The sequence below is a fragment of the Sceloporus occidentalis genome, unplaced genomic scaffold (genome assembly GCF_023333645.1).
Source record: "Sceloporus occidentalis isolate IW3139 unplaced genomic scaffold, rSceOcc1.0.p SCAF_4, whole genome shotgun sequence".
In the NCBI taxonomy this organism is placed as follows: Eukaryota; Metazoa; Chordata; class Lepidosauria; order Squamata; family Phrynosomatidae; genus Sceloporus; species Sceloporus occidentalis.
This window is the reverse complement of record NW_028316984.1, coordinates 178,287,887-178,359,975: the sequence shown is the minus strand read 5'-3', so window position 1 is coordinate 178,359,975 and position 72,089 is coordinate 178,287,887. Positions and strand designations below refer to the sequence as shown.

General features: G+C 42.0%; 1 protein-coding gene across 3 annotated transcripts; it reads left to right on the top strand.

The window, feature by feature from the left end:
* Positions 1 to 32,507: 32,507 nt before the first annotated feature.
* On the top strand, positions 32,508 to 41,909 carry LOC149315087 (homeobox protein goosecoid-like). Of its 3 annotated transcripts, none has more exons than XM_089523600.1 (4): positions 32,508 to 32,569; positions 32,639 to 32,961; positions 40,198 to 40,457; positions 41,754 to 41,909. In XM_089523600.1, the coding sequence occupies exons 1-4, from the start codon at positions 32,508 to 32,510 to the stop codon at positions 41,907 to 41,909; spliced, it is 801 nt and encodes a 266-aa protein (XP_089379726.1). The 3 variants fall into 3 exon arrangements, with proteins under 3 accessions (XP_089379726.1, XP_089379725.1, XP_089379723.1); XM_089523599.1 differs by having other exon boundaries at positions 32,508 to 32,570; positions 32,628 to 32,961; XM_089523597.1 differs by having other exon boundaries at positions 32,508 to 32,961.
* Positions 41,910 to 72,089: the final 30,180 nt, after the last annotated feature.

Sequence of the window (72,089 nt, the reverse complement as noted above, 5' to 3'; positions counted from 1 at the left end):
AATCACATGCTCTCAGCTTCAGAAGAAGACAATGGCAAACCTTCTCTTAACAAATTTTGCCAAGAAAAGCCCATGGGTTGCCATAAGTTGGAAACAACATGAAGACACACAGCAAGAACACATTGCTATAGACTGTATCACAATAGTACCATTACAAATAATGACCTCAATGGGAACATGCCATATTGTGTGTCCATAACTCACTTATTCCTGCCTTCATGGCTAGACTCCAAATTACTGATGGTCTATAACTCCAGTCAGTAACATCTGATGGACTGTGAAACAAAGGAGATCTGTGGATGTATCCATCCATCTTAGCTATATAACATCGTATATGCTCATACATATAACTGTTTCTCTTCTCACAACATTGTTGAACAGCATAAATGGTGGATAGGATTTGGACTAGAAAAATGGTGTCTGAGAGTTGAAAGAATAGCTACCTTTTCCCCCTGATAGGTAACTCCACTTTGACTCCTACATGGCAATAGCTATGTATAATGGAGAAATCTGTACTTATTAAATTTGACCAGTTTAGGTATATGAGAATTTTGTTCATTTCCTTTTTTGATATGAACATATAGAAAAGGGTGCACTTCCTCATAAATATGGCAGAAATAATTTACATTTTAAAAAATAACGTGAGGAAAAAGTGAAACTGACAAATCCACACCTGAAACTTTGCCATGTGTCTGCAGTAGTAAGTCCTTTAAGCAGGGAATATTAAGGATTTAAAGGGGCTTATTCGTAGAGAAATGCAATCCTGTAATCAGTTATGTGGGATACATGTGTGCATGTGCCTTCAAATTGCCTGCTGACATATGGTGACCCCATGAATTTCACTGGGTTTTATTAGGCAAGGAATACTCTGAATTGGTTCTGCCAATTCCTTCCTTTGAAATATAGCCTACAATATCTGGTATTCATTAGTGGTCACCCATACAAGTACTAATCAGGGATGTCCCTGCTTAGCTTCCAAGATCAGACAGGATCTGGTGGATTTAGGGTATATAGGCCCCTGTGTGGGCATAAACCACACTGAAATAAATGGAGCAGACATGTACTGGATTGTGTTGTTAACTGATCTGATTGATTCACCAGGTAAATGCTGTGTCCCTAAATGATCCTTGTCATGATGTACTTTTGTATTATTGCCATTAATACCTCTTTTTTCCATTCATGCCATTGTCATTATTGCTGTTAATACCATATTGTATTTATTTATATGAAATACCATATTTTATTTATAATGCCATAATTTCTTTCTTTCTTTCTAGCTCATTTGTGCCTGGACCATTTGTGTTATCTCAGTACATTAACACACTTGACATGCAGTCTATGAAGGTATGTGCTACCCAACAAAATTTCCAAGCAGTTAATTCCATTACATTTTCCTTTTTATTGGATTAGAAATAGATTTTCAAGGAAATGCGCTTTTGCCATTTATGGACGCACAACAGGCACTTTAGGAGACAACTGTCTCTTTTGCCTCTGCAACAGGAAACTATTAAATGTGAATTGAGAGAGAATTTATGAGTCTTATTTTCCCGCCTTTGGGAACCCTTCAAGAACCCGATCTGAAAAATAGATTATAGATATTTCTCCTGGAATTTAGGACACAGTACAGTAATTGCTTCTTTTTTTAATGCAAGAGTATGCAGCCTACAGTACATTGGCTATTAAAACACACACACACACACACACACACACACACACACACACACACACACACACAAAGGTATTATAGCCAAAAAAACGAAAAATGATTTCTTATTACTTGTTCTGCAAATGTGGAAATTTATTTTAGATTTTGACCAACTGTGAGATCAATTAAACATATAGACTGGCATGCTATTGGTTAATCTCAATAAGACTAGACCTATTCAATCAACTCAACATATAGGTAAATCTCATTTATTCATTGGGTCTATTCTGGCCAGGACTAACAACAGGATTTGGGCTGTTATTTATAAACCTGTTTACTTTTAAAATAACCATAATTGTACACGGGAGACAGATGAAGATGTGGAGGGAAAGTTTTCATTCTTTCCAAGGTCCCAACTAGAACTCAACCCACTCCATACCACTACTACTTGAACCAGCTCTGATTGGTACCACTTTCTCCCCTTAGATTTCCAGTTAAAAGGAACACAGAGTGGCCAAGTCCCTTCAACCTGAAACAGTTTATGAATTTACTAGCTGAGGTTTATCCAGCACTGCCCATGTTCATACCTATTACCCCCAAGGATACCCATCGACTCTGGCACAGACAGCTTCAGTCTAGCTTCAATTTGTCTGCCAACTACATATTTTTCTGGAGAGAGACAAGCTAACTGCAGCCATTCATGCACTGGTAACCTTCCAGTTAGACTACTGCATGCACTCTATGTGGAGCTGCATCTCTGAAGAGGACTTGGGAAATTGCTAACATAGAAAAATGTGGAAAATTGCTCACACAGAAAAATGCCCATGTGGAAAATTGCTCACACCTAAAATTGCCCACAAGGAAAAATGCCCACACAGGAAAAGACGCACAGGGGGCAGTTGTAGAAGATGCAGAGTTGTAGAAGGAGCTGTTGTAGGAGCAGTGTATTCAGAGAATAAAAGTGAATAGTTTTTGATCAACAGTTTTAGCAATTTTCCATGTGGGAAATATTCTTGTGTTCATTTATGACAGTGGTTTTTTTCCCCTTTGAGCAATTTTCTTGTGGGCTTTTTTCATATCTGTTTTTCTTTTCCCCATATAACTTTTTGGAAGTGGTATCTAAGTTGCAGAATGTCCTCCCCTTGGACTCCCAATTGGCACCATCTGGCAGCAAGACAAGACCTGGCTTTTCACAAAATCCTGTGAGGCCTAATGATTTCAGACTACTGTATACAGGTGTTTTTTTGAAATGTTTTAAAAACATTCAGATTAGAATCATAGAATCGTAGAGTTGGAAGAGACCACAAAGGCCATCCAGTCCAATCCCCTGCCATGCAGGAACTCTCAATCAAAGCATCCCTGACAGATGGCCATCCAGCCTCTGTTTAAAGACCTCTAAGGAAGGAGACTCCACTACACTCCGAGGAAGTGTGTTCCACTGTTGAACAGCCCTTACTGTCAGGAAGTTCCTCCTAATGTTGAGGTGGAATCTCTTTTGCTGTAGCTTGCATCCATTGTTCCGGGTTCTGTTCTCTGGAGCAGGAGAAAAGAAGCTTGCTCCCTCCTCAATGTGACACCCCTTCAAATATTTAAACAGGGCTATCATATCACCTCTTAACCTTCTCTTCTCCAGGCTAAACATCCCCAGCTCCCTAAGTCGTTCCTCATAGGACATGGTTTCCAGACCCTTCACCATTTTAGTCACCCTCTTTTGGATACGCTCCAATTTCTCAACATCCTTTTTGAATTGTGATGCCCAGAACTGGACACAATATTCTGACCAAAGCAGAATAGAGTAGCACTATTACTTCCCTTGATCTAGACACTATACTTCTATTGATGCAACCTAAAATTGCATTTCAATGTCTTCATCTCTTTTAAAGTAACATAAACCATCTGTGGTCATTATTTTTGTTTTCTTAATATTCAACCGTAAACCTGCCTTTGCATTTTCTTCCTTCACTTTTTTCAGTAATCATTCTCTGCTAATACAGGTCAAGTCTCCTTCATCTGGAATTTGAAAATATTCCAAATTCCAGAATTGTCATGAGTGACTGAGACAGTGACACCTTTGCTTCCTGATGGTTCAATGTACACAATCTTTGTATCATGCACAAATTATTTAAAATGTTGTGTATAAAATTATCTTCATGCTATGTGTATAAGGTGCATATGAAACAATTGAATTTCATGCTTGGGTCCCATCTCCAAGATATCTCATTATGATTATTTTTATTGTAATTATTGTCTTATATTTTAAATAGTTATTTTATTGAAAGACATCCAAAAATCATACAATATGGGGAAGCATAGAAATATTTGCTGAGATACACACAATACCTCCTTGTACAGCTTCTGCACCCTTCCAGAAGGGATTTATTACAGTTGAAGCTGTTTGGAAATCAATGGGGGAAATCCTGTTGTTGATGCAGGCTTACATAACCTTGGGTTTGTATGTCTTTTTTTCAGACTAGGTGGAAGGAGGCATTGTTAAGCTTTATCTTAAAGGCTAAAACTGTTGATCTAGCACTTCCATTTTAAATTTGAAAGAGAGCCATAATACTTCCTTACACAGCTTCCAGAAAATAGTTGTCAAGCACCAACATGTCATGCCATGGCCACGTACTAGCCAGAAGAAGGTAGTAGCACCCAGATGCTGCTTGGGTACTTCCCACCTTCTCATGGCCAGCATATAGCCATGGCACCACACATTCTGCAGCCAGGAGACAAGAGCTGGTGTTGCTGTTCCAGCTCTTCAGTTACATGCTAAAGATCTAGGAGGGCAATGTCTGCAATCTTCTCTTGGCTGCCCAGCTGTAGCTGGAAGCTGCCCATATACCTCCTGTCCTCCCTTTGCCAATGAATGGCCATGCCAGCACACTTAGAATCATAGAATCATAAAGTTCGAAGAGACCGCAAGGGCCATCCAGTCCAATCCCCTGCCATGCAGGAAATCTAAATCAAAGCATCCCTGACAGATGGCCACCCAGCCTCTGTTTAAAGGCCTCCCAGGAAGGAGACTCCACTACACTCTGAGGAAGAGTGTTCCACTGTCGAACAGCCCTTACTGTCAGGAAGTTCCTCCTAATGTTGAGATGGAATCTCTTTTCCTGCAGTTTGCATCCATTCAGCAGTTTAAAGTGACCTCCTGGGCATGAGAGGAGAGATGGAAAATTGTGAGAATGGAGTGTTACACTCTACATGTAGGACTGTGTGCCTAGTAAGTTGCAAGGGACACGATCAGCTGAAATCAAGGGAAGAGCTGCAAACCGACAGAATTCATAACTCCTTTTCCCTTACAAAAGGGAGATACTGCTGCTCTTCCTGCCATTTATAATCTGCTCAGTTTCATCCTACATTACACTGTAAGCTATTTGGAATGAAGGGCATTGAGTGTTTTTAAACAGAAAACGTAAGCAAAATTAAGTTTTGGGGATGGTAGAAACCCAGTTCTGCAACTGCATACTATAGAAACTGTTGTTTTTAATCTTACTCCATTGTGTCAAAAAAAGGGATTGTTTCTTAAAGATCCCTTGGAGTAATAAAACAAGCAGGGTGTGTGTGTGTGTTCATGCACTGAGACATACAATGTTCCAGATCCCTTGTATATGGAACACCAAGTAGCCTGGAATGACCAGTTGCTTGGCTGAGATCCAGGCCTCTTATTATATAACATGGGAGCCAGATCCTTGAGCACCAGGTGCACATAAATAAAATGTTTCTCCCCTGCGTCCATCCATTAAAAAAATACAAAACCATATCACTAGCCAGCAAAGCAAATTATTTGCTTGTTTTGTATCTACAGATATAGTCTGGACAGGTTTGAAGTCATTTTTTAAAAAATTTAACAACTACCCTTTTAAAAGGATGCTAAGCACTGCCTACCAATAGGTTTCTGATCTGAATTCAAGATGCTGGCAATGCCATTTCAAGCCTTAAATATTTGGGGACCTCAGTATTTGAAGAAGCACCTCTTCCGTGCCTGAGGATTGAGATCTGCTGGAGGACCCCTCCTTTGTGGTCCACCAGAGGGAGGAATGCACTGTCTGAAGATATGAGAGGGGCTTTCTAAGTGGTGGTACTTGGTTTGTGGAATGCCCTCCCCTTGGGCGCCCAGTTGGCAAGCTACATAGTCACATGGACCTTTCCCTCAACACAGCTTCCCGTTGCTTCCAGTGTTGAATTCAAGCCCTATAAGTCACTTTGGCAGCCATTTTTTTCCAAATCGAAAGCTTCCGAGTGCTTTAGTTGTGTATTCTCGCATGGTACCAGGTTGGACTAGCTGGCCATTCTAGTCCCTTCCACCTCTATAATTCTGAAATTCTGTTTTTCTGTTGTTGATAAGTGGATGTTCGATTTTGAGCCAGGGGCTCAGAGCCAACTCAGCCTAGCATCCTTCCTAGGTGGCTAAAATGAGTACCCAGCTTGTTGGGGACAATTAGCTTACACTTTGTAAACTGCTTAGGGAATGCTTAAGTGCACTGATAAGCAGTAGAGAAATGTACTTGCTATTGCCATTGCTATTTTGATATAGTAAGCAAAGTGCTGCCACTCTAATGAGGTTTCTCATTAGCTGACCAAGGCAGCCACTTCATTCTGCCTCATCATGGGGCTGGCACTGTTTTGATTCAAAGGACTTTTAATTCTGTTAAATTCTTTCTATAGAAAGGATCGTATTCATAGCAGTATTCCTAACATGATTCACAGGAGGTAACCTCTGAAGAAGCATTGCCCTAAAATACATCAACATGAATCCCTGAAATATTTAATATGAGGTGTGCATGTTTACAGAAACCAGATATCCAAAATAAATGTTAGCAAGGCCCCACCAGCAGCAAGAGAGAGTGAAGAAACTATAGTATGCTTTAACATGGATTAAGGCTATCCAGTATTTGCAGGAAGTAAAAACCTACATCTACCATGCTAATCTCTGCATCATACTGGCCTTCAGTACCTTACGTTGTGATTCAGTATCAGTGTTGTTTTAAAACACAGCCTGGCTAAACTATACTTGGCCATAATGTCCCATGTAATCACCATTTCTTGGGCGGGGGGGGGGGGGCGCTCAGAATTGCCTAACAGCTAGAAAGCCTACAAGCATCACAAATGGAAAAAATAGGACCCACTGGGAGTAGTTAATTCTGAGGTATCATGTAGACACAGGATTTTAGTTTAGCCCCTTAGCATTTGGAAATTGCATTGAATTCCCCAAACTATCATTACAAAGAACAGACTATTCTTCCCCTCCTGAATACATAAATTAGAACTAAAACAGGGATAAAGGCGATTCAGTGCTGTGATTTAAATGAGACCTGGTATAAGGACGAGAGATTTCCTGGTTACATGAAACACAGTTATGTTTTCCTGGATTTTTCTGGTTCTTTATTTTATTACACAGCCAGTAAAGCCATTGGTTACTGAAAGTAGCTAGTCATGTTATTCAACCAAATAATTATTTTATTTTATTGTAATGGTTCACATTTTCTAAATTCTTACTTCTCTCTCATCCCCAGCTCGGAGGCACAGCACCAATAAAAATAATGACTTGATTCCAATTGATACTCCCAATTAGAACAGACTCGCTGAGTCAATGGAAATTACATTACTATTTACTCATCATTTAACAATTGCTCCCATAAGTCTACTCTAGTTGAGACTAATTAACAGGATTCAGACCAATATTTATATGACCATATCCAGACCCCTTCCATAATGGAATGGTCCCTTCCATTTATGGGAAGAACATACCAGTGAAGGCTTCCCTCTTACCGATTTCTTACTGATCCCCCTTCTCTCCAGCAGCATCTTCTTCCCCCTACACAAGCAACCTCTTAAGCATTTTCATAAGGTCCCTGTTTGGGATGATAGGGATAGAGAGGCTGCAGGAGGAAGGAAGAACTGGTAATCATAGATTCACAGAGTAGGAAGAGACCGTGCAGTCCAACCTCTTGCCAGGCAGGAACACACAATCAAAGCACCCCTGAAAGATGGCTATCCAGCCTCTTTTTAAATAAACCTCTAAAAAAGGAAACTGTTCCTCCTAATGTTTAGGTGGAATCACTTTCCCTGTACTTTGAATCCACTGCTCCAAGTCTTATTCTCTGGAGCAGCAGAAAACAAGTTCACTCCATCTTCAAAATGGCAAATATTTAAACATGGCTATCATATCACCCCTCAACCGTCTCTTCTCCAGGCTAAACATACCCATTTCCCTAAGCTGCTACTCATAAGGCATAGGATTGTTCATGCCATTGTATTTCCAGTTTCTATGCATGGCTGGGAAAGATGGACAGTGAAGAAAGCTGATAGGAAGAAAATCAACTGGGACTAGAAAAGAGTTCTCTGAATACCATGGATTGCTAAAAAGACAAATAAATCTTTCATAGAGCAAATCAAACCTGAACTCTCCCTAGAGGGGTGGGTTATTGGGATACGGGATTGTGTATTTTAGCATGTAAGCCACCCCAGTAGTGTTGCACAGAGAGGCAGGATGTCAATAAAATTATTTCTTAGAAACCAAGATGACTAAACTGAGACTGTCATACTTTAGCCATATCATGAGAAGATGTCTCACTAGAAAAGACAACAAGGCTTGGTAAGGTAGAAGGCAGTAGCAAAAGAGGAGGACTGCTTTAGAGATGGATGGAGTCAAAGCCATGGCCCTGAGTTTGCAAGACCGAACAGTTTTGTTGATGATAGGCTGACTTGGTCTCTCATGCATGGGGCTGCCATAAGCTGAAGTTGACTTGATGGCAGTTAACTACAACAAGGTAATAATGTGTAAACAATTTTCAGTGAGTCATGTTGTGTAAATAGAAATTTGGGGACTGATGAAAAATTTCACTGGGAGCAGAATGTTTATTGAAGGAAGGTGATGTGCTCAATTTACCCCCCTCTAGCTAAACCACTGCCTCCACACCTGTCCATTTTAATGCTTCTGGGGATGCACCTTTTGGGATCCCCATGTAGACTTTTTCAAAAGGTGAGTAGGAGCAAATGCAGCCCCAATAGAAAGAAAATGGGGTGAGTGTAGTCCTGAGATGCGCCATGGTTGCCTAGTCCTATATTTGCATTTGCACTCCCACCAGATCTTCATCCAGCTGAAGACAAATCAGTAAAATCTAAAATTATCACAACAGGCTTGATCTGAAGAAGTAATTCTAGGCTATGTCCTTATTGGTCAGTTCATGCACACCAGTGAATGTGGCAGCAGCAAGATGGACGGCACTGCAGTATCAATAACTGTTGGTGGCACCTAGGGTTTCCAGGTCAGGACTATCCCAAGGCCTGAGATAAGCACCAAATTCTGTGACCCTAGGACATCCTTCTTGTGATGCCTCTAAGCATGATATTAGACATCAACCATAGTTGCACAGAGTATGTCATTCAAATATTTAAAAATCAACCCTGACAATGAGGAAAGATATATACATACAACGTTCAAGGCAGTGCTCTAACCCTAAGATTTCTTCCTCTCTCCCTGAGAACTGGAGAAAAGGATCCAGGCCTGGGGATCTGGCAAACCTAGCTGATGTTGTTGTGATGGGGACAGGAGATGGTGGCACAAGAAGTTGTCTTTGTCAAGAAACAGAGCCTTGCTTCTGGCTCCCAAACTGCTCAGGAGCTAGCAGACAGCTTTCATTAACTACAGAGAAAGTTTTCTCTTTTTGTCCCTACTAGGTAAAAAGAACTGGTAAAAAGGAGTGGTCTCCTGTACCTTTAATGGATGTGTGAAAGAGTGTGGCAAATAATATCTGTGAAATTCCCCCTTCTACACAACTATTAAAAAGACTGGAGCCCTATCCTGTTTTCCATCTGTAAACCACAGTCCCAGCACTGCCACTGCACATCACTCCCAAAAATTTTACACCAGAGTAAGTCTATACTCTATACAAGACTCCTAGAGAAGAAAGTTCCACAGATTTCAACAACTCCTAACTCTTCACTCAGTTTTTCTGCCAAAAATTGCCACAGAGATGGAACAGTTAACAGGTATTCGCTGCCCTTTGATTCACAGTTGGTGGTAGAAGCAGAGGGTATTTGTTTGGTTCACTTGGGCTTGCTTTGGCAAGCCTTAAAAGATCATTTATATATGGATACTTCCAAAATTCTCTTCATCAGAATTTCTCCCTAGATGGATTTCCAAACTATCTAATCTCACTCATTTCTGTAGTGGAGCCAGTCCTTTCAGAATCCTGCTTTTCTGTTCTAAGGTTTGTTTGTTTTTTAAAAACTCTTTATGTTATTGATTTTTTTAAAAAAAAATATTTTGGTTATATGTTTTGAAGTTTTTACTGTTTTAATTATATTTTATCCCTTTAGCTATATTTATACACCACTCTGCTATTTGTAAGAACGAAGGGTAATTTTATGGAAGATACTTTATTTAAAAAAACACAGGAAGTTTTGTACAGAGCATAGTTTGCTGCAATTTACCATTCACTTTGTGTCTCTACACTGTCTACAGTATCAGCATGGAAGTGTGCAGCTGATAAAATCACAGCAGAACAATCTTGTCATCATGTCTAGATGCACTAAGATTTTGTCTGTGGAGTTTTGAGATTGTGCACTTGTATGTATTGTAGGCATGCTCAGTATGTCAAAATATTCAGTTGGAATCATAAAATTGGAAAAGACCTTGGAGGTCATCTAAGACAAACTGTTGCTCAATACTAGATCTGCAACAAAAGGTGCTATATCACATCTCTGACTTGTGGCTGGGTAATTTGTTTTGGTCTAATGTGTGGGGGAAACCCTAAGGAATGGGCTGTACTTACTAGCTGAGTTGAATAGGAGAAGGAGAGCTGGAGTGAAAGAGGAGCTTCACTTACAAGGTATAAGAATTAAGTTCTTTTCACTTTGAACAAAAAGGTGAGTTCTTTATAGTGGAATATTTGCATCTATTTTGTATCTTTCCTTTAGGACATTAATGTTGTATCCATATGATGCATTTTTACTGAGTGATGCAGGCAAAAGAATCCTGCAGTCAAGTCCTGTAATGGTACCTTACTGGATACATTGAACTTTGGGGACAGTGCATATGGATCATATTTAATATATAACTTGTTGTAATGTTGCCAAAAATATATTGGGACTTAAATTGTGATCACAGTATAGCCTGTTCTGAGGGAGTTTGTTCCACTGTCGAACAGCTCTTACTGTCAGGAAGTTCCTCCTAATGTTTAGGTGGAATCTCTTTTCCTGGAGCTAGCATCCATTGCTCCGAGTCCTAGTCTCTGGAGCAGCAGAAAACAAGCTTGCTCCCTCCTCAATGTGACATCCCTTCAAATATTTAAACAGAGCTATCATACCACCTCTTAACCTTCTCTTCTCCAGGCTAAACATCCCCAGCTCCCTGAATCTTTCCTCGTAGGACATGGTTTCCAGACCCTTCACCATTTTAGTCACCCTCCTTTGGACACATTCCAGTTTCTCAATGTCCTTTTTAAATTGTGCTGCCCAGAACTGGACACAATATTCCAGGTGGGGCCTGACCAAAACAGAATACAGTGGCACTATTACTTCTCTTGATCTAGACACTATACTCTTATTGATGCAGCCTAAAACTGCATTGGCCTTTTTAGCTGCCACATCACACTGTTGACTCATGTTCACTATAATGAAAAGGTCAGTGTAATATAGACATGGTTATAGTATAGGAAGCTGCTTTATACCAGAATCAATTCACCTAGGTCTTTATCACATGTGACTTTTAAGCCACCATTAATGTTAGAAAATAGTGCCTTGAGACTTTGTCATTGATGGGGAAACCCATCAAAAAGATCCCAAGAGTGCTGCTGTATCTTCAGGTGTGTGCAATAAGTTCCTTGTGAGGCAGTTCTGGTATTAGGTGTCAGTGTCTCACTCTGTTCCCCCACTCCCTCACTATTCTCAAGCAGGCTTTTTTCTCCTTTCCTTTCCTTTCCTTTCCTTTCCTTTCCTTTCCTTTCCTTTCTGTTCTTTTTTTTAATAGTATACCTCCAGATTTGTGTTTAAAAATTAAAATAATAAAAAAAATTAAACACTGAAAGACGTGCTGGGTAGGGCATAGAACAAGAAGGCAGGGTTAGGGATGAGTGTGGAAGGCAGCACAAGGGCCCAGTCACACCATTGTGGAGATGTGCAAGAGAGAATGCTCCCAAACCAGTATGGATATGGTTCCCTTTACTAGCATGATCACAACAAGAGTGGGGCTATAGTGATAAACTCTCAAGTTTAGTATTGTCTACACTGAGTAAAAGCAGCTCTCTAGGATTTGGGGCAGTGGTTTATCTCAGCCCTACTTGGTGATACCAGGAATTTAAACCTGTGACTTTTTGCGTGCAAAATATGTGTGCAAAACTAACTACAATGATCCCCAAGATTCTTTTGAGATATTATTTTACCAGTCTTCAGGAACCCAGTCTGCCGCAGTTAAAAAATAAGCAAGCAGTTAAACTTTTCAGGTGTTTAAACAATGTTTATATTGTTTTAAAGCATTGTAGTTGTTCTAGGCTCATCTAAGTTGACTTTATTGATTGTACCTGCACTGAGATCTGCAGTCAATGCATGTATGAGAATCAGGATTACTGAGAGACCTTCTAACTTCTGTTTGAATTAAATTTAAAACAGAAAAACCTTTCATCTGTTGTTGTTGTTTGCACTAAGTATTTTATTTATGGATTTATTCAGTTTATACTCTTTCATCTTCCTGCAAAGGTCTTATGGTAGTTTAAAATGGAAGTGGGCTAAAATGTTATACTACAAAAGATTTTAAAAGCAATCAAACAACAATATTATTAAGATCAGAGAGTTTAAATCAGTTGAAAGGACATGAATTTGGGGTGTTTTTGTATAAGCTGTTGCTACAGAAAATAAGGAAGGTAGGAAGGAAATGGGTACAGCTGAAAAACTAATCCTAAAATGTTAGTATATTTTCTAGCATTTACTGGCCATAATCTAACAGCTTTGTATTGTTACTTTGTTCACTCCCAAATACAAAAGAGCAAGGTTAAAATAAATCATCACACAGATAAAATAAATTTATGGTCAATCCAATCCAAAATAAATTTATGGTCAAACAGGATCAACCAGCATTAATACTAAATATTAAATGCCAGCCATTATTAAGCTTCTGAAAGATGCTCAGATCATACTTTATATCAAGTCTGCAAAAACATGGAATTCCAGAGCTGGAAATGTTCTCTTGACAATAATATTTATTATCTGCATCTACATAATATTCAGTATGATAATTCCCTACCGGGCGGACAGCCAAAACATAAATTTAAATCTCTTTCTCGCCTCTGAGATCCCAGGTACTTGATCACTGTAAATGGATGGGCAGTTTGTTTTGAATTAAATCTCCATTTTATTAATTATTGTCTTCTTTCATATTTTTCCAAATATGTATATTTTAAGATGTACCTATTCTAAGATACTATATGTTTAGTTCATTAGTTATATATCATTTTGGAGGTTTTTAAAGTCCTGGCCGGTATTTCAGAAAATCTGCTAATGATACTTGCTACATTGGTATCATTACAATGGCACATTCTGTACAGTTGTGGTGCTGTTTAATGTATCGTGTATATCGACACCATATAGGGATGCCCCTTGTAACCTTGCAGCATCACCAGGCCCTGTTGATGTTATAAGCTTGATGATAAAACCGCATCACAAGGTTGTCTCTGTTATACCATCATAGTGTTGGAAGAGGCCATAAGGTGCATCCATTCAACCCATCCCCATCAAAGTATTCTCAAAAGATGGCCATCCATTTTAAAAACCTCCAAAGAAGAAGACTCCACTACACCCTGAAGCAGCATATTACTGTCAGAAAGTTCTTCCTAAAGTTTATGTGTAATCTCTTTTCCTGTAAAGCTTGAATCCATTCCTCCATGTCCTAGTCCCTGGAGCAGCAGAAAACAAGCTTGCTTCATCTTCAGTATGACATCCCTTCAAATACATGGCTATCATGTCACCGCTTAACCTTCTCTTCTGGTTAAACTTACCAAGTTTGCTAAGCTGCTCCTCACAGGGCTTGGTTTCCAGATATTTTATCATTTTGGTCACTCACCTCTGGACACTAGAGCATCAATATCCCTCTTGAATTGTGGTGTCCATAGCAGGACACAGTATTCCAGGCAAGGTCTGACCAAAGCAGAATAGATGGTACTGTTTCTTCCCTCAGTCTAGAGACGCTGTACTCCTAGCCCTAATTCTTATTGGCTCTTTTAGCTAGTGCATCACATTGTTGACTTCTTCTCCTGACTTGGCAATCCTATCAATTGTTCATCTCTAGCTAGGATACATTAGGCTATGTTGTAATCCCAAAACCTTTGGAAGCCATAGAGCTGCCCAACCTAGCATTACAGTAACAAAAACCCAAACAAACACAGTATGATAGGAACAAAATAAGAAATACCTTCTGAAAGGTGAGAAGGCAATTATAGTTTAGTGCAGTGGTTCTCAACCTGTGAGTCGCAACCCCTTTGGGGGTCAAATGACCCTTTTACAAAGGTCTCCGAACACCATCGAAAAACATATTTTTCTGATGGTCTCAGGAACCGAGACACCACAATTTTATGGTTGAGGATCACCACAACATGAGGAGCTGTATTAAAGGGTCGTGGCATTAGTAAGGTTGAGAACCACTGGCCTAGTGTGTTGAGCTCGAAATTGGAGTGTAGCTACCAAGGAGCACAAAATGAGAACATTGTGTCATTCCCCCATGAGAACCCCATAATATATATTTCCTTCAGTCCCTAAATTTCTAGCATAGCTGTAATTAAAAATTTCAGTCACTTCATTTAGAAATACAGTTTAAACATCCGATGAAAAAGGTCGGACAATGATACCAAGAGAACATGGGCCAAGCAAATAGAAGAGGTCTACCTATAAATGGTCTCTGATGTCTCCTTCTCTGCAATGCTAGAAATTTGGGGACTGCAGGAAAATTTCATTCAGAAGGGGGGAAGGAATTTTATTTGGGGAGCATGCCCTCATTTTGATCCCCTCCATAGCTAGACCCCTGATTTGAAATAACCATGGAAACTTCATAAACACTGCCTGTTCTTCTTCTCCTTCTCCTTCTTGCCTTAGGCTGTTCACTTTTATGTATAGTTTTGGGGGAAGATGGCTTTTAAATTAGTTTTTCATCCCACAAGAAATATCACCCCACCACCAAACACACACCCACATTATTAATACATTCGGCTTTGCTACAGCTGCTGAAATGGAGACAAGAAAAAGTGCCTTACTTCCCTCCCTTGTTATAATTCTGAGTTTGTATGTCTGTATTTTGGGTGTGTGTGAGGGGGGGGGCAGATTGCCTTAAAGAGCTAACAAAAGGGGCAGTGTATCTCAAGAAATGTGCCCATGACAAACTGACATATACAATAAATATGCATTTCTTTTCCTACAGTAACAGATTGAAATTATATCACTCATTCCAGCCCCCTTCCCAGCTTCAGCTTAGTCCCAACTAAAGCACACAGGAAATAAACATATTGAGCTGTCTGGCACCAAGCAACCCTACAGGTCTCTTTCTGTCTCACAGGAGGGTGAGACTTATCCATCCAATCAACATTGGGAGGTGTACTTATGTCAGATAGATATATTAGCAATAAATGGATTTATTCAAGTGGCTTTCAGGATTTATACACACTCAAAATCCATTTCGTTCAAGGAAGCTGGAGAAAGAGGTACCCAGTATTTTCAGGAAACAGAGCAAGTGGGGTGAACACCTTTCCTTAGGCCCTGTAATCTTGCTTCAACTTCTGATTTCTTCATGTGTTCAGAGAAAAAAAGGAAGAAAAGAAAGAAAGAAAGAAAGAAAGAAAGAAAGAAAGATTGCCCTTCAATCATAAAGCCACAACTTAAAAGTAAATGCTATTTTATTTAATAGTGTGGTTTAACTAGATATTTACTTTGCTAATAAATTTCTGTGCATCCAAACACATCCTTCTGGTTTCACTCACTATTTGCACAAGTTTCTGAAATTACTGAGAATTTTGCTTGTACAAAAAGTAAACTTAGGTGCATTTTGACATCACTTTAACTGCTATGGCTCCACCGTATGGTGTTCTGGGATTTGCAAAATAGAAAAAGTTTGCTAAGCTGCTCCTCACAGGGCTTGGTTTCCAGATATTTTATCATTTTGGTCGCCCACCTCTGGACACATGAGCATCAATATCCCTCTTGAATTGTGGTGTCCTACTATGGTGTAATTCAGGGGAATGCAGTAGAGAATTCTAAACACTGCACCAAATTGCAAATCCCAGGATTCCATAGGATGCAGATTTGGCAGGGAAAGTACTATCAAACTGCTGTGATTGTGTAGTATGGGTACATTCTTAGTTCGAATCCTTTGGACATAAATTTCACTGACTTCTTGGGGAAGAAAGTTATGATCAGAATAGAGAAAGGGTCTCTCTCAATTAGGGTGAGGTATCTTTGGCCCATCAAGTGTTTTTGGTCTACAGTTCCCATTAGCCCCAACCAACAAGGCCACTGGGAAGGGACTGTGGAAGGACAACACTTTCCTTATCCTTACTCTAAATGGAAGCTGATATGCTGCTAATTCAATTAAATCACATAGATAGAAGCCAATTTAGGCTACATCCATGGTGCAAAATCTCTCACAAAACTACAAATCCTAGCATTCCATAGCATTGAGCCATGACACTTAAAATGGTGTCAAACTGGGTTATTTCTGCAGTACAGGTGCAGCCTGAATGGGGGAATCATTTCAACTCTGGAACCAGTCTAACTGGCAAGTGTGGCCATTGTAGTTCCAGTGTCAGGGCAGTAGTGAATCCATCAAAGGTTTTATGTTAGCTTTCTAGGAGCTATCCAAGGTGCTGATCGTCAACCCCACAGGTCACTCCATGAAAGTCTGGATTAAAACCCAGATCAGATTGACTACTCCATTGATATGGGAGCTCCCAGTTGCCACTATGTATAAAAATAATGGTCTTATAATTTCACAGTCTGATTCCAATTAATGGGTAAAGGATCAGTGGCACATTACACCACCACCCTCCTGTTAAAAATCCATGCCAATGGTGGAGGGCACTGTGGATCAACTTCGCTCTGGTGCAGCTAGAGGACTTTCGACAGAAACCTTCCCCACTTTCCAGAAAGGTCTTTGCTGCAGTACAGGCAATGGGAAGAATAGCCTTGCCCACTTGCTGCAAGCAAGAACAGCTCTTGAGGGTGAGGGCACTGGAGGAAAGTGGCTGCTCAGCTTAAGTGACCAGTGGAGTGATCTTGCAGGACTTTTAAAAAATTATTTTCTATTCATAGAATACTTAAGAAACTATTGCAGTGGGACCTCCACATTCGCTGGGGCTATGGGCACAGGACCCCCATGAAAGTGGGGAAAACATGTAAATAAAAACTGACTTTTTTTTTAACTTGAGAGAACACCTCTCTAGGAATCGCTAGGTCCTCCATTGCAACATCTGGCAGAAGTGGACTTCAGAATTGCATCAGAGGACCTACAAATTCCTATAGAAGTGTTTTCTCTATCAATTTCTAAGTGCTACAGTTTGCCTCTATGGTCAACTTCAAGCAGAGTCTCACTGGAGGATCTAGAAATTCCTAGAAAGAACATATTAATCAAATCCATGAATAATCAAATCTGCAAAAGTCAAAGCTGCAAATGTGGATGGCCAACTGTATTTCTGTATAAATTGGGGAGGGAAGTTGGGGATGGGGGGTAAGGGAAGGAGTCTAGCAGCCCCTTTAAAACTGGCCAATCTATTTGAACATATGCTTTTATGGGTGTCCATCTACTTCTTATGTCCCTGTTTTTGTTTTTTATATTGTTTAAAAAAAGTTTTCTATAGAAAACTATATATATATGGGCCTCAATGAAACGAGTAATACATACCATAGTATAAATATTTGATCAATGCCTGAGTGATAAATGTTTGTTGTTGTTGTTGTTGTTGTTGTTGTTGCTCTGTGCCTTCAAGTCATTTCTGACTGATGGCGAACCTAAAGTGACCCTATCATGGGGTTTTCTTGGCAAGATTTGTTCAGAGATTTGCTATTGTCTTCCTCTGAGGTTGAGAGCATGAGTCACCCATGGCCAAGCAGGTATTCTAACCCTGTTCTCCATAGTCATAACACAATGCGACTTATATTAAATAGAGACATCATGCCATTGATTCAGTACTAGTTGGGGCTAGCAATTGGGTTTAGGCCTTAGGTGTAAAATACATTGGAACACAGCAGCCTATAACATGGATAAATAAAGACTTGCATGTTTCTGTCTCTGATTCCCCCCCCCCTTCTCCCTCTTGCTCCCCTTCTTTCTCCTCTCTGCTTCTACTCCTGGAAAACCATTGCCATTTGTTTTAAAAGCAGGATGGTAAAAGAAAAAAGAAGTAAACTTTCTTAAACAGAGACAAAATTAATATGACTCCCCTAATGGAGCCCATCTGAAATCAAGGCATGGCTGAAATCATGGCAACCCCCCTCTGAAGAAACTTGCCCAGAAAATCCCATGATAGGTTAATCTTAAATCAGAAACAACTTGAAGTCACAACAACAACAACATTGGTGTAGAATTAAAATGGTAATGGTAAGAGGAATTAGCTGTTTCTTTCAGTATTATAATTTAGGGAGGGGCAGGGAGTGATGGAAGGATAATTCAGAATGAAGAATTGTAAATAATATTGATACATTGATAAATTGTATACTTAACTGAAATAATAAAAGTAATTTCAAAATTATTTTTAAAAGTTACTTAGAGTCTCTCTATTTTTTGGTATATAAAACACTGCAACGACTTAGGTGTGTGGGTTTTTTTTCATGAATCAAAACATTTTAATGGGCATCTCCACTGAAATGATAACTTTTCCCACCCACTCCTCTCCTACATCTTTTAATGCTTCCTAGTGATTGATTTGTTGGAAGACGTACATTGAATAGCATGTGCCTCTGAGTCTTATGCTAAGTGTTTCTGCTCTCTAATTTTCCCTTTTCTAAAAAAGAAAGAAAGAAAGAAAAATGACAGGGGCTACACTTTAATACTGTGATTCATCTATGTCAGTCAGAGAATAAATACACATTCTCACCTCATTTGCCTATATATATATATATATATATATATATATATCCAAATGGACATTACTTTTAAAACGTTCCCCCCTCTTTGTCTCACTCTGTCTTAAAAGCTAAAATGTAGCAAAAACTGTAATGGTAGGTGCCAGGGCGGTTTTATTTTATTTTATTTTATTTTTTGATATATATTTTTTTGAATTACTGAGTGACTGGTTTAACTGATCCTAAAACGCAAGTGTCTTTTTCTACTGCATAAAAGAGCCTGAAATGTTTACATATCAAAAGGCTATAGGCCAATTTCTGTCAAAATTATACATGAAGTTAAGCAGTACAAGCAATTTATTTAAACACTAGTCATTGTAGAAAAATTCCAAACCATATGCTCTTTTTAGCAGTTTTTCCCCCTGCTACAAATGCATTTGACCCATGACTTGGCAAGGCATGCAAGCTTCATAATTTACTCGAAATTTCAAAATCCACCCCCCCCCCTTGACATTTCAAGCAAAGATCTTCATTAATAAGGTTTATATATGAATGAAAACTTTAGAAGCTGATATTGTTTGAGGGAAGCTTTAGAGAACAGACCTGCCTCCCTCTCCGACTTTTAAAACCGTTTCCCCCCTTTTGGTGTGTGTTTTCAAAACGGACTTGACTTTCCTAATCAGTTCAAGAGAAGTTTATTCTGGAAACAAATTATACCATACTGTTGCAGTGTGGGGCTTGAAATAATCCGCTGTTGGTGCAGTGCCCACGAATGGACAGATCCCCATACATAAGATCTGATTCTCTCAAGTGTAGAAACACAGGGGATGAGGGCATAGCTCCGTATAAAAAACTCTGCCCCCCATTTGCCTTCAGTCCCCAAATTTCTGGCATTGCAGTAACCTGAAACTTCAATAGAGCATTTAGGAATACAGTTTAAGCACCCAAAGAAAAGGGGCAAGCAAAGATACCAAGGGAATTTGAAAACAGCAAATAGAAAACTTCTAGGTGTATATGGTTTTCACTGGGCCCGGACAGACAGGCCAAAATAAGGCTACTTTGACTCACTTTGGAGGTATGCTGTTTAAATGCTGCATGTGTCCTAAGATGCCAGAAGCCATGCTAAAGCCACACTCCAGTCCTAAGGACTGGAGCACAGCTTTGGCACAGCTTTTGGCCTCTTAAGATGTGTGTGTCATTTAAACAGCATACCTCCAAAGTTACCTGAAGCGGCTTTATTTTGGCCTGTCTGTTCAAGCCCACTGTCTCATTCTCAGTAATGCTAGAAATTGAAGTAATAAAGGAAAAAATTCAAGGAGGGCACAGTTCTTGTTTGTAAGGGCATTGCTCCCATATTGGCCTCACTATACTCCTACTGTTTACCCTTTGCTCTGTACCTTTACATTGCAGACTCAGTATGCTAGACCTGTGCAGGCATCCTACTATATGTTTCCCTGTCCTTAACACAACATGGCAGCCAGAGTGCTCACATCTGAGTCCTAGAAGGATGAGGGAAACATAGTTTTGTTATGTCCTATGGTAGCGGTTCCCAAACTTTGGTCCTCCATTTGTTTTGGACTTCAGCTCCCAGAAGCCCCAGCCAATTAGGCCAACAGTCAGAAGTTATGGGAGCTGAAATCCACATCGTCTGGAGGACCAAAGATCCTGTAATATTGTATCCAGTTCTGGTCACCACAATTTAAGAAGGATGTTGACACCCTGGAGCATGTCCAGAAGATGGTGAAATGATGAAGTTCTGGAAACCATGCCCTATGAACAGCAGCTTAGGAGGCTGAGTATGTTTAGTCTGGAGAAGGTTAAGATATGATAGCCATGTTTAAATATTTGAAGGGATGTCATATTGAGGATGGAGCAAACTTGTTTTCTGCTGCTCCAAAGACTAAGAGCAATGGAAAAGAGATTCTGCTTAAACGTTACCTAGAACTTCCTTCCATTAAGAGCTGTTCGACAGTGGAATATGCTGCCTCAGAGAGTGGTGGTGTCTCCTTCTTTGGAGGTTTTTAAACCGAAGTTGGATGGCCATCTGTTGGAGTGCTTTGATTGTGTCTTCCTGTGTGGCAGGAGGTTGGACTGGATGGGCCTTGGGGGTCTCTTACTACTCTATAATTCTATGATTCTAGGTGGGGAACCACTGCCCTATGGGAAGGAAAGAGGAATGGTTGGGATGCTAGATGTGACTGGAATGCAGTGCCCATCATCCTTCACCACTAGGTACAATGGCTACAGTTGATGGGGACTGCATTGGCTTCAGTGGGCCTGCTCAAAGTATTACAGTATGTCTAGATCCAACTCTTTCAGTTGGACTTAGAGGAGAGAGAATGTGTTGAACATGTTAAACTGCAGCTCCCATTAGCATACTCAACAGTGAGGGATGATGGGTATTATAGTCCTACATCTCTGAAGGACTGCATTGTTCACATACCTCTGACAGGGCTTCAGGCTGTTTAGCTATGGCTCAATCATTTCTCAAACTGAGAAAGAGAGAAAGAAATCCCATAGTTTTGGTAGAACCAAAATAATTTTCATGGTTCCTGCACCTTATTGCAGAACAAGTGTTTTTAGAATTATGCCCTCCATTACTAAGTGTTGCAATCTATTACCAGATGTCTGGGTTTTTTAAGCAAGAGGAATCCAGAAAAATTGTGGTTATTTCATTAACAGACATTTTCAAATCTACCAATAATAATAATAATAATAATAATAATAATAATAATAAAATTTATTTATATCCTGCCCCTCTGTGCAATGCAAGCAGGGCAGCATACAACATTAAAATATACAATCCAACATTAACATGTACAATCCCATGACTCCCAGTCCCACCCCCCTTTAAAATGCAATTAAACAAGTTACAATTTTAAAACATTTTAAAATAATAACGTTAATATAAACAGTACACAATAGCAGTAGCATGATCGGGATCAACAAACAGCTTCATTTATATACCGCTTCATACAGAACTCACAGTATCTAAGTGGTTTACAACTGTAAGCTAATTGCCCCCAACAATCTGGGTACTCATTTTACTGACCTCGGAAGGGTGCAAGGTTGCAAGTTGGAGTCAAGCTTGAGCCCTTTTGCTGGTATTGAACTCACAACCTTGTGGTTTTGAGTGAGTGGCTGCAGTACAGGCATTTAACCACTGCGCCAACAGGTCTCCTAACAAATTCAATTTTCTTTTTAATGGCTGGGTATGTATTCAGGAAAGGCCTGCCGGAAAAGATCTGTCTTAATAGCTTTTTAAAATCTGTTTAAGGTGGTAATATGACAGATCTCATCCAGCAGGCCATTCCATAATCTGGAAGCGGTAGCCAAAAAGGTCCTCTGGGCTGTTGCAGACAGCCTGGTTTTTAAAGGTTGCAGCAAATTCCTCCCAGAGGACCTGAGTGTGCAGGGGGGGGTTATATGGGAGGAGGCAGTCCTGCAGATAGGTTGGACCCAAGCCATTTAGGGCTTTAAAGGTAATAACCAAGACCTTGTACTGGGCCCAGAAACTAATGAGCAGCCAGTGAAGTGATCTTAAGATCGGTGTTAAATGGTCTCTTCTGGATGTACCTGAGACCAGTCTGGCTGCCATATTCTGTACTAGTTGGAGTTTCCAGATCAAGCACGAGGGTAGCCCCATGTAGGGTGCATTGCAGAAATCAAGACGGGAGGTTACCAGTGCATGGTTAGGTTAGAAATTGTTCAGTGAGCTCTGAAACAAGGGAAGGCATAATGAAGGAAATAGCATATTTTTATATGTGCAAAAATGTCTTTCAGTGATCTGTCCTCCATCAACACAAAGGACTTTCCATGGCATGAGCCATTATTCCCCATGGACGTTTGATACATGGCTCCAATTATAATTTATCTTATGATCATCATCATTATTTATTACATATTGATTTAATTAAAAAAAATTATACCACCCTTTTACAGTGAGATCTCAGAGCAGCAAGCAGATAAACAATATAAACAATTAAACAATTCCAGGTAAAAATCAAAACTTATTAAACAACTCAGCAAGTTAAAATAGCTTTGAAAGGCATGTACATATTTAAAAGTAAATTAGGACCCAAATGATTTAATAAAAGGCCAGCTCCTAAAAGGCCATGACCTGATGTGGCCCGGAAAAGAAACCAGTGTTGGCACTAGTCAGGTCTCCAAAGAGAGGGCACTCCACCAGAAGATGGAGAATTGAAAAAGAAAAAGAAATTACAAATGGATAAATTGATGGAAGCAATAAAGATAAGAGAAAACTAATTAAAACTAAACCCCAGAGACAGAAAAATAAATCAGGAAAATTTAATTTTACAAAAACAAGTTTCGCACATAACATCAGAAGAAATACAGAAGATCAAATTTGTAAGACAAAAATACTTTGAGTTCGCAAATAAACCGGGAAAACTTTTAGTGTATCAACTAATGAAGGAAAGATCTAAAAGATAAATTAGAGAACTTAAAGTAGAGGAGAAAATAATAAAGGACCCAAGAAAAATCAAGAAGATATTTAAAGACTTTTATTCTAAGTTATATAGAGAAACAAAGGTACAGATGACTGACCTTGACAAATTTATAAAGAAGGCTAATTTACCCAAAATAGAAGAGAGACAACAAAAAGAATTAAATAAACCAATTACAATGGAAGACATTTTAAGGGCTATTAAAAGAAGTAAATCTGGGAAAGCTCCAGGCCCCGATGGATTTATAATGGAGTACTATAAGGCTTTTTCAGCACAACTAATAATGATGATAAATGAAATCTTGAATGACTGCAAATAATTTGTGAGCTGCAATATTTCTGTGGCTCCCTTATATTCCAAGGAGCCCTAAAGAAACAACGCTCTTTTTAGCTTCTCAACTCTCAGCATTTTTAGCCGCAGCAGAGGGATCCTAAAGAGGGAGCCAAGGCATTGAGACTCTAGTATTTGAGGTTTCTCTCTCCAACTAAAATAAAAGAAATTCCCCAAGAAACTGGGACTACATTTGGCATGCTTTACTTGAAAGTTTTCCTAACGCAAAAGCATTAGGACCTGGAAGTTTTCCTAAGGCAAAAGCATGGATGATTCTTGACTAACTCCAGTGTTCTCTTCAAAGTGGCTTGTAGCCTGACAAATCATAGAATCATAGAATCATGGAATAATATCTTTTTGTGTTGCTATTGGAATTTAAATTTTATTACCCAGTTGTCTCCCAGTATCCACATGGCCAGGAAGAGGAGTGACCTGCCTACATGGATAGTCTTCCATACCATCTTAACTCAGAACAATACCAACAACGCCTTGACAAAATGCAGGCCTGCATGCCATATCCCCCCCCCCCCCCCAATATGATTTTTAACATTTTTGCCTAATGAAGAAGCCACTAGACTTTGAAAGCTTGCAACATGATTTTTATAAATAGATCCAGGGATAGTTGTGCAGCAAAGTACAATAACATCCCAAGTCCACAAAACATGGAGACCTTTCCTGGGCTGACCAAAAGGCGTAAAATACCTGTTGCAAGTTTTCAAAGCTCCACTGGCGTCTACATCAGGCAAAGGTGTTTAAAATCATAATGGGGGGGAGAGAGAAAAGTTAGGCACAGACCTGCATTTTGTCAAAGTTGTTGTTGTTCTGGGTTGAGATGGTATGGACGGAGATCATTGCAGGCTGGCCCTCCTCCTTAATACTTTTGCTGTTGAAGAAGCAAGTGGAGCTGTTTTAACTTGTTGACATGCAAGGCCTACGACCAACATCATCATATTTTTCCCCTGTATGATTTTTAACACCTTTGCCTCGTGAAGAAGCCAGTGGAGCTTCGAAAGCTCTCAACATATATATTTTTATTGGCTGGCCCAATAAAGATACCACTGGTCCAAAACACACTGCAGAAATAATCCAGTTTGAGACCGCTTTAACTGACCTGGCTCAATGCCAGGGAATTCTGGGAACTGTCATTATGTAAGAATTTAGCCTTCTCTGTCAGAGAGCTCTGGTGCCACAGTAAACTACAATTCCCAGGATTCCCTAGCCCTGAGCCAGGGTAGTTAAAGCGGTCTCAAACGGGATGATTTCTGCGGTGTATTTTAGACCATGGTTCTGTCGATTTTAACGTGTATTTTGTGCATTTGGGTTGGCCCCATGGTGATATCACTGTCTGTCTAAGCAATGCCGTTAACAACAGACAGATGGAGGGCATTTGGGCATGCCTCCTGGCCAGGAGGAGGGTGAAAGGTAGAACCTGTCCTGGAAAAGGAGGACGGGTCTGGTCGCCCTGCCTCTAGGCCCCAGCGAAGCCCCATCCCAGTAACGGCGCCCAGTTACTGCTTGGACTGCAAGGACCACAATCCCCAGCCGAGAGGGAGGCTGGTTAATTATGCTGGCTGGGGCGGAGCGGAGTTCGAGTCCAAAAAAGGAACCTCTACCAAGCTTGGATTTGCACCGCCATGGCTGAAGTTTATGGCAATCTGATACTATCCTTTTCCTTCTCTTTCCTTTTCCTTTTTTCCTTTCCTTTCCCTTTCCTTTTTTGTTTCCTTTTCCTTTCTCTTTCCCTTTCCTTTTCTCTTTTTTCCTTTTCTTTGCTTTTCTCTTTCCTTTTCCTTCCTTTCCACCTTTCCTTTTCTCTTCTTTTCCCTTTCTTTTTCCCTTCCCCTTTCCAATTATTTTTATGTTTCCCTTTCCCCTTTCTCTTCTCTTTCCTTTCCTTTCCCAATTCTTTTTCTGTTTTTTTTTCCTTTCGCTTTTCCTTTCTCTTTCCCTTTCATTTCCTCTTTCCTTTCTTCTTCCCTTTCTTTTCTCGGGTCGGTGGCCTTGAGCTCGAAACTGATTAGCAGCCAGCGAGGAAATACCTCTCTTCCTTCCCTTTCCCTTTCCTTTTCCACTTTCTCCATTCGCTGGTTGCGCCAAGCGACAAAGCACCGGATTCTCTCCCTTTTTCTGTTCTTTTCGGAACCTTTTCCATTTCTACGAGATTTTTGGGGGGAAAGGGGCCCCTGAGGAGGAGATGCTGGATCCCTTAAATTAATGCACAGAAGGGATCCGAGTCATCCTTTCTCTGAATCCCCAACAAATGGACCTGAGGACCAAAGCCATGGCTTGGCGACTCTTTTTACGCAGGCTTCTGTCCCCGACCATCGTGGACTTTGTGTCTCTGGATGCCAGTGTTTGTTGGCTTTGTTTGTTGGGTTGCGATCCCGAAAGAGAAGAAGCTGGGATTCTACATCAAAGCAGAGCTCCTTCAATCCTTCAGTCCTTCAATCCCTGGAACTCTCCGATCTCTCCAAAGAACCCGGTTCCAACCTGGGTTTTGAAAGCCTTCCATTCCTGTGGCACCTCATCAATACAAGGTTCCTTCTGGAGTGACTCCGGAGCACCCACTTGAAGGAAGGAGACCTCCACAAAAGGATCCATTGAATCAGACTCTAAACCTGTGGTTCCCAATCTTTGGTCCTCCAGATGTTTTTGGACTTGAGCTCCCAGAATTCCTGACTCTTGGTCAAGCTGGCTTCTGGAAGTCGATGTCCAAAATCCTTGGATGACCAAAGTTTCAGAGTGACTGCTCCAAACCCAAAAGGGACACACTTGGCTCCAGTTTCACAAAAAACAAAACCCTCTTCTCTATCATAAACACACTGCAGAAATACGAAAGTTTAGCACTGCTTTAACATCCATGGATCAGTGTTATGGGATTTGGAGATTTGTAGTTTGATGGGGCAACAGAGCTCTCTGACAGGGAAGGCTCAATATCTCACAAAACTACAGAGCCCAGAATTCCATAGCACTGAGTCGTGGCAATTAAAGGGGTGTCAGACTGCTTTATCTCTTGAGGGTGGAGGATAAACAGAATAAAATTACAGCATATATGGATGTGTGTGTATGCATGTATTTGTGTGTGAGTGTGTATTTATATATCATTCAAACCATGGATGGTTGGATCCGTGGATAAGGAAGGCTGACTGTGGCTGTTTCTCCCCTGCACAAATAATCCGGTTTGACGCTACTTTAACTGCCCTGCTTCAATGCTATGGAGGTCTGGGACTGGCAGGTTTGGGAGACATTGAGCCTCTGCAGAAATACACTGCAGAAATCATCCAGAAATAATGCAGAAACACACTGCAGAAATCATCCAGTTCGAGACCGCTTTAGCTGCCCTGGCTAAGTGTTAGGGTTTCCTGGGAACTGGAGTTCATTGTGGCACTAGAGATCTCTGACAGAGGAGGCTAAATGCCTCACAAAACTACAATTCCCAAGTTTCCTACCATTGAGCCAGGTGCAGTGAAACTGTAGTATGGCTTGGACCTCTGTCAGAGAGCTGTAGTGCCCCAAGCAACGACTATTCCCAGAACTCCATCGCCTTGAGCCTGGGCAGTTAAAGCGGTGTGAAACCGGATTATTTCCGCAGTGCGGCTTGTTCTGCTCTTTTCTGGCCAGGCAGCTTCCAGCCCCAAATGTAATATAATATTATAGTATATAATATACTATAATAATAAATATATTCTACTATTTAATATTTAATCATTAATATATTTATATTAAAATGTTTAATATAAATGTATTTAATATTTATATTAATTCATATTTATATTAATTCATATTTATATATTATATTTATATATATTTATATATTATATTTATATTGATTTTTATTAATTTTATATAAATATATTTAATATTTAATATACTATTAAATATTATATGGTAAATATAATATACTATAATAAATAAATTAATAAATAAATTATAATATGTAAATAATAATTATATATGTATATGTATAAGTATGTGTATATCTATAGATTTCTAGGCATTCTAGGCATGTCTATATGTATAGATTTCTAGGCCATTCTTCATTTCATTTCTCATTGATTCCCCAAAGGCTTCTCTATTAAAAAGACCAGGGGTCTTGTGATGCTTTCAAAACCCTTCCATGAAGTTAAAATGGATGCAAAGGTCCTTTAACTCTTATGGGATTTTCCCCTGAATCAAAACAGTAGATTGTCTCAACAGTGCTGGCGAAGGGTGCAACCTCGTTGCGTTCAAACCCAATCTCTGGTACTAAAAGAACACTCTCCTCCCCATCATCCACTGGGATTGGAAGTAATCCGGATTGAAGGGAAGCCAGAGAAACGATCAGGTTGGCAAAACCAGTCTTAGGAGAAAGGCCATATTGCAAAAATTCCATAACCTCCCAAATCTCCCAAAGTACCCATCACCTCCCAAATGGCCCCAACAGGGAGACCTTAATGGGGCCAATCCAAATGCCTAAAATATCTGTCGCAAGCTTTGGGAGGTTATTAAACCTGGGGAGAAAGTGATCGGCTAGTGGCATAAACAACTTTGTTCCACTCTGGAATTCCTAAATTCAGAGTTTAATTCGGAGCGGCTTCCTCTAAGGAACCAAACACCTCTTTCTACTTTAGGACTTAAAGCCGACCTGATCTACTTAGATAGGCCTGGCTGGTTCTTTTCTTTGGGCCCTACCGAAGCCATGTTGCCCTCCCCCATAACGACAGTTTCTGTCTGGGCTATGCTTTAAAAAGGACCACTTAAATCCTAATTTCCCCCATGGATTTTCTCCTATAGACACAAACTACCCTTGGATTCATTCACCAACCTCATTCCGTCGGGTTTGTTCGAAGGGGAGGAAAGAACTCCTGCAAGCAGAGGGACTTTTTCCTTCTCTGAACAGATCCAGAGAGGGAGAGTAGCCTTTATTGGAAACCTAGTTGCTCCGCTCCCGTCCTCGATCCGCTCTTTCCTTGCCGTTACATCTTGGTAACGTCCGTTGGTAGTTACAGCGCGGCTAAGGACAAACAGAGGCGGAGGCAGCGTTTCTTATATTTAATAAATTCAGGAGCCAAGATGGTGAGGGAGACTTTCCTTGCGATGGAATAGAAAGAGAGAGGCTGCGTCCGCACTGGAGAAATAATCCGCTTCGACACCGCATGGACTGACCTGACTCAAAGCTATGGAATTCTGGGGATTGTAGTTTCTTAGCGGATTTGCAGAGCTCTGCTCTGGTGCCGCGACAAAGTGGCAGTGGCACAGAATCCCTTATAGCCTTGAGCCAGGGCCGTCCAAGCGGTGTCAAACCGGATTATTGCTCCAGTACGGACGTAGCCTAGGTGGACCCTGAATGCAGGGACCCTTTCTCCAGCGTGGAAACTGAAATGGGATCTTTTCCATTCTTGGCCGGTTTTTCCAAGGACCCAAGTTGCAACCGTCGGTCTCTCGCTTTCTTTAGCCTTTCGGAGGGCTCCAGGATTTCGAATTTTAGTGCTTTCCTTCCATCCCCAAATTTCATATTTTTGGGGCCTTGTTGGGGGTGAGAAAGGGAAAAGCGGATTTCCCAGGAAATGTTACAGACTTCAGGCAAGCGGAGGGGGGTTGCCCTTGCTTTCCCCTGAGGCTGAGAGTGTGTGACTTGCCCAAGGCCAGCCAGGGGTCTCGCACCCTGCTCTCCCCCAGCATCCGAACCCAACTATCAAACCAGTCCACCCCGTTGGCCCCCAGTTAGACTGAAATTAAACTGGACTGAGTCGCTGGTTTGGCGGCTTCAACAGAGATGTAAAATGGAGGAGGAGGGGGTGAATAAAAAGATACATAAATGGGATTTTCTTTTCTTGTTCTGAGTTGTGGTTTAACATTTTGTACCCCGCCTCGAGCCCTGAGGAGAGGCGAGAAAGAAAGAAAATGTATTGTCATTATCATTATTAAGATTACATTGTTGTTGTTACATTACCATTATTATCATCATCATTAGATTATTATCATTATCATTATTGTTGTATTCATTTTATCATTATCATTATATCATCATCATCATCATCATCATCATTATAACGTTGTTGTGGTTACCATTACCATTTTCATCATCATCATATTATTGTTGTTGTTGTGATCATTATCATTAATATATCATCGTCATTATATTGTTGTTATTAACGTTACCATTATCATTATCAACATTATATTATTGTTGTTATTAGCATTATGATTATTATCATTATATCATCATCATCATTATATTGTTGTTATCATTACCCTTATCATTATCACCATTATATTATTATTGCTGTTATTATCATTGTCATTATTATATTATTGTTGTTATCATTATCATTACTACCATTTTATGATTATGATTATTATCATTATATCATCATTATATCATCATCATTATATTATTACTCATGCTATTAATAGGATTGTCATTATTATTATTGTTGCTGCCATTATTATTATTATTATTATTATTACCATCAACAACACCATTATTATTTTGAGATTTCCCCTCCTGGGAGAAAATGAAGAAGCCCGACTTTTTTCCAGTCCGCCTTGAGACTTAGGGTTTTGCAGACTTTTGATTTTATTGTTATGTTATGGGTTTAAAAGGGAAGCCACGAAGGAAAGCCGCTTTGTCCCTGGTGAGCAGTGCCTACTAATGGCCTTGTTTTCGCAATTTCCTCCCTCCTCGGAGCGAAGGGAGGCTGATCGGGTAAACAGCCTCATCTGATTCACTTCGCCTCCCGCCGCTCGCCGGCAACAAGCGTGACACAGCCAGGCTTTTGCAAATCACAGCCGCCGGGTGACCAAGGGCCAGGCAGAGACCCTCGCCGCCCCAGCTGCACCGCGGCTCCGGAGCTGAGAGGGGGGTAGGGCCCCGCAAAGGACAGCTAACATTGGGAGTGACCCGCTTTCCTCCAATAAAATGTCCCCCGCCACATGTCGGTCCCCCCCAAAAAAATAATCACATTTGAACAGAAGTCCATTTTAAGGACCTAAATCATCATCATCATCATCCTCATCATCTCCTTCTTCTGCTACTTCGCCTTTTTCTTTTCCTTCTCTTTCTCCTTTTCCTTCTCCTTCTTCGGGATCTAGGAGAAGAAGGAGAAGGAGAAGAAAGACAAGGACCTAAATCATCATCATCATCTTCTCCTCCTACTCCTTCTTCTTTTCCTTCTCCAACTCCTCCTCCTTCTCCTTTTTCTTTTCCTTCTCTTTCTCCTTTATATTTTCCTTCTTCTTCTTCTCCTTCTCCATCTCCTTCTAGGAGAAGAAGGAGAAGGAGAAGAAGAAGGACCTAAATCACCATCACCATCATCATCACCACCATTATCTCTCCTCCTCGTCGTTTTCCTTCTACTTTTCCTTTTCCTTCTTCTCTTTCTCCTTCTCCTCCTTTTCCTTCTTCTTCTCCTTCCTCTCCTTCTCTACCCGACTTCAACTTCAAATCCCCATCTGAAGGAAAAGAGGATTGTGAAGTCGGAGGACTATTTCCTACAGGACTCTTTTGCTGCCCAAATGATTTCGCTCTGGACCCACAACAAACTCCAACTCCCAGGATTCCATAGCCTTGAGCCAGAAAATAGTTAAAGCGGTGCCAAACCGGGTTAATTCTCCAGTGTGGATGCAGCCCTTGACAGAAAGGAAAAGAAAATTCAAGAGGACAGAATTGTAGAGAGATACGTTCGGGATCAGTTGAGAAAAGAAGGACTGAGATCAGAGGAGAAGAAACGCAAGGGACAAAACGTTATACCTCCCGGGTTAGGGGTCTTGAATTCAAATCCCTCGCCTACCGACGCGACACCGCAGGCCAAGGATCGGACAGCTTGCCTCCCATGAAAATGGTCACACTCTCTGGCTTCTTCGAAACGGGGGGGGGGGGGGGGGAGGAACCCCCCTGGCCCTCTACTGACTAGCCAAGCTCTCACTTTCTTCCACAGAGAGGACATTGAAGGGATCAGGGCTCTAAAATTAAAGGAAAGAACATAGCCATCGGGGAAACGGAGAGATCCACCCGCCCCCCAAAAAATCCAGGGCCGGATTAAGTTAATTTTGTTAATTCTGGATACACAGACCCCCCCCCCCCCCACACACACACACTCTCCTCCTCCTCTAGATCCCAGCCCCCAAGTCCCTGCTTCCTCACAACCTCTTGCCTCCCCCCCCCCCCCCAAGAAAAAATAAATAAAGAAAAAGGTCTGAAATCTGGTTTTCTTTGCCGGCGATCTCTGGAAGCAGGGACTCGGATCCAGGATGACGTCGCCCCGGGATGAAAAAGGCAAGAGGAGGAGGGCCTGGGTCAGAGAGAGGGGCGCCAGGCAGCGGAGGCCGAAGGAGGGAAGGCAGCTAGGAAGAAGAGGGAAAAGGAGAGGAAGAAGGAGGAGGAAGAAGAAGAAGTGAAGAAGTAGAGGGGAGAGGAGGAGGAGGAGGAGGAGGAGGAGGAAGAAAACGGGAGAAAGGAGGAGGAGGGAGAGGAAGAGGAGGAAGAGACGGAGGAGGAGGAGTGGAAGAAAGAGGAGGAGGAGACGAAAAAGAGAAAGGAGGAGGAGGAGGAACAGAAGAAGGAGGAGAAGGAGAAGAAGAAGAGGCGAAGAAAAGAAAGGAGGAGGAGGAGGAGAGAAAGAAGGAAGAGGAAGAGGAGTGAGGAGGAGGAGGGAAAAGGAAAAGGAGGAAGAGAAGAAGGAAAAGGAGTGGAAGAAAGAGGAGGAGGAGAAAAAGAGAAAAGAGGAGGAGTAGGAAGAAGGAAGAGGAGAAGGAGAAGAAGAGGCAAATAACAGAAAGGAGGGGGAGGGGAAGGGAGGGGGAGAAGGGGGCGAAGAGGCCTCCTCGGGGGTCCCCTCCTCTCTCTCTCTTTTGGGGGGCCATCGGGGCCTGAGTGTCCGCCTCCCTCTCTCCCTCCTTCCCTCCCCCCAATAAACCCTCTCGGCGGCGGCGAAGGGCAGCGCATTCCCTCCGTCGGGGCGGCGGACGCCTTCTTTCCTTCCTTCCTTCCTTCTTTCCTTCCTCCCTTCCTCCCTCCCTTCTTGCCTTCCTCCAGCTTTTTGGGGGGGATGCCTGCTGGCATGTTCAGCATCGACAACATCTTGGCGGCCAGACCCTTCCGCTGCAAGGAGGCCCCGGCGGCATCGGCCTCTTCCTCGGCGGCGTCGGGGCTCCATCTCTCGGGCCAGGGATCTCCGGGCGCCCTCCCGCCGCCTCCTCCTCCTCCGGTGCTCTTCGGCGCGGGGCTCCACGGGGGGGACTCGCTCTACGCCTCGGCGGCCGGAGGAGCCGCAGGGGCAGCCGGAGGCAGCGGGGCAGCGGGCGACTACAGCACCGGCGGCTACTACTCCCGGGCGGCGGCCCCGGCCTCCAACCTCTCGGCCCTGGGGGGCTCCCGGCTGGGGGGCTACGGGGGCTACTACTACGGGCAGCTCCAGCTCCAGGCCTCGGCCGTCGGGCCTTCCTGCTGCGGGGCCCTCCAGCCCTTGGGCGCCCAGCAGTGCTCCTGCGTCCCTGGCACAGGTAAGGCCCCCTGTCTATGCCGTCTATACACGGCAGGAATGGTCCACTTCCAGACCGCTTTAAAGGCCCAGGCGCCGGGCTAGGGACTAGTCCTGGGACGTGTAGTTTACCGTGCCAGAGAGGGTTCAATGTCTGACAAAAGCGCAGTTGGTTGACTTCCCTCGCACTGAGCCAAGGCAGTTAACGCGGAGTCAGACTGCTTCGCACACTGCAGAAATAATCCAGTCCGACGCCGCTTTAACTGCCTCGGCTCAGCCAAGCAACTGCCCTTTTGGAGGGATGGCTCAGCCCTGGACCTTGGATCCAGCGACAGCCCAAAAGACAAACCATTCGGTCTTGAAGAGATCAGACCTGAGCTCTCCTTGGAAGCCAAGATGATCAGTCAATCCCTCAATCCATCTTTATTGCCTTTGGCCAGTGGCCATTGCAAAGGAGCCAAGAGGAGAGAACGGAGGCTGTCCTACTTTGGCCCCATCATGGGAAGGCATGGCTCACTCCAAGAAAAGGAGAAGCAAAAGGCAGGCCAGGTGTATCGACTCAACCAGGGAGGCCAGGGGCATGGACTGGCAGGACCTGAGCAGAGCAGAGCAGGGGGGGCAGAGGGTCTTGGAGATGTCTCCTCCACTGGGTCGCCATGGGTTGGGATCCACTCGAAGGCAGCTAACCACAACAACAGCAACATCGTGGGGGATTCTTGGCAAGTTCCTTCGACAGGGATGACGGTCTCCCCTTGCCCTCCTCTGAGGCCGAGAGCGTGGGACTCGCCCACTCCGTGGTCTTCCTCCAGGGTGCATCTACGCTGTAGAAAGAACACAGTTTGACACGACTGCTTCAGCTCATCCTATGCAGTCCCGGGATTTGGAGTTTGACAGGGTCTTCTTGAGCCCTCTCTGTCAAAGAGGGCCGGCGGCACAACAAACTCCAGATCCCAGGATGGGGCCGGTAAAGTGGGGTCAAACGGGAGGTAGTAAAACAAATGACAGTATTGTACTTGCCCATAGGGAAACCATACTTGCCCATAGGGAATCCTTGGAGAATACTTCCCGCAGAGAGGAACTGAAGAATATTGGCCTATGGGGAATCATTAGAGAATACTTGCTCATTGGGGAATACCTGCCCATAGGGAAACCTTGTGAAATATTTGCCCATAGAGAATAATTGGGGAATACTTGCCTATAGGGAATCATTGGGGAATATTTGCCCATAGAGAATCAATGGGGAATATTTGCCCATAGAGAATCATTGAAGAATTGCCCATAGAGAATCATTGGGGGATATTTTCCCAAAGGAAATCAGTGGAGAACACTTGCTATGGGCAAGTATTTCCCAGTTATTCTCTATGGGCAAGTTTGGTTTCCTCTATGGGCAAGTACTGCCATTTGTGTTAGTGCGTCCTGTGTCAAACTGCCTTCTATCTACAGCGTCGGAAGGAGTCCTCCGGAGTCATAGTAGTCCAACAGTCAGACTACTACACCGATCTGGCTGTGAGCAGGTTCGCCCCATACTTTTCATGGGGAAGGGAAAGGTCTGGATCCTAGGGATCGACCCGGATTTGAGCCAGCCTTGGAATGAGCAGGTTTGACCATGGAAAGCAATAGGTAGACCTTGGGCAAGTCATATTCTCTCAGCTTCCATAGGTTTGCTTTGTTGTTGTTGTGTGCCTTCAGGCCTGATGGCGACCGAATCTTTCCAAGGGTTTTCTTGGCAAATTTCTTCAAATATGATGTGCCTTTGGCATCCTCTCAGGCTGAGAGAGTGTGACTTGCCCTAGGTCACCCAGTGAGTTTACATGGCTGAGCCGGGATTCGAACCCGGGACTCCAGAGTCTTAAACCAACGCTCATCACAATCCATGTTGGCTCCCCCCCCTCCCCCCAGTTTTGCTTTAAGGTTGCCATAAATCAGATTGGGAGGCACACAACAACAACATCGGAAGGCAATGACAATCCCGCTCCCCAACAAATCTTGCTAAGAAAATCCTAAGAGAAGGGAAGTGTGCCTTCAACTGGCCCCATGAAATTTTTAAGGTTTTCTTAGGCAAGGGATTCTGGTGGTCTTGCCGGTCCCTTCCTCTGAAATATAGCCTACCTGCCTTTGGTTGTCTCCCATCCAAATACTAACCAGAGCTGACCCTACTTAGCTTCCAAGATCAGACGGGATCTGGTTCCTTTGAGGGTATAACAACCATCCCATTTGAAAGGTATGGCTGTGGCTAGGCAGAAAAAAGGTTATGAAGGAATCCTGGAGCAGCTTTGATATTAACTCAGGTCCCTTTCACACTATCCAAAAATGAGAGCCCCCCCCCCCCCCCGCTCCGTTTTCATACACTTTATTAAGTAAAATCCATCATACAAAAACAGGAAAATGTTCCAAACGCTTTTGAATGTTTATATTTCAAGTGGATAAAACACAAAGAGTTATCTAATTTAGACCTGAATCTACAAAGTATTGCAACTCCACCTTCTATATTGATTTTTCCTCATCATCATCTTCATCATCTTAATTTCATTCTTCTCTTTTGAAAATGATAGCACGTTTAACTGTCACGGCTTCAGCCTATGAAATCCTGGGATCTGTAGTTTGGTAAAGTATCAGAGGCCTGCAGCACAAGATTCTGAATAACTCAAGAAACTACAGATCTCAAAGGCTATAATGGTGTAGTGTGAAAGAGACTCCCTGAAAAAGACATTTCCAGCACAAACTTTGATGGACTCCAGTCCATTTTATCAGATGCATAAAACCACAGAAAATTTAATTTTTTCCTCTTGAGTCTGAACAGATGCTACAGGATTCTTTCACATCTCTCTTTTTTAAAATCCCAATGTATCTTTAGATCCACTGGCTCCATTGCTGAGTGGTGGACTGACACAGTGGTAAATCCCATTGAGTCAATAGATCTACTCTAATTGGGAGTTATAGTAGGACTGAGGTCAAAGGGAGCAAAGTCTTCCCAGGGAAGTCCTTTTTCTCCCTCCTCTCCTTCCCCCTTCAAGCCTTGTGTTTGGGGAATTTGGGGGAATAATAATAATAATAATAATAATAATAATAATAATAATAACAAAATGCCTATATTAACACACCCTTCAACTTCACCATTTTAAAATTCACAATTTTAAAATAATCTGGATAAACCTGTAAGGAAAGGCCAGGAGGAGCCTGATTTAAAGTTTCCACCAGCAAGATTTGGGGGATGAATGCTTTACAGAGGTTTGGGGGGAACGTGTGTGTGTGTGTGTGTGTGTGTGTGTGTGTTGGAGGGGGACTACAACTCCCAGAATCTCCCTTAGCCAGCATGACTAGTAGCCGGAGTCCCAAACGTGAGAGCTGTAGTTCAAAGCAAGGAACAAGCCTAACTTTGCTGGTGGTTTTTAATGCCAGGGAGAAGATACTTGTTAGATTTTCTGTTTGGCAAAAGGACAACTCTTTGGTCACCTTTTGCTACTGAGCCTTAGGCAGCAGATCTTGAGGATGCGACAAAGTTCGAGTGGTTTTTATAACAATAAATAGTTCCTTTGTTATTATGTGTAGGGTCGCCATAAGTCAGAAATGACTTGAAGGCACATAACAACAACACACCCAGCCCTAGTAATTTTATCTTCTCCAGGCATTGATCTCTCTAATCAATGATCAGACTAATGATGTTTCCTTGTTGTTCTGGGCCTTCAGGTTGTTTCCGACTCATGGCGACCCTAACTACGTGCCTTCAAGTTGCCTCCGATTTATGGCCACCCTTCTCCTAGATTTACTTACAGGAGGTTTGCTATTGCCTTCTTTTGAGGCTGAGAGAGTGTGACTTCCCCAAGATCATTTTCCATGGGTCCCCCAAAGCCCTAGTCCAACATTCAAATCACGATGTCTGGGAGGATCCCTACTCTTCGAGGAAAATAGTGTCGCAAGTAGGTTCCCTATAGAAGGAACATTAAACCACCATTCACCTCTATGGGAGAAGTTATACAGGTACGTGAGAATGGGTTTCCTTCCTTTTCTTGGGGTTTCTAGTCCCAGGCTGGGTCAATGCTATGGGATTCTGGGATTTGTAGTTTTGGGAGATGTTGAGCCTTCTGTGTTAGAGAGCTCGGAGAGCCTAGTGCTTTGAGGATTGGATTAGGACTCTGGAGACTAGGGTTTGAATCCTGGCTCGACCATGTAAACCCACTGGGCGTCCTTGGGTAAGTCACACTCTCTCAGCCACAGAGGATGACAAATAGCAACCCCCCTCTGAAGGAACTGGGCAAGAAAACCTCATGATATTGTCGCCTTGGGTCGCCATAAGTTGGAAACGGCTTGAAGACACACAACAGCGACAACAAGTCGGAGAGCTCTGGTGCCACAACAGGCCACACATCCCAGGATTCCACAGAATGGAGCCATGGCAGTTAAAGTGGTGTCAAACTGGATTATTTCTGCAGTGCGGATACAGCCAAGATGTACTTACAAGTGTCGTGTGGGTGTGTGTGACAGTGTGTGTGTTCAGTATAACTTACTTCCAAATATTTGTACATAGGATAGATCGCAGAAAGCCTTCGTTGTTATAGGGAAATACACACACACACACACACACACACACACACACAATATATTATTACTATATATATAACACACACACATAAAATATTTATAATATAGTTATATATCGCTGCCTTGAGTCCCTGTATTGGAGAAAGGCACGACAGAAACAAAATGAAATCATGTGTATGTGTATAACTATATATACACGGCCTGCAGAAATAATGCAGTTTGACGCTGCTTTAACAGCAATGATTGAGTGCTATGGAATCCTGGGATTTGTAGCACATATATATATATATTAGCATGTGGATATATTAAGCTGTCTTCCTATATCTCAGTGTATGATCATTCCATACGCTTTGGATTTGTTAACATCGGGAAGACTCAACTAACTCCCTAGAAATGTTGGTGCTCCAATTTTCCCTGACCATTTGGAAACTGTAGTTGGTTGTGGCACCAGAATTCCGCAGCATGGAGGCAGGGCAGTTAAAGTGGTGTCGAACCGGATTATTTCTGCAGTGCGGATACAGCCAGAGTCCTAACGGCGTTGTAAATGCAAAGTAACGTCCAGGAAATGCGTTTGGGAACGGGAGGTAAATCTCTTGTCAATGAAATAAATCGGGCTAGCAAATCGGGGAGTGGGATTCAACCGGCGTACAATCAGTTTCATACCGGATTAAATGTGTGGGTGGGAGAAGGAGTGGAGTCGGTTTAAAAACCTGTCATCCTAAACAGATTTATTTAGACCGAAGTAAATGCCATTCATTTTAGTGACATCTGTTTCTATGCAAACGAGTTGAAAATAACAAGGTTAGTAGTGCGCTCTAGAAAACCCAAGAAATTACCTGCCTTTATTCACTTTATTAACTATTTATTAAGTCGATATTTAATAACTAAAATAGTTCATTTACTGTTTATTAACTTTTCTCAACTATTGACTAGGGATGAGCGTTTCTGTCTTTTTCGGCACTCAGCTAAATTCCGGTTGTGAATTTGAATCCATCTGACCCGGCTTCGATGATGAAAATAGTAATAATAATCGTCCATACTTGATTTAAAGTTATGCCTTCCTTAAAGTCCTTTAGGGGGAAAAATTAGGCTTTACTTTCCTGGGATTAAGTCAGATTTCTTGATTCGGGATTCAGTGGCTTGGAGCCTAAAAGAGAAAGAAACTGAACATTTCCGCTCCGAAGTCTAAGCGTTTAGGATCCTGCGGGAATTGTTGTAGAAGGAAGCACTTTTCCCATGCTCTAAGGATTTTTTGGGGGAAGTATATACATGTATATGTATGAAGCAATTGACTTGAGTGCACATGTACATGTATATATATGTGTGTGTGTGTATGTATAACTGATTCTGGAGATCAGGGTTTAAACCCAGTGGGTGACCTTAGGCAAGTCACACTCTCTCAGCCTCGGAGGAAGGCAAAGGCTCTTGAAGGCACACAGCAACAACAAAGTATGCTCCAGCTTTACTTTTAAGGCAACCAAAGTTATATGGTGATGTGTATATATTTAAGACAGTCGGATGGAAATGATCTGAAATCTATGGGCTCTGTGGCTGTATCCACACTGGAGAAACAGCCCGGTTTGACACCGCTTTAACTGCCATGGCTCCATGCTATGGGACTATTGGAACTATAGATTGTTTTGGCTCCAAAGCTCTCTGATAGAGAAGGCTTAAATGTCTCACAAAACTACAATTCCCCGACTTTTCTAGCATGGAATCGTGTCAGCTAAAGTGGCGTCAAACCGGATTATTTCTCCAGTGTGGATGCAGCAAAAGAACCCGGAATTCTTGGGACTTTGGGGCCACCGAGTTACTTGTCTCCAAGGCTGCTGCTGCTGCCATGCTGCAGGAACAATCCGGTTCGACACCGCTTTAACATCCACGGCTCAACAATGCTATGGAATTCTGGGTAGGGTAGTTTGGTGGCACAAGAGAGGGCTCAGACAGGGAAGGCTACGTACCTCCCCAAACTACAAATCCCAGAATACCAGAGCATTGCGCCGTGGCATTTAAAAAGGTCTCAAACCACTTCATTTCGGCAAGATCGCAGGTTTGGTTTTTTTCCTTTCTCTCCGCGAGGCTGAATCAGCACTGCAGAAATAATCCAATTTGACATTATTATTATTATTATTATTATTATTCATACTCTGCTCTTTAGAAATGCTCTCAGAAAGGCGGCTTACAAATGCTTAATTTGACAATTCCTCAGGTTTACAATCTCGAAAGCAATGAAAAGGAATTGGCTCAAGTCATTAATGTTTTTACTTGTGTCTTGTCATTTACTTGTGTAAATGGTTGTAGACCGCCTTGTGGGAGATACAGAACAGAAAGAGCTATAGAATCTCATTGTGGGAGATATTGAACAGAGAGAGCTATAGAATCCCTTTGTGAGGGATATAGAACAGATAGAGTTACAGAATCCCACTATGGGAGATATAGAACAGACAGAGCTATAGAACACATCAAGCCAGGACACTGACTGGAAAGACCGATCGCAGAATCCTAGACTCCTAGATTTGGAAGAGACATCCTGCCATGCAGGAACTCACAATCAAAGCACAACAAACTCCAACTCCCAGAATTCCATAGTTTTGAGCTAGGGCAGTTAAAGCGGGGCCCAAACCGGGTTATTTCTCCAGTATGGACGCAGCCCTTGGCAGTCTCGATTCCCTTCCCTCCTTCTCCTTCTCCTTCTGCTTCTCCTCGTCCTCCCCTGCAGGCTACGAAGGGACTGGCTCAGTGCTGATGTCCCCGGTGCCTCCCCAGATGCTGCCCTACATGAACGTGGGCACTTTGTCCCGGACGGAGCTGCAGCTGCTGAACCAGCTCCACTGCCGGAGGAAAAGGAGGCACCGCACCATCTTCACCGACGAGCAGCTGGAGGCCCTGGAGACCCTCTTCCAGGAGACCAAGTATCCGGACGTGGGCACCCGGGAGCAGCTGGCCAGGAGGGTCCACTTGCGGGAGGAGAAGGTGGAGGTAAGTGGCCTCTCTCCTGCCAAGTGCCAAGGCTCTCCTTGGCATCCCAAAATAAAAATCCAGCTTGAGGCCGCTTTACCTGCCTTGGTTGGGTGCTAGGGAATCCAAAGCTATAGCCTGTGTTGAGAGATCTTGTAGCACCTTTGAGGCCAACTGGAAGAAACAAGTTGGCAGCGGGAGCTTTCCTAGACTTAAGCCTACTTCCTCAGATGCATTGCAGTGGTCTCCAAACTGCCTTTTAAGAGATTTTGGACTCCAGCTCCCAGAAGCCTCAGCCACGTTGGCGAACAGTCTGGGATTCTGGGAGCTGAAGTCCAAAAGCCCTTAAAGAGAGAGCCCAGTTTGGGGACCACGGAGGAAGGCTCATGCAGCCAACTTCAGCCAACCTCCTCTGAATCAGTCTTGTTTTTTGAGGTTGTCAGCCTGAGGTTGAGAGCCAGTGGTTTGAGTGTTGGGCTACGACTCAGGAGAGCAGGGTGCACATCCCCTGCTCAGCCATGAAACCCCCTGAGTGACCTTGGGCAAGTCACACTCTCTCAGCCTCAGAGGATGGCAATGGCAACCCCCTCAAGAACCCCATAATAGGCTTGCTTTAGGGTCGCCGTAAAAGACTGCTTTGCTTTAAAATACCTTAAAGGCACCCGATCCCGTTTGGTCCTGGACTCTAAGCAGGGCCAGCCCTGGTTGGTACTTGGAGGGGAGGCCGTCAGGGAATACCAGGCCTGGCTGAAGATTTGAGAGGAAGGAATGGGCAAAGCCTCCTCTGAGGATTCATTGCCTAAGAAAACCCGAGGAAATGTATGGAGTCGATACTATATCAATACTTGGGGAGAGATTCTTTTCAGTAAATGTGTTTTTCCCCCACCGCCAACGCATTCAGCGGTAACGGAAGTTACTTGGAACGGGCCGCAGGAGTGAAGGAAGTTCCTCGTTGGGCTCAGGGCTGCAGTGGCTGCGCGTTTTGCCTCCCACCAAAGTCTGGGCACCAAAGAAAGAGGAGGCCATGCAGAGGCAGCATGGCCTAGTGGTTTGAGCGTTAGATTAGGAGCCGGGAGACCAGGGTCCGATGCCCAGTTTGGTCATAAAATCCCCTGGGTGACCTTGGGCCAGTCACACTCTCTCAGCCTCAGGGGAGGCAATGGCAAAGCTCCTCCGAGCAAATCTTGCCAAGGGAACCCCAGGACAGGTTGGCCTTCGGGTGGCCCTAAGAGATGCCTTGGGGGTACAACACACACACCCCCACACCCCCCTGTGCCAGCAACTAAAGGCCCCTTTCCTTGGTTCCTCCTTTGTCAGGTGTGGTTCAAGAACCGTCGGGCGAAGTGGAGGCGGCAGAAGAGGTCTTCCTCGGAGGAGTCCGAAAGCGTCCAGAAGTGGAACAAAGCCTCCAAAGCCTCCCCCGAGAAGAGGCAGCAAGAAGAAGTCAAAAGCGACCTCGACTCGGACAGCTGATAAAAGCCCTTCATCTCCCGGCTCCGAGGAGGACTGGCCTGGGCCCAGAAGAAGGACCCTTCGGCTGCGCGGATCGGAGCAAGGAGCCGCCTTCTCTTGCAAAGACTCGGCCTTGGAAGCAGCAGGAGGGATGGGGAGGAAGAGGAAGGAAGAAGAGAGAGGGGGGAATGAAAGGAAGAGAGAATGAATGAATGGAAGGAAGGAAGGAAGGAAGGAAGGAAGAATGAAAGCAAGGAAGGGAGAGAATGATTGAAAGAAAGGATGGAAGGAAGGAAAGAAGGAAAGAAGAGAGAGAGTGAATAAAAGAAAGAAAGAAGGAAAGGAAGGAAGGAAGGAAAGATAGAAAGAAGAAAAAGAGAGAGAATGAATGAAAGGAAGGAAGAATGAATGAAAGGAAGGAAGGAAGAGAGAGGGAATGAGTGAATGAAAGGAAGGAAGGAAGGATGAAAGGAAGGAAAGAAGGATGAAAGAAAGGAAGGAAGGAAGAAAAAGAAAGGAAGAAAAAAAGAGAAAGGGAGTCAGAAAGAAAGAAAGGATGAAAGGAAGGGAGCAAGAGCAGGAATGAATGAAAGAAAGAAAGGAGAGAAGGAAGGAAGGAAGGAAGGAAGGAAGGAAGGAAGGAAGGAAGGAGGGGCAGTCTCCGTGTGTATATAGTGTACATGAGCCCGAGAGGGACCCCTTGAAATAAACGGCGTGGCGGAAGTGTTGCACAGCGAGGGACGGTCTCCGCTTGCTTTTGGGGGGACTCTGCCGACGGACCCGCCGCCGCCGCCCTTGCCTTGCCTTGCCTTGCCTTGCCTTGCCTTGCGCCCGATGCCTGCCCTGGCGCCTCTCTGGCTCAGGATCGGCCCCACTCCAGCCTTCAGGGTCGTTCGGACTTCAAGGTCCAGAAGCCCCAGGAAGCTTGGCCCGCTGAAGCCCAGAGTCTGGGGACCACTGGCTTAGCTGACCTTAGAGCACATTTAAACACACTATGAACAATCTCCGTTGGGTGGATGGAGGGTGTAGCCAGGCTGCCCAATGTAAAGCGTTGTGGCACCACTTTAGGGGCCCTGTCTCTATCCTCTGGGATCTGTAGTTGAGTAAGGTATTCCGCAGAGCCAGCTAGGGATTTGAAGGCTGGACTCCTAGACTCTGGAGAGCAGGGTTTGAGTCAAAGCTCAAGCATAAAGACCCACTGGCTGCCCTTGGGCAAGTCACACTCTCTCAGCCTCAGAGGATGGCACTGGTGGCAAGCCCATCTGAAGAAAGTGGCCAAGAAAGCCTTGCCATAGGGTCCCCATGAGCCAGAAAGACACACAACAACAACAGCAACAACAACAAGAAAGATGGTAAGACATCTTTGGGATTAAGCCCCTGTGTGTTCAGTGGGAGTTACTTCCAAGTAAAGGGAGGTAAGGTAGGGCTCTCTCTCTCTCTCTCTTTCTCTCTCTCTCTCTCTGTGTCAGTTTCTTTCTAGGCCATGATTCTAAGCACATTTTCCTCAGAACTAATGTCCAACGAAGTTACTTTCCTTGGAAGCGTTACTGGCTCTATCCACATTCAAACAGGACATCAATCCCTGAGACAGGTCACAGTTTCACTGCTTGTTGTTGTTAACTGCCTTCAAGTCAAATAATAATAATAATAATAATAATAATAATAATAATAATAATAATATAATTATATATTACATATTGTGTATATATATATATATACACACACACTATATAAATATGATATAATATATAATAAATATATAATATAATATTTATATATCATATAATAGTTAAATAATAAATTATAATAATTTCTTATATAATTATATATTGCATATATAAATATAAATATTATTATTATTAATGATAATTGTGTTGTTATCATTCTTTCTTTCTTGCCTCTCCCAAGGTGGGGAACAGCAACAATTAACAGACAAACATCTTCAATTAAAAAGACATCAGTTAAAATGCACACTGATTATTATTATTGTTGTTGTTGTTGTTGTTGTTGTTGTTAATGGCAACCTTAGGTATGAGAGACCTCCAAGTCAGTTCTGCTCCAGTCTTGCAGGGTGCATCCACACCATAAAAACAATGCAGTTTGACCCCACTGTAAGTGCTGTAGCTCCTTCCTAGGGAACCCTGGGATCTGTAGTTTTACAAGCTCTTTAGCCTTCTCTGCCAAAGAGTGGTGGTGCCTCATCAAACTACAAAATCCAAGGATTTGAACTGCCGTGGTGCCATGCTCTGGAATCTTGGTATTTGTAGTTTTGTGTGTGGTCTTCTCTGCCAGAGGGATTTGGTGCCCCAGCAAACTACATACCCTAGGATTCCACAGCATGGAGCCATGGCAGTTAAAGTGGTGTCAACCTGGATTAATTCTGCAGTGTGGCAGCACACACAGCCCTGAGCCCTGTTCCCTGTTGCTCTCCCATTTACAGGGACCTCCATAAATTGAAGCCAACTTGATGGCAGGGGGGGATCTTGGCTATTGCCCCTCAGACAGAATTCCTCCCTCCAATAAAACTTTCCTTCACTCCCCAAATAATTCCTCACCTTGCAGAGAGTGAGACATTGCAGGCCTTCACACTCATCTTTGCTGCGTTTGCATTCCCTTGGTAACTTGGCCTGCTGCTTTTCTTTGCATGCCTGACCTGTACTTTGTACTTCTAAATGCTGGAGTGAAATGTTAAGTTACTGTGATGCTAGGAATTTGGGATCTGAAGCAAACTATGCACTGCCTTCATTTTGCCCCCCTCCACCTCTTCTTGAAGGTATATGCCAATAATACCCCAAACACCATACCTTTTCCTACCTGCAGTAAAACGTGTAGGTTTTTTTCTAAAGTGTAATATTTGCTCTCTTGGTATTATTTAATTCTTGTACAACTTAAAAAGTCACCTGCCAACTTATGCATCCCATTAGTTTCATTAGGTTTTCTTAGGCAAGGAAGCCTCAGAGGTGGTTTTGCCCCTTCCTGTGAAATTTAGCACCTGTCATTGAGTGGCGGTCTCCCATCCAAGGGCTAACCAGAGCCCACCCTGCTTAGCTTCCAAGATCAGACAGGACCTGGCACCTTTAGTCTACTTGTGCTCATTTATTCTGGGAACTGCAAAGGCAAGTGAAAGTTTGTGGTGCTTTTGATGCGTCTTTCATTCCTTCTTGACACTTTTGGAAGAAATGTTGACTTGATCAGAAACCAGAAAGAAGTGCATCACTTCCTCATTTTCTATGGATATTATGATCTAGAGAAATACATTTCCCCCATGACATTGGAAGTCAAATCAAGACTCTTTTAAATATTGATCAGATCCTGTAGTATCAGACAGTGATACAAACTGATTGTGTATTTGTGTTTGTGTCAAATGCATACCTTTTGCAACATAAACTTACACAGACATACTACAGTGATCACAAAGTATATATCGAGTGTAACTTTAGTTACTCAGAAGTAAGTACTAATGATGAGGCTTTCCCCGCAGGTAAACCAGAGGGTGCTGCAACAAACTATAACTCCCAGAATCCCACAGCATAGAGCCATTACAGTTAAAGTGGTGTCCAACCACATTATTTCTGCAGTGTGGATGCAGCCAACCTAGACTATTGTCTGCAGACAAGCGGATGGTAATTGCTCTCAGTTAAGACAGTGTAAACCTTTTGCCTAATGAAGGGAAATGAGCTTTTAGAGATTATTAAAGTGGAAGGGTTTATATTATGTTGAGCATCAGAGATTTAAGTTTAAGGCTGCAATTCTGTGGCCTGGACCCAGGAATAAACCCCATTTACAGCAACCAGCTTTACTTCTCAGTAGGCATTACAGGATTTCTCTGTAAAGGGCTCCTAATGGAATTTTCATTCCTAAAAGTACTGACAGTGAAAGACTATATTAGGTGAAAGTCATTCCTCTTAAGGACATTAGGACAAACTAAACCCTTGAGTTTAGAGCCAGGTGATATAGTGGTTTGATCTTTGGCCTAGGACTCAATGCTCAAACCATTGCTCAAACCTCAGACTCAATGCTCAAACCCTAGAGATTAGGGTTGGAATCCCATTTGGTTGTGGAAACCCACTGGGTGATCATGGGCAATGCACACTCTCTCAGCCTCAGACGATGGCAAAGGCAACCAACTGCCCTCTGAACAAATCTTGCCAAGAAAACCTTGTGATAGCTTCACTTTAGGGTCACCATAAATAAATGACTACATGAAGGTACTCAATCACAAAACCCTTAAAAACATTTCCTTCCTCCCAGGACCATATGGCAATCTTCCATCAAGTTTTAGGATTCTCTCTGCACTGCAGAAATAAATCAGGCTGATACCACTTTAACTTCCATGGTTCAATACTATGGCATTCTGGAAATTGTAGATTGTTGTGGCACTATAGCTCTTTGACAAGAGAAGACTAAATGTCTCACAAAACTACAATTCCCAGAATTTCATAGCATTGAGCCATGGCAGTCAAAACGGCCCCAAACTGGATTATTTCTGCAGTGTGGATGAGGAGGCCCCATATTGCTCTGGCTATATACATGGCAAAGCTGAAACCCAGTTCTTCAAACACAGGATTGAAAATAAGTCTTGAAAGTAAATAAAGCAAATTTTTGCAACATCTTCTTTGGCTGGGCAAGAGGAGCTGGCGGGCGGGCGAGGGGACCTGGTGTACAATTTCACAATAGAACAGATGCAGGGAACTTTCTGATCTCCAGATGTTTTAGAATTCAACCTCATTGGCCCCCCATGCCCTGCCAGCATGTCGAATTGTATTTTTTATCCATGGATTCAACCATCTATGGCTTGATTATATATATATATATATATATATATATATCCCCCCCCCCCCCCAAAAAAAAAAATCAAAGCTTGGTTTTACCATTTTATATAAGTGGCACTATTTTATTATCCATTATATTTAATGGGACTTGAACATCCACAGATTTTTATATCCACTGGGGTCCTGGAACCAAACCCCAGTGGATGCTAAGGGTCCACTGTAAGCCCAAGGTTTCTCATTCTTTGCATTACAATCTAGTCATTTTAGATAGATACACAGACAGACCCATACCTGCACATCCCAACCACACTCAAGTCCCTTAGTGATTACTTTTGCTTCCTTGCAAGCAGAGGTATTGCTCCTCCTTTCCCCATTTACAGGGAGGAACAGGACAGAGTTTTGTTATTAACTACTGTCTAGCCAAGTTCGATTTATGGTGACCCTATCCTCAACAGTCCTGCTGAGGTCATAGATACAGGTCTCTGGCTTCTATGAACAAATCTATCTATCTGTAATGTGGCCTTCCTCTTCTACCTTTTCTAGTCAGTCATGTCTTCTCATGATATGGCCAAAGTAGGGCAGTCTCAGTTTAGCCATCTTGCCTTCTGACAGAGTAGGAATATCCATAAAAACCACAGGCCTAAGCCTATGGAGGGTCAGAGATGAGAACCTTTAAGCCCTTTCACCCTCCTGTGCCTTAGGCTGCTAAGCTGCTTGAAAAAGACTGATCCAATACTGTAAAGGAATGCCATGGTACCCAGTTAGAGTCTGGGATAATCTTCCCAGATCCTGCTAAGAAATAGCCATGATGCTGCAGAACTAAGGGACCCCTTCATCTTTAAAATTTGCAGATCAAATGAAATGGGACCCTCTCTGTTCGCCAGATCACAGCCATGTTTTTCTTGGTTAGTTTATTCGCACATCAATCCCTGAGCCAGCATGGTGTAGTGGCCGTAGTGTTGGACTACTACTCTGGAGACCAGGGTTCAAATCCCTGTTCGGTCATGGAAACCCACTGGGTGATCTTGGGCAAGTCACACACACTTTCAGCCTCAGAGGGAAGGCAAGGGGAAAACCTCTTCCGAACAAAGGTTCCCAAGAGAATCCCATGATAGGGTCACTATCAATCAGAAACTGCAGGAACATTTACATTTCTATACTGCTTCATAGTGAACTCAGCACTTTCTAAGTGGTTTACAATTTTTAAGTCAACTGCCCCAACAAGCTGGGTACTCATTTTACTGACCTATGAGAGGATGGAAGGCTGGATCAACCTGGAGCTCTCTGGGATCGAACTCACAATGTTGTAGCTGCAGTATTGGCATTCAACCACTGCATCACCAGGGCTCCTTGAAGAAACAATTTGAAGACACACAAGGACTACAATAAAAGGAAGCTTACAATTTTGGATGATGACTCCTAGAATCCCCTATCACAGCATGGCCACAGGGAGATTGTGGGAGTTGTCCAACAAGTAGCTTTTTGCCTACAACTCCCTGGTCATGTGGTTCAGGCAGTTTCAGTCTAAAAAATCCTGGCAGTTCTGACCCTGGTTGTTTCCTTCCATCTTCTTTCCATGAAACATGGTTCTTTGTGATTCACACTTACTGCAAATGTCCCTCCTCAAGTTCCATCTGGCAGTCTTTCAGCTCACAGTCAGACTTTGTTGAAGCCCATAGCAAAATGTGCAGTGTTGGCATACACACATGGCTGGGGGAGGAAACCAACCACAACAATATATACATATGTGATGGAACAATCAGAAAAATGCTGCTGGGCATTAGACTTTCAAAGGCAATAGCTATCATCTGAAATATTTAATGACCTCTCCCCTCAGTGGTGTAATAGAAATTTTGATGTGAAGGAACTTATTATGACAGCCCTCCCACCCAGGTCCCTTGGCAGAATCAATTGTCATGTTCCCAGTATCTGTGTGTATGTGAGAGTGCAAGTGTAAGTGTGAGTGTGTGTATATTTATTTTTATACATAGATGTTTTCAATGACTTTGAAAACTTTGCTGATTCAAGACAAACAGCTCATTATTGCACAGGCTCCTTGAAACTGGGGCACTGGGAGATATGGTTGATGTCTTAGCAAACATGCTCAATGACATGAAACAATTGTGCAACATTTCAGTCTGTGTGTGCTCACTCTTTACCACCTGTGAAGCCCTCTTGTTTTTGGTGCGGGAGATGTGGATATAAAAAGTGGATATAAAAGAGATTTTAAAAAATTATCCACAGTGTAGGAAAAGGACAAACAGAGCACTTGTGCTCCCCTCTCTCATAGTAATAAAACTTGGAGTCATTTAGGGAAGATGAATGGTGAAGATTCAAACAAAACAAAAGGAAGGAGTTGTACATCTTGGACAGTTAAACTAGGGTTTTGTTAGCAAAGGCATTTTTTCTTTCAAGAAATCCTCTTCTGATTTATATTTCGAAATGTGGAATTTCTTTTTTAGATTTAGAAATCTGATCAACTTTGCATTATGAATTTTCAAGGACACCGAGGAGGCAATGCTAAGGATAGTATCAGCGGGTCCAAGAGAGGAAAAGCCAGTGTCCAGCCAGTCTCATGGTTAAGAAGGAAAGGAAGCACCTCAGTTCCAGTTCTCTTTCCCCCTCTGCTTTAAGGTTTGATTTCTGTCCCACGGCAAACCATGGGAGGAAATAAATTCAGATGAAGTCTAAGACTGGTCAAAATTCTCTACTCAATAGGGGCATAATTATGCAGAGGTGAAATGTGGGCATTGCCCTCCAATCAAGAATTTGCTCCTGCCCATAAAATATTCATCCACACTCAGAATTTCTAGCATTATAGTAATTTAAAACTTCAGTTGAGCATTTAGAAGTATTGTTTAGGGATCCCTAGAAAAGGGGCAGGGAAAGTAACCAAGGGAACATGAACCCACAAATAACGATGCATTTACCTTGTAGAAATAATGCAGTTTGACACCACTTTAACTGCCATGGCTCCATTCTATAGAATTTTGGGATTTGTAAGGCACCAGCATGATGTAGTGGTTTGAGCACTGGACTAGAACCTTGCAGATCAGGGTTTGATTCCCTGCTTGAGCATAAAAACCCACTGGGTGACCTTGAGCAAGTCACAGTCTCTCAGCCTTGGAGGATGGCAATGTCAAACCTCTTCTGAAGAAACTTGCCAAGAAAACCCTATGATAGGTTATCCTTAGTATGGCCATAAGTAAAAACTGACGTGGAGGCACACAACAACAGCAGCAGCAATAACAAGAGGCACCAACCCACTTTGGCAGAGAAGGCTAAGGTCCTTGTAAAACTGCAAATTCCACATTCCATAGGATGGAGCCACAGCGCCTAAAGTGGTGTCAAAGTGCATTATTTGTACAGTATAGATGCACTCCAAGATTTCTAGGTGTGACTGATTTTTTTTTTTACAATGAATCTTGCTGTTTGTAATGCTAGAAGTTGGTGGCGGGGCTGAAGGAAAATTTCATGGAAGGGAGAAAGAATTCTAATTTGGAGGGACAATGTCCTCATTTTGCATCCCTGTTGAGAGTCTTCCTGTCCTCCACATCCAGATCTCTCCTGCCTCACTCACATTGCAACCCCAATCCCACACAGAATCGTAGAGCTGGAAGGGACCTCATGGGCCATCAACTCCAGACCCCCCTCCTGTAATATCAGGGCTCAGAAACTGGAAAGGAGAGTGGTAATGGATCTTACCATAGGGCATGAAGGAAGATTTAAAAATGACCCTCCCTCTAGATCTCCAAGATGATGACTCGATATCTGATCTTGGAAGGAGATTTTTGAATAAACCTGTAATGGATTCAGCAGGTGAATGCACACTAGTCCTATGGACATTAATGTGAGCATAATCCTCATCAAAACCAGCGAGAGTGATTTCTACAGAACTTTGATGGAGCTGTACTGTAGAGAATAGTACTTCAGTTCAATTCCGCTATTAACAGTTCTGCTGGAATACACAGAAGAGATTTTAAGATAGTCCAAACCGCCTTCTTTAGGGCCATTTCTAATTCTTTACATTTATGAACTCCTTGGTAATTCATACCATTAAAAATGTGGCCTGTTTTGTAGTCTTGGAAATGCAAAGAGCAGGGTTGACCATATTACTTTTAAGAAATGATTTCTATAAAATGGTGCAACAGCGGGTGCTGTCCACTCTGTATTATTTTATTGGGATATTTTTATGGAATATCAGTGTTTGAGCCATGGATTATGACAGGAAACACAAAAGCAGCTAAGGTTTCTATTCCCTGATTTGTTTGATAGTGTTGGCAAAGATCTTGCAACTGGAAAAGGATGTTTTGCTTTGTTTTAAGCAAGCAAAGAATTTACAGAAAAGAATGCAGTAGTGGAATGTCAGCCCTCTAGCGTCTCTTAATCTTTACTGCTGTTATTCTAGCCACTAGATGATATTCCTCCCCAAATTTATTGAATAAAATTTAAGTGGTAAATTAAGTTGTGACCTTTAAGTGGTATATACATCAAAGCAATGTTGTGGCAATCTGCCATACTCTTGTCATGCCTATGGTGAAATGGACACACCTTGAAGTGGTTTGAGCATTGGACTAGGACTCTGGTGACCAAGGTTCGACTCCCTGCTTGACCATAGAAACTCACTGGGTGACTGGGTGAGTTAAACTTGTTAGAGTTCAGCTTTCATCAGCAGAACAGCAAAAGTGTGGGTCAGACTATTATTTTAAATCTGTTCTCCTAAAGAATAAAGACTTACTCAAAACAAACAAACAAACAAACAAACAAACATAAAGTTTGTAGTATAAAAACAAATAATAATAACTTTAACAAATAAATACATAACAAACTAAATCCTATTCTAACTGGTGTTAATACTGCAGGAAGAGACTGTTAACCTCACTCAGAGGAGACTGTTACTCCATTTTAGTCTGAGAAAGTCTGTAAAACAGCCTCCAAGACTGAGTGATTGGAGTCATGTACAGATAGAATGAGATAGATAGAGGGAAGTCCCTGTCTATTTAAGGAGGGAAAAGAGAATGCAATCAATAAAATTTCCAAAAAATATCTAACTGATTATCCCGCCAGTTTTGGAGCACTTGCAAGAGACTCCCACCAGAATACAAAGATCTGCTCTAAATTAGTATGTGTATAACTGGTTTATAATGGCTTAATTCAGGCAGTCACCTACATCTGCCATCCTCAACTTGGTGCTCAGCAGATTTTTGGACTACAACCCCCATCAGCTCCAGATTAACAGGATCAGTGTTGAGACTGAGACATCATGGGAAGTGGAATTCAAAACGTTTTTTGGGAAGGGGGGTCATCTGATCAAAGAAGGCTGGTTAGAGGACTGTGAATGAGCTGCAGCAAACCTCGGGTTCATGTGCTATATTTTTCTCCTCCTTTAAAACCCCTGCTTTCAGTTTCAAATAAACCAGATTATTTCATACTTTGTGTGTGCCAGTTCAGCTCAGCAGAACTGTGCCTGATTTTGATTCTAGTCAAAACAAATTGTAATTTGATAGTGTGGATTTGTTAACTAACTAGAATTAGGATAAACCATAGTTTCTCCAGATTGTATGTAAGTGGAAACTATTGTTTAGTCAAAATTGAAAGCAGACATTTATTCTCCTCTCAGTCACAAAGAAGGAGAGAAGAGGATGTGAATACAGATCTAAGGAGTGCAAGAGGTGATTTATCTCATATACCAGGGATGGGCAAAATGCGCCTTTCCCGCTGTTGCTGCTCTTCAGGTGACATTGATCTGCAACTCGAAGTAGTCCTAACCAACATCTAGAAGGCTGCATTTAGTTCATACCTGGTCCACTTCATGAAATAGCTGATATTTCAGGTTGGGCTGGGCTTTTCTTCAGATGTTGTTTAGCTGCACCTTCCACCAGTTCTCCAACCAGTATAGCAAATGGTGAGTTGCAAAACATCTGGAGGGCCAATTGACCACACCTGGTTTAGATAATTCCTGAATATCTCTGTATCTCAATTGCTGGTGAATACAAAATGGAGGACTACCTCACTCCTGTTATTCTGGTGGACTTCCAAAGGACAAGCTGGATTAGATGGGCCTTTGATCTGATTCTGGAAGTCTCTTACATTCCGATGTTCAGATTTGATTTTAAGGTTGGATAGGACTCAACATTGTCAGGTAGGTTGTTATTAATTTTGACTACATGTGAATACATTTTTGCATAATAATGCATAATAATTAAAATAGAGAATACATAGTATTAAATATATCTGGCCAGAGAGAGGAGAAGGAGAGGAGCTGCTTGGCAGCCATTTTGAGACCGTGTGCTTGAGACCATGTGCTCGTTGCTGAAGGGGAGGAGATTCTGTGATTCACATCTGTGAGTCAAAAGGGGGCGGAGCTAGCAGACTAGCTTTATATACCAACTTCCAGAGCCTTCCAGAACAGTCCGGCCAGAGAGAGGAGAAGGAGAGGAGCTGCTTGGCAGCCATTTTGAGACCGTGTGCTTGAGACCGTGTGCTTGTTGCTGAAGGGGAGGAGCTTCTGTGAGTCACATCTGTGAGTCACAAGGGGGCGGAGCTAGCAGACCAGCTTTATATACCAACTTTCAGAGCCTTCCAGAACAGTCCGGCCAGAGAGAGGAGAAGGAGAGGAGCTGCTTGGCAGCCATTTTGAGACCGTGTGCTTGAGACCGTGTGCTCGTTGCTGAAGGGGAGGAGCTTCTGTGAGTCACATCTGTGAGTCACAAGGGGGCAGAGCTAGCAGACTAGCTTTATATACCAACTGCCAGAGCCTTCCAGAACAGTCCGGCCAGAGAGAGGAGAAGGAGAGGAGCTGCTTGGCAGCCATTTTGAGACCGTGTGCTTGAGACCGTGTGCTCGTTGCTGAAGGGGCGGAGCTTCTGTGAGTCACATCTGTGAGTCACAAGGGGGCGGAGCTAGCAGACTAGCTTTATATACCACCTTCCAGAGCCTTCCAGAATTTTAGTTTTCTTTAACTCAACAACTCTGCTCAAGTGGCATCAGGTTAGAATCAGATATTGAAACAGAACCTTCCCTTTAAGTGTAAGATAGCAGCCAGTACATTCCTTTAAAGAAATATTCCCAGTAGATTGACTGTTATACTCATTACTAAAGACTTTGCAGTATGGACAACGAGGGAACTGCTGCAGTCACCTGCAACTCTTGTGGGATGTTTCTCTTCTTGCCTACAGAAGTGGAGAACTTCACATGCACCAAGTGCAAGTTGGTAGCACTCTTGGAGGAGAAAGTGCAGCAGCTGGAGTCCAGAGTAGCTACACTTCAGCAGATTAGGGAACAAGAGGATTTCCTGGACACAATAGAACTAACCATCTTGGATGAGTACCACGCAGAGGAAGATGCTAGGTTGGAAGAGGTCACTTGCCATACACAGGAGGCAGACAGCTGGAGGAATGTCACAAAGAGAAGTAAGCCAAGAAGGGATTGTTCAGGGAGCTTGCAGCTAGAGAATCGATTCGAAGCCCTTTCCCTTATCAAGGAGGATGAAGAAGAGCAGCATGGACAAACTTCAGGGACAAAGCAGGGGAGCCTGAGAGTCCCACCCGAGGGAACAGTCGATGCTAAGCCTCGGAGGAGGCGTGTGGTCGTAGTGGGGGACTCCTTGCTGAGGGGTACAGAAGCAGTGATTTGTAGGCCTGACAAGATGTCTCGAGAGGTGTGTTGTCTTCCAGGTGCAAAGATCCATGATGTGACAGAGAGGCTGACAAGACTGGTCAAGCCTACTGACCAATACCCCTTCCTTTTGGTCCACGTGGGAACTACTGATACTGCAAGACACAGCATTCAGAACATCAAAAGGGATTACGAGGCGCTTGGTAGGAAGCTGAAAGGAATGGATGTACAGGTTGTCATCTCGTCTCTTCTGCCAGTTGAAGGGCATGGTCCAGGAAGGGAGAGGAAAATAGCAGATGTGAACAACTGGCTTCGCAGATGGTGCCGCCGAGAAGGATTTGGATTCTTCGATCATGGGCTGCGGTTCCATGAGGAGGGACTTCTTGCAACAGACGGGTTGCATCTCACGCCAGTTGGAAGAAATGTTTTTGCCAACAGTCTCAAGAACTTGATCAGGAGAGCTTTAAACTGAGTTCCGAGGGGAAGGGAGACAATATTAAGGAAGGCGAAAGGGATGGCAAAAATAGTCAAATTGACACAGAGGAAACAAGGCAAACAGTGCAAGGACCCAACAGTGGGAGGCAAAAAAACTTGCACAGGCAGCAAGTAAAAGGGAACCATGGTCTGCGATGTCTCTACACTAATGCACAGAGCATGGGAAATAAGCAAGATGAACTCAAACTCCTAGTACAACAAAGCAAATATGATATAATAGGCATCACTGAAACCTGGTGGGATGAGTCTCATGATTGGAATGTGGAAATAGAGGGGTATAACCTTATTAAGAGAAATAGGCCAAACAGGAAAGGAGGAGGAATAGCACTATATGTCAGAGATATTTACACCAGTGAAGAAATCCTGGACATCAATCATGGAAGCCAGGTGGAGAGCATCTGGATAAGAATCAAAGGGGAGGGAAACAACAAGGATGTTACGGTGGGAGTCTACTACAGACCCCCAAGTCAGACTGAGGAATTGGATGATATCTTTCTAGAACAGATGACCACACAGTCAGAAAAGAGAGATGTAGTAGTGATGGGCGACTTCAACTATCCTGATATTTGCTGGAAGTCAAACTCAGCAAAATCCTCAAGGCCTAGCAAATTCCTCACTTGCCTGGAAGACAATTTCATGGTCCAAAAGGTGGAAGAGGCAACAAGGGGGTCAGCTATTTTAGATCTGATCCTAACCAACAAGGATGACTTGTTAATGGGGTGCAAGTGGTGGGATCCTTAGGTGGAAGTGACCATGTTCTCCTGGAGTTTGTAATACAGTGGAAAGGAGAAGCCAGGCATAGTCAGACACGCATCCTAGACTTTAGGAGAGCGAATTTCAGTAAACTTAGAGAGGTATTGAGGGCGATTCCATGGTCAGAAATACTAAAAGATAAGGGAGTTCAGGATGGATGGGAGTTTCTCAAAAGAGAGATACTGAAGGCACAATTTCAAACAGTTCCAGTGAGAAAGAAAAACGGGAGGTGTCTCAAGAAACCAGGATGGATGACTAAGGAACTTTCAACTGAGCTAAGTTTGAAACGGAACATGTATAAGAAATGGAAAAAGGGGGAAATCACAAAAAAGGAATTCAAAGAAATAGCAGGCATGTGTAGGGGTAAAGTCAGAAAAGCTAAAGCGCAGAATGAACTCAGGCTTGCTAGAGAGGTTAAGAACAATAAAAAGGGCTTTTTTGGATATGTCCGCAGCAAAAGGAAGAAGAAGGAAACAGTAGGGTCACTGCGTGGAGAAGATGGCAAAATGCTAACAGAAGACAGAGAAAAGGCAGAATTACTCAACACCTTCTTTGCCTCAGTCTTCTCAGAAAAGGCAAAGGGTGCTCAACCTGAGGATAATGGAGCAGAGGACTGAATAGGGGAATTTCAGCACAGAATAAGTAAAGAGATAGTAGAGGAACACCTTATTAATCTAAATGAATTTAAGTCTCAGGGACCAGATGAACTCCATCCAAGGGTATTAAAAGAACTGGCAAATGTAATATCGGAGCCATTGGCAATAATCTTTGAAAACTCCTGGAGAACAGGAGAGATCCCAGCCGACTGGAGGAGGGCAAACGTTGTCCCCATCTTCAAAAAGGGGAAAAAAGAGGATCCCAACAATTATCGTCCAGTTAGTCTGACATCAATACCAGGAAAGATTCTGGAGCAGATCATTAAACAGAGAGTCTGTGAACATCTAGAAGGCAATGCCATAATCACAAAAAGTCAACCTGGGTTTCAGAGAAACAAGTCATGCCAGACAAATCTAATCTCTTTCTTTGATAAAATTACCAGCTTGGTAGATGAAGGGAATGCTGTGGATATAGTATATCTTGATTTCAGTAAGGCCTTTGACAAGGTTTCCCATGACATTCTTGCAAACAAGCTTGTAAAATGTGGGCTAGACAAAGAAACCGTTAAATGGATCTGTAATTGGTTGACCGGCCGAACCCAAAGGGTGCTCAACAATGGCTCCTTTTCATCCTGGAGAGAAGTGACCAGTGGGGTCCCACAGGGCTCTGTCCTGGGCCCAGTGCTATTCAACATCTTTATCAATGACCTGGATGACAGAATTGGGAGCATACTTATCAAATTTGCAGATGACACCAAATTAGGGGGAATAGCAAATACCCCAGAGGACAGGATCAAGATTCAAAATGACCTGAATAGACTAGAAAGCTGGGCCAAAGCTAACAACATGAAATTCAACACAGAGAAATGTAAGGTATTGCACTTAGGGCGGAAAAATAAAATGCACAGATATAGGATGGGTGACACCTGGCTGAATGAAACTACGTGTGAAAGGGATCTAGGAGTCCAAGTAGACCACAAGTTGAACATGAGTGAACAGTGTGATGCGGCAGCTAAAAAGGCCAATGCTATTTTAGGCTGCATCAATAGAAGTATAGTGTCTAGATCAAGAGAAGTAATAGTGCCACTGTATTCTGCTCTGGTCAGGCCCCACCTAGAATATTGTGTCCAGTTCTGGGCGCCACAATTCAGAAAGGACATTGAGAAACTGGAGCGTGTCCAAAGGAGGGCGACAAAAATGGTGAAGGGCCTGGAAACCATGCCCTATGAGGAACGACTTAGGGAGCTGGGGATGTTTAGCCTGGAGAAAAGAAGGTTAAGAGGTGATATGATAGCCCTGTTTAAATATTTGAAAGGATGTCATATTGAGGAGGGAGCAAGCTTGTTTTCTGCTGCTCCAGAGAACAGGACCCGGAACAATGGATGCAAGCTACAGGAAAAGAGATTCCACCTGAACATTAGGAGGAACTTCCTGACAGTAAGGGCTGTTCGACAGTGGAATGCACTCCCTCGGAGGGTGATAGAGTCTCCTTCCTTGGAGGTCTTTAAACAGAGGCTGGATGGCCATCTGTCAGGGATGCTTTGAATTGGATTTCCTGCATGGCAGGGGGTTGGACTGGATGGCCCTAGTGGTCTCTTCCAACTCTACGATTCTATGATTCTATGATTCTATGATATACCACCACCATGACCACCACCAACAAAGAACAACTGAAGCAGGTAATAATTTGACTACCATGGAAGCAATGGCAAAATAGCAAAACATATATTACAAAACTGAGAAAATTAAAAAAAATTCAATTCAATTAATATATCAAGGGAAGGGAGAATGTATAAGACTCTAGTAAATGAATGGAAAGGTGCCTGTAAGGTGTTCTCTTCTACCCTCCACTCACCTCCAGTACTTTAAAATTAAAAGCTGGGAAGACATATTATAAGAAATAGATTGCTGTCAAAATACTTTTTAAACATGCAAAACTTGTATATACACTAAGGTAGAGGTGTGCCAAATTTCATGAGGCAAAATCTGGAAGTATTTCAGTGGTCATGTTTGCTAATAACAATAAATTATATTCTGTGATGAGGACAAACTGAGAATGTGGTGAGAATAAACTGGGTGTTCCAAAAGGACATCTTTTAACCAAATGGGTTTTAAAGTTCAATGAACACAAAGGCTACCCCCCTCTGAACAAATCTTGTTGAGAAAAGCCCATGAAAGGTTCACCTTAGAGTACATAAGTCGGAAACAACTGGATGCTACACAACAAGAACAAACTTAATCACCATTACATATACAGTACAGAAATGTATATAAAGTGTCCAAATTAGGAGACCCTATAGGGTTTTTTTTGGCAAAATCCTCAAACTAATTTTCTTAATTAAAGAAATATTGCCTATTAAAGATATATTGTTGTGTGTCTCCAAGTTGTTTCTGATGATGACCCTAACACGAACTTTTCGTGGGGTTTTCTTGGCAAGATTTGTTCAGAGAATTTGTCATTTCCTTCCTTTGAATCTGAGAGAGTGTGACCTGTCCATGGCTGAACAGTGATTTGAATCCTGGTCTCCAGAATCATAGATCAATACTCAAACCACTGCACCATACTGAGTATCACAAGGGTTTCTAGGGCTGAGAGGATGTGACTAACCAAAGGTCACCCAGTGGATTTCCATGGCAGAGTGGGGAATCAAACCCTGATCTCTAAAGTCCTAGTCCTACACTCAAACCACTATACCACACTGGCTCTCTTATTAAATTTAATTTTTACTTATTATTTTAATTGACTGCTTTTATACTGTTTTAACAAAAACTGCATTTTGGTATCATATGTTTAATTGTACTTCTGCTTTTCTAATTTACTGTGTTTTTAGTCAAACTTATTTTTTTTTCTAATTATGTTGGACACTTAGGAGAGAGATGGGGTACAAATAAAATAAGTAGCATAAATTACGCGTATTACAAATCACCAGACACCATAATATAAAAAACTGAATTATGAAGCGATGTATAAAATATTGTTTCACTTTCTGGGATTTGTTTCTTTATTTTCCAAGTATTTCCACCCAGTTTCTACAAACAGCTTATGAAAAAGTATAAAACACGAGGCATAAAATCTGATATTAAGGCCTACAAAGAGTCAATAACTCCCAGCAGCAACATCAATGATTAAATTGCATTCAGGGGGTTGTTGTTGTTGCTGTTGTGTATTCAAGTCATTTCTGACTTCTGGCAGTCCTAAAGTGAACCTATCCAGATATCTTCAGAGAGGATTTGCCATTGCTTTCCTCTAAGACTGAAAGAGTGTGAGCTGTTCAAAGTCACCCAATGGAGACAAGTGAGGGTTTGAACCCTGATCTCCTGGGGTCCTAGGGCTTGTCTGTATGGGTTATTTACTTCAAATTTCCCAAAGGCTCACTGCATCCTGTTTACACGGCACAGAACCAAAACCTCGAATCAGGTGCAGATTGTCTTCACAACATCTGTGCCTGATTTGACCTTTCCTCTCCTTAACCTGAATTTTATATCCTCACCTTGTACTCTGTTTTCAGCTTTCTCCACAGCAACAATGGGTGGCTGTCTTTCCATACAGTACCTGCAGGCTGCCTGGCACTCCTGCTACCAACAATAGTTGTGAGCAAATACTTTAAGATGAGCTGGCTTGGGAATTTCACTGAACTCAGCGACACCAAAAGATACTGAGTTCTGGACTGACGATAGTGACCATGTCTAAGATGCCAAAAGACCAGTGTAACTGGAGATGGGTAAATACCTGGACTTTTCTGGAAGGACATGTTGGTATCTTATGTGCATATATGAAGCAATGAAAGAGGTGCTTGTGGCTTCTTTGGCACTTCTGTTCTATGGATAGTTATATACTTAGCAGGAATGATTTCCATTTCGATCCCCAACTCAGATCTCAAAATGCCACAACAGTTAAATGATGCAAATGATGAAGACAGATGGTCCCAGCTCTTATTGATTTAAAGAAGACCACATCTGTGAAGAAGGCAGGCACACACCCATTTCACACAACACCTTTCTCTTTAGTTTCTCTGCTTATTACTATTATTTCTCCACAATTTCCCCTGCTCATTGTGTTGTCTTCCTCCTATACTTTTCTCTGCTTTCCTTTTCCTTTTCTGTTCTACTGAAGAAAGGATCTTTTACAGACTGCATTGGATGAGGAGGCACATATATTGTCTGTCCTTGTGTAGTATCTCAAACAGTCAAGAAACCTTAGGATGCCTAGAAGAAAATATTGGTTTAAGATTCCTTTTCAAATTGCTTTACCTTGTGATGGCCATTCTTAAACCATATTATTTTTTAGTAATCCATATCTTTCTTCAAATGAATTCTTTTTCTACAAGGGTAACCTTTTCCAAATGAAGCATTGTGTACATTGTGTACATTGATTAATTTATCTGTTTTTTAAAAAGAGAGTTAGCTTTTTAAAATAGAAAAATAACGAATGCTGTGGTTTTTAATGTGTTTGCTTCTATTCATGCCTTTAAGGGAAAAGAAATCCTGCTGAACTAAGTGGGGCTTACTTCTGAGTAAATATACATGGAATTAGGCTGTGAAATAGTACCTAAATATTTCATTGGAGGGCGTTTTAGGGAGGGAGGGGTTCTGTATGGAAAGTGTTTTACGTGTCTGTACTGAGCTTTGGGTTTCTGTATAGTGAATAGTCACACACAAACCTTCTTGTATGTGGAGCTGGTGTGGCATAAAATATTTTGGTCCATGCATAAATCAAAGCCATTTACCCATCAGACACTTAGGCAGGGATGGAGCCTGGCGTAATGAAATCTCAGTACTTTATGGCAAAGCAATTTTTAAATTCAGGAATACATCACGGAAATCATTTCATGAAACCTTGCACATAATCTTTTGCAAACCTCCTCAGATAAACTCTGTGAATATATTGATAGGGAGGAGAGCTGAACGGGCCCCAGAGTGAATAGCTCTTCATTAAGAAGAGCAGAGAATTGGAAAGTATCAATTTTGTGCCAAATGGTACCCCGTGGTGAATAATTATGGCCAAGCTGTAAACCCCTTAAAAGCTACAAGGCACCACTATAATGAAACACATAGCTGAAAGTTTACAGTATGAATATATATTGAGAGCTTGTTCTTGAAAATGTATCACTTTCACTTCTTGAATATGTACTTTTTCCACAGAGGACTTGTAAGTGCTAGAACTTTGATTAACTATAGTCAAATAAATTACCACTATTGTTGTACAGTAGACTATGTAAACCAAAGAGTATAATACTAAATGGTTGTGTGACTGTATGTCAGAGATAAGAGATATTTTGCTTCATCCTGGAAGAAAAAATATTCTGAAACCTGATGCAAAGGGCAAGACTGAGCTGCTACCTCCTGTTCCATGGATGGTGACCAGACTTACCTTCATATTGGGACCAGATAGCTCAAGACTGAAGGCTTGTTTTGTGATTCAGAATACTTCATGTAGCCCACCCCACCCTGGGACGTTACTACAAAAGGGTTCAATTACTCATTGTATTCAATTAGATTTACATAGGGAAGAAAAATAAATTTAACAAATTGATTAAGCTAGATGTCTGCATTAAAAGGCTTACCATAACTAAGCTGGAAAATGGCATTATTTTATTCCTCTGTTTCTATCCTTTCTTTGAGATTTGGAGAGGGGGAGACATCTTCAAGAATTTTTGCAAACTCAGTTTTTCACCCAACCCACGAAAATAATAATAATAATAATAATAATAATAATAATAATAATAATAATAATGTTTATTTATATACCGCTTTTCCAAATTAGATCAAATCTTTTCTCCTACATCCCCTTTCTCCTCCTCTTATGATCTCATCTTCCCTTAGGACGTTATCACATGGGGAAAGTTGGGGGAAATGGGAAGGTCAATGCAGTGTGATCCCGGATGCAATCATGGGGTTTCAAGTTTTTGTGCAAGTGGTTATCACACGTAATTGAAGTCAATGCTAAGTCAATTTGAACCCAATTCAGGGTCAACAGAGATGTGTAAATTCGGGGAAATACAGAAAAGTTGTGTGAAATACACTCCAAAGTTGCGTTCAATTCGAATTTGGCAGGTATGGAACACATGTCTCAGTCACCCTTGGATTGCCTTTGAATTGACTATAATTCCAAGCTCCTTTGCTGGCTGCAATTTTCCCTCCCTCCCTCCTCTGGGTGTGGGGGATTTCTCTCAGCCTCTCGGAGTTCTGGAGCTGTTTTGGGGATGAAGCAGCCCTTGACACAGAGACACACATACACTGCATCCCTCCTCCTCTCAGCCCTCTCCTGCTCTTTCCCTTTGCAAACTCACCCTCTCCAACTGGGGTTTGCCATTGCCATTTTCTGAGGAGGCTGAGAGAGTGTGACTTGCACCCCTGCCTTCTAGAGTCATAGTCTAATGCTCAAACCAAGTACAAGGTTGCTTTGGACTGGTTTTTGAATTGGTGAATTGGAGACTAAGGTGAAATAAAGGGTAATGAATGAACAAATAACATGAATTGCCTAAATAAGGTGAAATAAGGGGTAATGAATGGACAAATAATGTGAATTGCCTAAATAATGTGAAATAAAGGATAATGAGTGAACAAATATCAATTGCCTAAATAATGTGAAATAAGGGGTAATGAATGAACAAATAATGTGTTCCCCAGGGGGCAATTTCTCAAGCGTTCCCGAAAATTGTCCCATCTGGGATGCATCTGGAACGGGATGGGGACGCTTGGCAGTGTTGGCATTGTTGTTGCTGTGCGATAACATGTGTTCCCTGCTGCCTCCCGTCCCCAGAACGTTCCGTTTTAGAACGCTACAGGCCCGTTCCAGGGCCAATGCGATAAAGTTCTTTGTTTCATCCTTTACATCTTTTGTTACATGGCCCTAACTTTTACCTCAACTTATCCACAGGTCATATCAAAATCCATAATTTTGGGCCCCAAATCTGCCCTCAATTTATACATGAGGTTGATTTAATAATTGAGAATATATGGTACTTTTGCAAAAATTAAGAAGATGAGACAATGAGTAAAGAACCAGCTGGATATTTTTTTTTACTCTTTAACATTATGTCTCATTTAATTTATTTATAATTTACTTAATAGCTTAATTCTGGAAATTCCAGTGTAAAGAGAAGAAGAGGCAGGCATAGCTCTACCATGCCTAGCCTAGCCTAGCGACAGATGAAAGCTCCCCACATTGCACCTGCCATCATCCTGGCCTTGGGGAGGGAGAGAAGAGGCAGACACAGCTCCACCATGCCTAGTGCAGAGAGAGATGAGAGGCCTTCCCTCTATTCCAACTGCTACCACCCTGGCCTTGGAGGGTGGGTGGGTGGGACTACAGGGGGACGGGACCTCTGGGGTTAGGGAAATCACCTGCATGGGCAGAGAAAGTGCCATGCACGCTGAGGGAAGTGCTGTGCTGGCCAGGGAAAACAACTGTGTGGCCCAGGAAAGCACCCATGCTGGGCACGGGAAGCACTGCATGAGCCAGGAAGGTGCCAGTACAAGCAGGGGAAGCACTGTGCGCAGGCAGCAGAAATGCCCGCCCTGGCTGGAGACACCCATCCGAAGCCTGGAGCAGCACCCATACAGGCCTAAGGAGCATCAGCAGGGGCTGGGGGAGGGGGCTGGGTGTCATTGGATGTGGTCTGCACCCCCCCCCCCCCCCCAGTAATACCACTACTTGGAGGGAGAATAAACAATATCTGCTGGACCTGATCCCCTTTCCCACTGCCATTCCTTTCTCCTTTTGTACCATTATTTCAATTGTAGAATTAGTAATCTGTAAACTGCTCTGAGAGCCTTTGTGGCTAAAGAGCAGGGTATAAATACTTTAAATAAATAGATAGATAGATAAAAAATTAAGCATAATTAAGTTGCCCTTTGCATTCAATTTTTTTTAACTGACTCAGTAACTAAGTGGGGTTTGACTGGTATGTTCCTGTTACTGCATAGTGCAGACACTGCTCTGCCCTCTCAGATTTCCCTCTGTTCACCTGCCTCAAGAGGCATATTTTCTGTGGTGGCTGCCTCACTCTGCCTAACGGCAAGACTGCCCTAACAGTAGCATCAGTGTACTTCTGCATGTGAACATGCATGTGTATGTATGCCAGCCCCTTGGGTTTTATAGAGCTAGCATTTGAAATAAATATTGGAAGCAAAATAATGAGAATTGCAAGGTTTTTTTAATTAATATCTTTATTATCAATATATATAAAACAAACAAATCAATATGATTGAAATAATATTACATCAATTCCATATCACTACATTATCTTACTTGACATTATAGTTGTATACAACTTAAGTCTAGATCCTATCAGTCCAATATTATCCAGTTCATCTTCTTTATCCGTTACCGATCTTAAGTACAGAAATATAATTAATGAGCCTAAATACATCCTTGCTGATCCTCACTATCTGAATCATTTTGTCAATCACTATTAACTCTTATTATGTTATAACTCTTCGTTGCATGACACTCCTATATTAATTTATACATTCTCCTTATATCAACATGTGCTATATATTACAAATGTATTGATGTACCAGCATTATCTTCTGTTTCAAACATTCTTTCCTTTGTTCTATACATCCGTCATTTATTTCTAACATAATGCACTACAATCTTACATTCCACTTCTTATTCACATATTCTTCAAAAGGTGTCCAAATGTTACTTTCATAATCCTCATCTTTCAGTAGTGCAGTTAGCTTGTCCATTTCTTGGATTTCCAATACCTTTTGTATCCATTCATCTATATTAGGTAATTTTTTAACTTTCCAATATTTGGCTAGGAGTATCCTAGCCGCTGTTACAAAATATAGCATTGTTTTCCAATATTTTTTTTCCGGCTCTGCCCCCATAAATGTGGTCATATTAAAGAGATAGAGTTCCGGTGTCATAGGATATTTAACTCTTATTATTTTTTGTATAGTATCGTGTATTTTCCCCAAAAAACATTTTACTTTCACACAAGACCACCATACATGATAATAACTTCCCTTTACCATACCACACTTCCAACATTTATTTTCCTTTGTGTTATACATCTTAGATAACCTTGCCGACGTCAGGTACCGTCTGTTCATAACTTTCAAATGATTTTCTTTCAAATCTTGTGCAACCATGAATTTAGCTGTTTTTTCCATTATTTTTCCCAGTTTTCTAAGATTATTGGATGTTTTTGCAAGGTTTTGTTTTTTAACGGATAACAAAAGCAGCAAAACAAACATATCTTAAGCTTCTCTCTCATTTTGTGCATATGTGTGGGTTGGTGGAGCAGAAATCTGCAGATTTTCCTAACATTACCTGGAATTCATCCATTCTGCAGAATAAAGCAGTTTGACATCAGTTTAACTGCCATGATGCAAAATCCTGGGATTTGTAGTTTGCTGGGGCACCAGAGCTCTCTGGCAGATCAGGTTGAATTAAAGTAGTTTGACACCATTTTAACTGCCATGACTCTATCCTGTGGAATCCTGGGATTTGTAGTTTGTTGAGGCAACAAATGAAAAATCCTAGGATTCCACAGCATAAAGTCATGGCAGTTTAAATGGTGTTGAACTGTTTTAATTCTGCCATGTAGCTTCACCCCTTGACTAATGTTGATTATCAGAGATGAAATGATATTGCTGTTAATTCAGTGAAGCAAAAGTCTAGCTAGTAGCATCCACAATCTGTAAATTTTGTTTCATGCCAAGTTCCATAAAAAAGAGATCAAAATAAACTGTATACACACACACACACACACACACACACACACACACACAGAGAGAGAGAGAGAGAGAGAGAGAGAGAGAGAGAGAGAGAGAGAAAGTGCCAAAGTATGCTAACTGGTACTGAAATTCACTCCACAAATGTGCATTCTAGAGCAATGTATATTCAGAAATCCAAACTGTTGGTTTAGGAGGTACCTAAAAAGTTGTTGGATCAGGTCCCAAACCTCCTTATGTTCTTCGTGTGAACATATATATCAAAATAGACAGCCAATCAATCAGTCAGACACAGATTTTAAATTATAGCATATAGCTCTCCTCACTTTCAGGTATCAACATGACACCAATGCAAGAGCTGGCTGGGAATAACAGAACACAAAAACCTTTGTAGAATATTTCTTCAGGCAGAATTTCATACCCTTCAACTATCCTGATTTGACAGGGAGAGTCCTGGTTAATTCTCTGTCATCCCACTTTTTCACTTGTTTTTGAAATGTTCCAGTTTTTCTCTCCTTCACTTAACCTTTTTGTCCTCATCTTTCTTCAGTTGCTGCAAACTGCTTTTAAAGTGCAACAGTAATTCACAATTAACTCAGCAGGGGGAAGAAGAGGGAAAGGAATGGAATGATGCCCTTCCAGTAGTCTTAAGCAAAAGCAAACTTACTATGCCATTTGGATCACATTGTGATATTGCTTGGCCACATGTGTCCCATTTTTCATTCTGAAATGTTGAGGATATGGAACATTATTGCTTCACAGAATCTTGTCTCATAAAGCTCAGTAGTAAATACACAAAGAGCCAAGAAGTTGCGACAGGCAAAATCTTAACATCCTGTAAAAGACATAACACATGAGTAGGATGCAATACTATTGTAAAGGGTTTGTTCTTTGAGGTCCCCTCCACACATAAACTGAATTTCCTTTATCTAAATCTTGATGCTTAAGGGTCTGTATTTTGGGAAACGGCAGCTTTTTGAGAAACAGCAGCAATATTTTTCTCATGCTCCAAATTAAAACTTAAAAAGCACAAGGCCCTCTTTTAGGATTCCCCATTCATTGTGTGCTGTTGCTATTGTGTGCCTTCAAGTCATTTCTGATTTATGGTGACTGTAGGGAAAACCTCTTATGGGATTTGCTGAGGCCGAGAATGTGTGATTTGCCCAAGGTCGTTCAGTGGGTGTCTATGGCTGGGCGAGGAATCAAACCCTGATCTTCAGAGTCGTAGTTCAACACTCAGACCACTACACCACACTGGCTCTCTCCTTGTGTCATAGAGTTTGTGTGTGTGTGTGTAAGCATAAGAAACACTTTTGCAGGAAAATCTAAACTTATCTTTACTTGCTTCTGTTTTTAGTTATTAATAATTTCCAGACAAGAGCTGTACATTTTACATGCTAGGACTACAATATGGAACAAAGATGTTCCAAATGTCTCAGGCATTTTCATAATAATGGGAAGCCCAGGCCCTAGAGCAAAATTTTTGAAATGGCAATCCAATGCTTCATTGATTGAAGACAATGGTGGCCAGAAGTTACATAGACAGGTTGCCTGCCATAAAATCTTGGGAATTAGATTTGATGGGTTGTACAGAAGAAATGGTACTGATAAGTCATGGTGACCTCAGACACAGGTGCTGAGATAACACTGGAAGGGAGGCAAGGATGAGCCAAGCCTATTCAAGATTGCTGTGAAAGAATCTGGTTGTAATAACAAAGAAGGCAGCATTCTGGGAAAGAGAAAAGAAATGTATTTATTAATTATAACATATAAGAATTAAGCCTGCCAGAACTTTGAAATTGTGTGTAGTTTAACAAGACAATTTTAATGCTTACTGGTTGGTTCTAACAATGAACATCACTGAACTGGATCTATAGTTCTTAGTAAAGATTTTCTGAGTTTTATCTATTGAAGCCTAGATTTCTGAACTAGGTATCCTTCTGGACTTGACAGAGGGATTTCCTTCTGTCACATGCAGAGACATGATTGTGCTATAAATATGCTAGTTTATCTTACAGGCTTATGCTTGAGGCAGGATGTTACAGCTGGACCCATGGATAATTTTGTTGTAGAAACACTTGTTCAATCAGACTACAAACTGCACTCATGGAGAATACTGAGCCAACTCTTAGCCTCTTATTGCATTGGAGAGAGCCAGAATCAAACTCCTCCATCCACCCTGTCAACCCAGTAGTGCTGATCAAATATTTCCCAGCAATTGTCTATGCCAGATTTGGAATCCTTATTTGTACACTTCCTGATATGGCTGCCAAACTGTCATTAGCAATCATATTTACAAATCATTTGGCTTCTGAAAACTTGTAATGTTAGCCAACGTGCCGTATATAAAAACCGCATGTGCACAAGATGTCATTTACTACTGCCATAAAGTATAAAGCAAGAGCTCTGATATGTCAAAACTTTTGAGCCACACAGGAAGACAGTTAAGAGATGGAGGAGGAGATATAACAAATAGAAGGAGGACAAATATAGGCATGGGCACATGGATCTGCTTAAATGATCTGAAACCAGCCAGCCTTCTAGGTTGAGATCTGAGAGCTGGTGGAATTAAGGGATGATATCAATGACGGAGAATCTGTGGAAATAGATAAGAAGAATCCCGGACTGAAGAAAATCTTAGCAGTTTAGGACTTATACTGCACAAAATGCACACACGATTCTTTAAGACTGAAAGCAGCATTTTCTGTACAGAAAATAAATAATATTTTTGAGCAGCTATTTCCCATGAAACACTGTAGAGGACTTTAAGATCTTTTCTGGTTCTTTCATAGCCACCCTTCCCATTCTTAATCTTCTTCTGATTTCCTGGCTGCAGTCCCTAGTACCTGCCCAATGTTTTCTCCTCCCTCAAACACTGTGCTTTGGACAGATTCCATGTTATAAAGATCCTATATTACATGGTATGAGTCCAGGTTGCCTATGGGATTGCCTCCTCCTGTATAATCCAAGCCATATACTCTGATCCTCTAGGGGACATCAACTTCAATTGGCCAGAAGTAGACTGGCAATGGTCACCCCAAGGACATTTTCATTGCCAGTCCCTAGACTATGGAATGGCCAGCTGGGAGAGATTTGACAGTGAAATATGCTGTCTAAATTTTAAAAGAGTGTTAAAGATCTATCTCTTCCCAGCAGGCCAATCCGGTCAATTTTAATCTATGAGATTTAAATTAGGATATTTTAATTTATGTTGGATGATTTTAATGTGTTTTATGATTATGTGTTTTAACGATGCTTTAACTGTGTTTAAATGATTTTATGTGTTTTAATCTGTTGTACTTCACCTTGAGACTTCATTTCTTTAAGCTGTTTGGAAAGGATCCCCCTGAAAAGTGTTCAGCAGCATAAAGGAAATTAACAAGATGCAACTGCCCATGAAAACTCAGCTTGAGTTAAGAGAGCAACAACTGATATTAATCTGAGTACTTAGCCTATAGTGTGTTTGTCTGACCAAACATAACGTTGGAGAGATGAATATTTGAAATCATTTGGTCACACTACTTTCTTCCAAAAATTAATGGCAAGAGCACTTGATATCACTTTATTTTGCCTGATAATGATGATGATGATCACCATCTTTTTGTTTGTTTGTTTGGCTGAATAATGTTTTATATACATGGTGGTGAAAGGAATGTCTACTCATACATAAATACAGTCCTACAGCCATATTAAAAATTCCCAAACTTCTGCCAGGACAAGGATCTTTGTGTCCAATATCCAGATGGAAGGGAAATGTATGTATTTAATATAAGTACAAAACAGATGCACAGGATATGGAAAAAGGCTCCTCTCACAAGATGAAATAATAATTCAAAATATAATATCTGGCATGAAACAATCAAGTATTACTTCAGTAATGGTGCATCACCTAATAGAAAATTATGATATCATGTTTTGTTTTGTTTTGGCAAGAAATAGGGATACCAAGTGTAAGAATTTAATAATGTGATTCAGAAGGTGGGCAAGCACACACCAACCTTTCATTAAATCATGAGAGGACTCAAAGCTGTTGATTCTTCTCATGGCCTCTTTTACTGTCCCTTTGGAGGCTAGATAGGAATAATTCCTTAAAACATCTGGATTGTTAAGAGTCTGAAAGAGCTGGTGACTTCCATGTCAGTGGTCTCTGGGTTTTAGCCCCATCTTAGAAGAAATTATCCAATGTGCTGAACCTTGAAAAGGTCTTTTAAAGTTCAGCATAAAACCAAGAGTAGATTGACCATCCCACTGATATGGAAGCCATTGGTTAAGGGGCAGATTCATTGAGGCATGAGATAAATGGTTAGGGGGCAACAGATTTGTAGACTATGGCGGGATACAGACCGCCGCTTTGCGATGGTCTCCCGCCGGCGCCATTTGCTCCACGCGGGAGCTGCAGCAGCCAAACCGCGTGGAGCAAAAAAGAAGCTCCATTTCGGAGCTTCTTTCCGCGGCGCACTGATGACGTTGCGAAGCGCCAAGGGCGCATTCGTGACATCATTAGCGCCGCGACACGTCTGGACGGTATGCGTCCAGTACGTAAAGATGGCGGCGCCCATGTGGAAAGGGCGCCGCCATCTTGTAAATATTCTATACGTACTAGGGTTAGGGGGGTGCGGAAGCACCGCCCCTTCCTAACCCTAGTACGTATAGAATACGTACTATATGGCGGTTTGTATCCCGCCCAAAATTGACAACAGATGAACATAAGTTAGACCTGTGATATTGCAAAACAAAGGGCTAGTATATATATATTTTATCAAGCTATGTTGTACTAATTTATATCATGGGTCCATCTGTCCACTAATATAATTACTACATGAAACTCATTATTTATACCATGGCTCTCTCTAGTGTCTATCTTTTGTGGGAAAGTTACAGGTCTTTTCTAGCACTTCTAGTACCAAAATCCTTTACATTGGAAATGCCTGAGACTTTGTACAATCACTGAGTAGTGGCTTCTTTCTATATGGCAAGGTGGGTAACATGCAGCTCCAGCTATTGTTGAACTTTATGTCCCAGCAGCCCCACCAAGCATAGCCAATGGTGAGGAATTCTGGGACCTGCACTTTGTCCAGCTTTGCTATGTGGTGATAGATTTAATGCCTATGATGCACACAATTAATTCTAAGATAATAGTTCCTTCAGTTCCTTTTTTCACTTTTTTAAAGTGAAAATAATAAGTACAAAAAACTGTCTTTGCTTCTCTAGAACCAAGTGTTAGCTAGTAGCTTCCATGTGTATCTGATCCTGATTATAGTCTTGATTTTAAAGGAGCTATCCAACCCCCAAATAGATTTAGCATCTTGGATGGCTTTTTTAAATTGCAGACTAAGGGTGCATCTACATTGTAGAAATAATGCAGTTTGACACCACTTCAAGTGCTGTAGCTCCATCCTATGGAATTATGGGATTTGTAGTTTTACAATGTCTTTAGTCTTCTCTGCCAAAGTGTGTTGGTGCCTCACAAAACTACCAATCCCAGGATTCAATAGGATGGTGCCGTGGCAGTCAAAGTAGTGTCAAACTGCATAATTTTGTTAGCATACCTGATACCTTTCACACTGGATATGGGGCCATATTGGATATCTAGCCTCTAGCAATATCTATGATTTTTCATGTGGGAAAGGTGCATGGGCTCCAGGACATGTGGATGATCTAGATAATATAAGCATAAATGCAGAATGGGTTTGCTGATCACTCTGCTAGGCTTTTGGGAAGAGACAAAGGTAGTCCCATTGCAGTATGGTAAGACCTCCTACCTACCCTGTATTATGTTCCTAGTCATCTTCCTTGGCCAACTATTTCAGGATTGTTCCAAATTCAATCACTATTTTGTCAATCTGAAGTTAAAACCATCAACTGATGTTACCCCTTTTGTCAATTCCATGAGAAAACTATCAAAAGTCTTTGTTACACCATGTGGGAACGTGTGCAAAACAGGATATAAATATCCAGCCGACACATGGCTACCTTGTTCACAGACCTGCACCCTGTTGCTACAGACTGAGACCCTGTTCAACAGACCAGAATTTCCTTCTCATTTTGTAGCCCTCAGATACTGTCTGAGCCATACTCCATTTTTATGTGGATCCCTCTTCAGCACTGGTTAATATCACCTACCTTGAACCTCAGTTTTCTGCTGTATGATATTCCATAACTCTTTTTCTGGATGACTTATGTGATTCTTAAGGCTGAATTAGTATTGTATGTTTGTGTGCACCTTTACACATTTCTAAATAAAACCTTCTTAATCGCTGAAACTGGGCTCTCTCTGC

Excerpts from the sequence above, each read along its gene's own strand:
- LOC149315087 (XM_089523597.1), top strand. The coding sequence starts at position 32,508 with ATGCCTGCTGGCATGTTCAGCATCGACAACATCTTGGCGGCCAGACCC. Across the intron at positions 32,962-40,197 it reads CTCCTGCGTCCCTGGCACAG|GCTACGAAGGGACTGGCTCA; the intron begins GTAAGGCCCCCT and ends CCTCCCCTGCAG. Across the intron at positions 40,458-41,753 it reads TGCGGGAGGAGAAGGTGGAG|GTGTGGTTCAAGAACCGTCG; the intron begins GTAAGTGGCCTC and ends CTCCTTTGTCAG.